The sequence below is a fragment of the Dermochelys coriacea genome, chromosome 13 (genome assembly GCF_009764565.3).
Source record: "Dermochelys coriacea isolate rDerCor1 chromosome 13, rDerCor1.pri.v4, whole genome shotgun sequence".
NCBI lineage: Eukaryota > Metazoa > Chordata > Testudines > Dermochelyidae > Dermochelys > Dermochelys coriacea.
In genome coordinates, this window is record NC_050080.1 from 12032309 (window position 1) to 12099588 (window position 67280).

The 67280-nt window shown below is 41.5% G+C and overlaps 1 long non-coding RNA gene across 1 annotated transcript; it reads left to right on the top strand.

Annotated features, from left to right (window-relative positions):
• Positions 1–22627: 22627 nt before the first annotated feature.
• Positions 22628–48924, top strand: LOC119842073. The gene is made up of 3 exons (XR_005288665.2): positions 22628–22781; positions 40715–41502; positions 48764–48924. It is a non-coding gene; the product is annotated as an uncharacterized LOC119842073 (long non-coding RNA).
• The last annotated feature ends 18356 nt before the right edge of the window (positions 48925–67280 follow it).

Consider the following 67280-nt stretch of genomic DNA (forward strand, 5'->3'; position numbering starts at 1 on the left):
ACATCAGTTCAAGCACTGTACCCAGGGAACAATGACTAACAGACTTACTAAAATGAAAGGCCCAATTTAAGGTCCAGAACAGGATTATAAAAACTATTCTTTGTAGATTTCCTTTAACAAATGCACTCTGTTTGCAATTTCTAAACACCTAATTATATTCATATTTACATGGGTCAGTCCAAACATCCCCAAGACCACAAGCAGAGGAGAGTGGAAAGGAAGAAGGAAAACATACAGCTGAAATCCGATCTGAATTTTTAAATTCTGATGTTTGCATAGCATGAAGAAACATGTTAAAAAAACTAGTTTGAGTAGTTTAGATCTTTGCCATGTGTTTTACATGAGAGCATTTTTGGAGTTGCTAGAGATTTTGTTTTTAAGGCTAAACCATTGCAAAGGGTGGTATTTGAAAATATTTAAATATTATGATTTAGGCTATTGTTTCTGGTATTAACTGTGATTGATTCATGGAAATCTATGGTTATTTTTAATTTGTTCAAGAAAACATTTTGGAGACAAAAATAAAGTGCCATTTGTTTTCACCATAATTTTATTTTTCTTGTTCATCCCCATCCCTCTTAATCCTCTTTCACTAAAAATTAATCCAGGTGTCCCTTAAACTTGTTTATACACTTTGCTTTAATATCCCATCCCTGTTTTATGCCAGATATTTTGTCATGGGCCAGGCCTGGCCAATCATTACTATACCTTTACCATAGTTGTGCCATTTCCATATCAATAACAGATTATCATTGCGGTATCATTCCTTTTTAACATGTCTAGAACATCTCTGTAGGATACTCATACTTCCTGTCGAGTCTCCAGTAGCCTTTGTTTTTAGCCAGTCTGTGCAAACTCACAAGTAGTAACATCAGAATGGCATTGAAGAAGAGATCCAAAAGGACCATTGCCAGCACGCAGCCTTGTTTCATCCCATTAGAGAGGATATTATCTGAGAGTATTTTGACCAATCATATCTTTGTGGAATTGTCATATAATGTTATCAAATTTGGTGGGGTGATCAAACTTTTCTAGAATTTTCCATGGGCCATTTCTGGCCACAGAGTTGAATGCTTTTTTTTTTTTTTTTAAGATCAGTGAAGGCAACCTAGAGTTCCATGTTTTGCAGTGCATTTTCCCTAAATCTATCTCACAATGAAAATCATGTTTTGGTGTTCTGATTTGATTTAAAGCCACATTGGGTCTCTGATGGAAGGTTCTCTGACCATCTGGACAAGTTGATTGAGGAAGATATCAGATAGCAGGGAGATACCCCAGTAGTTGCCACAGTCAGACTTGTTGCACTAATTTTTGTATAGTGTAACTGTGATGGCATCTTTAAAATTCTGAGGAATTTTCTCAGTTTCCCAGGTAGCCTTAATACTTTTGTTTAGATATTCAACAGTTTTGAGGACTGAAAGCTTACAGGTTACTGTAGGTTTTCTGTCTTTGCCTGGTGATTTACCTGACTTATTTGATAGCTTTCTGCATTTCTTCAATGGTAGATAACTGGATGGTTTCTCCATGCATGGGGTGCTGTACTAGCTCATCTAATACCTGAGTGTTGCCAGTAGAGGGATTGTTTGATAGGTGCAGTACTTTACCGAGCTATCTTTCAGAGACTCCTCACGTCTCCTTAATTAGGATAGATCCATCGAGGGGCTGACCAGATGTCCTAACATTTAATCCTTTGTCCTGCACCCTGACCCATGTACAATTGGGATGCCATTTGTCCTGATATTCAGGTGAGGAGGTGAGCGGCAGGTGGGGGAGTGAGGAGGGATGCAATAAGCCAGTGGCGGGCACAGGGGTGAGGACGTGAGCAGCGAGCCAGCAACGGGTGGGGGGAGTTGCTCTGGCGAAGGAGTGAAGAGGCAAGCAACAGGCAGGCTTGGGGATGAGGAGGCTGGTGGGGGCAGGGGTGTCTTCCCCCCCCCCACCAAGCCAAGACACCTCCAGAGTCCCAACTCTTGATGATCGCTGAGCAGGAGAGACGGGAAAGGGCTGCCCTTTCCTTGAGGCTGGGAACAAAAGCCAAGCTTCAATTCAGCTGTCACCTGCCAGCTCTTTGTAAACAGGCTTAGCGCTGTGCCAGATCCAAATCCACTCTTAGCAAATGAGTTTTGAGATCTGACCCAAAGTGAACTGAAGTCACCCGTTTATTTTAAGGGGTGGGAGCAGCACCCCCAGAAACCTCTGCCATCCGGGAGACTCACTCTGCAGTGACAACAGAGAAAAATCCACCCCAGCCAATTGAGTCTGGAGGGCCAAGCGGAGGAGGGGGCTTGAGGCCAAGCGGGGGCAGGGTCTGGGGCAGAGTTGGGGTGGATTGTGGGCAGGGCCAATAGTACTGTTGTCACCCTAAATCCACCTGTACTCTTGATTGGAGCTAATCCCAATTCCAGTGGCCCATAAATGGCCGTCAGGGAGTCATAAAACAGCTTTGTGTTGTTAGTATTAGCATAGTTCTGTATTTCTTCTGCTTTCTTTTCCCTCAATTATCCTGTACAATGCAAAGCCATCTTTGAGCCTTGGCTTGCAGGTACTTCAACTGGTTGTTGTTACTTTGTCATTTTGCCAAGACATAAGCTCGTCATTCTTTTCCTTAAGGATCTTTTTGATTTCATCACCATTTTCATCAAACTAATCCTGGTGTGGTCTTTGATTTTTTGCCTAGAGGTTTTTGAGTCTTGAAGAACAGCCAATTTGAATATACGCCACTTTTCAAGTGTGATGATATAATGCTCTCAGACTTTCCCCTAAGATTTTCCTTAGTTCCTCCGTTTTTCTTGATTAAAAATCCTATCCTTTGGAGGATAGGATTAAAATTTAAAATGATCTGGACAAACTGGAGAAATGGTCTGAAGTAAATAGGATGAAATTCAATAAGGGTAAATGCAAAGTACTCCACTTAGGAAGGAACAATCAGTTGCACACATACAAAATGGAAATGACTGCCTAGGAAGGAGTACTGCGGAAAGGGATCTGGGGGGTCATAGTGGATCACAAGCTAAATATGAGTCAACAGCGTAACGCTGTTGCAAAAAAAGCAAACATCATTCTGAGATGTATTATCAGGAGTGTTGTAAGCAAGACACGAGAAGTAATTCCTCTGTTCTACTCCGCACTGATTAGGCCTCAGCTGGAGTATTGTGTCCAGTTCTGGGAGCCACATTTCAGGAAAGATGTGGGGAAAATCCAGAGAAGAGCAACAAAAATGATTAAAGGTCTAAAAAACATGACATATGAGGGAAGATTGAGAAAACTGGGTTTGTTTAGAATGGAGAAGAGAAGACTGAGAGGAAACATAACAGTTTTCAAGTACATAAAAGGTTGTTACAAGGAGGAGGGAGAAAAATTGTTCTTCTTAACTTCTGAGGATAGGACAAGAAGAAATGGGCTTAAATTGCAGCCAAGATGGTTTAGGTTGGACATTAGGAAAAACTTCCTAATTGTCACAGTGGTTAAGCACTGGAATAAATTGCCTAGGGAGGTTGTGGAATCTCCATCATTGGGGATTTTTAAGAGTAAGTTGGACAAATACCTGTCAGGGATGGTCTAGATAATACTTAGTCCTGCCTTGAGTGCAAGGGACTAGACTAGATGACCTCTCGAGGTCCCTTCCAGTTCTGTGATTCTATGTTTCAACTTCACTATGTTCAATTTCAGTTTAATCTGTTCATATTATTTCATTGAGGGGCAACAATGTGTAAATTGAAAATGGCTCTGGTCATCCTGTAGTTAGTCCAACAGTTTGCTCTTCGCATTACTCTGGTGATCCTGATGTCCCTTTGCTATACAGTGACAGTGTCAGTGCTTTGATCTTGGATGCATCCACAAATTTTTATATTTGTCAGCTTGCCTGAAAAGTCTATTGGTGGTAATGAGCTTGTACTCCGCATACTTGCCAAATAGGAGTAGACCACTGCTGTTCATTTCCCCAACTCTCCGATGTTCTTTATTACACCACTCCATGCCTACCAGTCTTTTCCAACTCTGGTATTAAAGTCTCCAAGAAATATATATTTGTCTTCACTGGGTATAGAGTTGATTATGTCATCTAAATCAGAACAGAACTGTTCTTCAATTTATTCTATCTCGTCCAGGGTTGGAGCAGAAGCTCTGGTAAGAGTCACAAAGAGTGAATTTTCAGTGGGAAGTTAGAGTCATTAGGTATTCATTTTTGCCCACAGGTAAGTCTTTGAATTGAGGTAGCTGTTTTTAATTGCAAAACCAATGTCATAAATCTGTCTTCCTCTGCTGGTTTATCTTTCCAAAAAAATTTGTAGCCACTTTCCTCCAAAATATATGTTAAATAACTGCAGGTGCAAACAGCCATTTAGATGCTTAACTCAGCATTTGCATGCACAAATGCCTGACTTGGGCAAACAACTGCAGTAACTGACACTGTCGTGTGATGGAGAGAAGGGGGAAAGAGAGTTGTGTGCAAATGTTCCTAGGCTTCTGCCTTTCAAAATATGGCAATGCATAGTGCAATGACATATCACTGGCAAGTGAGGAGAAAGCTTCAAAGCTTTTCCTGGAGTTGCCTCGCTGTGTGGGTTACTTCCAGCTATTTGAAAAACCAACAGAACAGCAAGAGATCAAATTTGTACAGCTAAAAATGAAGTTAATATGAGACCACCCTTTCTCTTACTGCAGTCCTCTTCATTATTCATTACACACCTTTCAACTTCTGCAACAAATGAGGCAGGGGTCCTGCAGACAACAGCTCCCTTTCATTACACAACCTTGGTTCATCCCCAGAGCAGGTCCAACTTGTGCACTGAATGATGCGGGGATCCTGTGGAAAAATATGTGATCATGTAATTAAAGACAGTATTATAATGCCTATGGAAAAGGGGGCTGAATTAAGGTTGCACAGGCAGCAATAATAATATTTCCCAACTTTAGAGTGCTTGACTTTGCAAGCTTAATGTTCTTTAAATGCAGTTTTTTTTGCATTTAATATATTCAGAAGCCAATCTACAGGGGTGTGTGTGTGTGTGTGTGTGTTTGTCCATGTGATATCCAGTATGGATAAGAGCAGGATTACTCAGAAGTATGACACCGCGGTCACAGTGACTCTTACGCCCTGAAAGGCTTAAATTACCCAAAGCGAGGCCTCTAGACATGAGCTTGTTAGATGACAATCGCTCCTCCGTGCTTAGGGATCATTTGACTCGGTGCCACATGAAGCAGGTGCTTGCGGGAAAAGGCAGCCATAAGCAGGTATAATATACAAAAGAACATAAAAGCTGGGATGGAGACAAGAAGAAAGCAGTTCGCTCTGGTCAATCTGAATTATTCCACCTCAAGCCAGTGCTCCCATGCTGTCCATTCCCCACAGAACTTTTCTATAATACATTATTTCACTTTTTGGGGGGTATATTTTTTTTAACAAGGCCTAACACCTTTTTAGGAAACTGACCACTTCGACACGGTGGCTGTTTGTCTGTTAACATCATGCTAATGAAAAGGTCTAGACGGACAGCCCAAGAAACTAAAGTCCTTTGCTTCTCACAGACTGGGCATGGCAGAGGCAGCAGCAACACGTACATTCTCCCATACGTTGTCCCACCAGTGTACCTCAGCTCTGATCTGGGAGTACAGATTCTGATCTCAGTTATACCAGCTTAAATCTAGAGTGACGCCATTAGCTTTTAGATCAGGCCCTAACAGATGATCGCTCAGCTCAAGCCTTTCCGTGGGCCACTAAACGCTGACGCGATTAAAGGTGAGCCTGAGCTTTGGGGAAAGTTGGATCCACTTCCACACATAGCAGTTAGCTGGCCCCAGTCTCTGCCATATACAATGATGGATTATAATGCAAGAACATGGGTGGACCAAAATTTGAGATGTGAAAACTCCCTGAACTTCAGGCAAATTGAGAACTGGACAAACGGCAGGATTTGAACTATACAGTCACAGGCCATCTCTCCCATACTATATAGGGGTATTTAGGGTTGCAAAGCTTAATGCCCCATACTAATACAATAGTATTAGTCAGTCCCAGTTCTGTCACCCTGAGTAATGCCTTGCTCTCCAAGTAGTCCCACTGAGTCCACTGGGCTAAGTTCTGGGACCCTTACTCGCAGCAAGAAAACTCTTCTTGAATTCTGCCATTGATCCTTCTGTGATGCTCGCTTTACTAGGGAAAAAATATAGCCTACTGGGGCTACTTGTAAAGGTGGGTGAATTGGGCCCTAAGTATCAGGTGGTGTCAGACATGCAGTTTTTGATATTTTGTTTTCCTTGCTGTATTACATTTTGGCCTTTGTCTTTTAAATCATTTTAATATTTGTTTAAATCATGAACATTTTTCTAATGCAATTCCTTGTTGTTTATTTATGATATGTATTCACTTTAAAGGTTTTTATTGTGTCACAGCCTGAGAATAAAGTTTGAAACTAAATCAAAATATCACAAAGTTATTGTTTTGTCATAAAACCCTGGTTGAACTATAGTTATGGCAAAAATATGCAAACTATACAGATGCTAACATAAAAATATATCTCAGCATGATTACCACAATTGCAGTAGAATGGTTGTGGCCTGACAGATTTAACTTAGTAAAATATAACTTTTGTTAATATTACAGGATCTGCAAGCTTCCCCCTCAAGTTTTAATACATTATCTGCTATTCATTTATGACTTTATAATAGAGTAAGCATTTATTTCTCCAGCCACAGCATCATCCCTGATGCTTATTATAGATGTAACAAAATACCCAGGTTTTTCTCTCTCTCTCTCTCTCTCTCTCTCTCTCTCTCTCTCTCTCTCTCACACACACACACACACACACACACACACACACACACACACACACACACACACACACACACACACACACACACACACACACACACACACACACTTTTTACAGCCTGACTTGGGAACTGGCTGCTGAACTGAGCCATGTAAAATTCACCAACTTCTGTTCACACGGAGTTCATATGAACATCTTTCTGCTCCACTGGAACTGCTTGACCAGGATTGCCAGAGCAGTGTGCACTCTGGCCTTACCCTCATTCAAATCATCTAACACATTTGCTATGGTGGAGCTTCTCATAAAGCTTGAGGGTTTTTTTCCTCAGGTCACCTTGACCTTGTCTGGCAGTGAACAGACATTTGCAATGGCCAAGGATCTGGCTGTAGAGGTTCACGATGCACTGAAGTGACCAGCATTTATGAGAAAGGAGACTGTTGCCCTTGGACTTCAGCTGACTGGACAACTTGGCAAACACATAATAAAACAAGTAGGGGAAATAGGATTGTCTGGGAAAATGCAGGGAATTCCCTTAAAAGCATCAGCAGAACAACAAGCAGTGATTCATTCTAGGCCAGATCCTCAGCTGGCAAAAAGTGCCATAACTCAATTGACTTCAATGGAGCTACTTCACTTTACAGTGGCTGTGGACCTGGCCCTCTGAATGGATTTGGGGATACTTCCTGCGTCCTCTGCTGACAAAGTCAATGGATGTTTTACCTCAGCGTAGGCTGGCTTCTTTTTCTATTGCTACTGAGCTTTCTATATGGAGAAAGGAGGCCATTGCTCTTTTTCCACTGATCATCTCATATCCATTTAATTTTGTTTCTGTGTTTTAGAGTTTTCTCATGTCAATTTATTCCCCTGGTTCATTTTTAAGTTTATTATTCCAGCTATTTGTAATCTGTGTGTTCTGACCTTTCTTCTCCCTTGGTGTCCCCTCTTTCTGCTTTGGGTTTGTTACACAACGCTCTTCCTTTAGTTGCTTTTGCTTTTCTGCCTCCCCTTCGTCTCTGCAGTGACTTGACTGGCCTGTTTTCCTGTGACGCCAAAGCGGCTCAGCCTACAACAGGTAAGAACCCTTCCCCCAACACCCCACCTCCAGAGTTGACAATGAGCAAAGCTGTTTTTATCATGCAGTGCAGAAAACCGGAGTCTAGTTAGAAAGCTTAGTAAGACAAGGGATCTGAGTCTCACTTATAATGTGGGCTCCATGACACTATTCTGGGTGAGTATGGTGTAAAGGAGCCTTAAAGATAGGTCCAGGTCTCTGTACGCTGCCTGGAGTGACATAAAAGGGCTTTCCTGTGAATGAGAATAAGGTCCAAGTACTTTCTTTTCCTAGCAGCGACTCATTTGTAGAGAAGGCCAGGGAAATCCCTCTCTTGCCCTGCTTTGTCTATTCTCTGGCAGTAAGAGTGAGATTTTCAGCCAGCGTTTGAGTTTGCACGCTCACTGCCAGTGCACACAGCTGACTATATGGACTATACCCAGTTGAACAAAGTGGTGTTCTTTCAGGATCTGGACAACAAGCTTCCTTTGTTATGAGTCCAACAGGAGTAAGGATGGCAGAGTTAGCACCGAAATTAATGGATCTATTGCTCTCACAACATTACTTTTGGCGGCTGCAAAAACAGCTGCTGCTTATTTACTTTTAATAAGCATTATGGCATCTGTGATTACTGTGAATTTAATGTGGCCTATATGGAAAATAAATTAGTGCTGACAATGTCTCGTTTGGCAGGTGATCGTGCACGTTGGGCTAGGATATCTTTTTCTGATGAGATACTCATTAACCTGACTTGATAGAAGATATTGCCTTCTACCATCTTATTTCAGTGGGACTTGTAAGAGGAATGGGATAGTTTGCTCCTCATTCATTACAAACTCCTCACTTCCAAGAGTGCTAATTTCACCCAAGAAAACCAGAAAGAAAAATATTGTATTTTAAAACCCACCTCCTTTGTTCATAGTGCATTTCTGGTGCATTTTGATTTTGTGCATTTTATTTCTCAGTCATGGTGGAACTGACCAAGTAAAGATGAATCTGAATTGGAAAGACTTGTAAAATGGGAAACTAAGGCACAAATTCATCCAATTTATGCTTAATCAATTTTTCACCTTTATATTTTTCAGACAGAATCATTGTCACTTATAGTTTCTGATCATATACATATAGCAGACAATAAGACAAATAAAATGGAACAGGTAGGGGCCCAAGTTACTGAATTCCAGGATACCAGAAGGTTCTCCACTTCGTGATACTCGTCTCAGTCTCTGGATTGGTGTTCTCCAATTTGGGCCCTTTGTCACTTGATTTTTATACACTAAATTGTTTTCTGCATCATCTATAATTCCACATACACAGGTATACATTTTACCCAAGTTGTTTTTTATTCTCCATTCTATGTTATAAATCATCAATATTACATCACCCCAACATTACCATTCAACGCACATAGTCATAAACTATTAACGTCGGGTAACAAGACATAGCCTATATTTTTTACCATTCAGCTATTTTCCATCTTTTAGCATCATAGTTCAATACATGTGAAGCATCCCAAATTATTCATTAGCAGAAGCTTATTTTTCTCTTTTTTGAGTAGGAAAGTTAGGGGGGACAACATGCCCTAATACCAGCATATTCTTACATTTCCAAACATGGGTTTTCAAGCGACTTTTGCTCAAAGCTTGGCATCTGTTTGTAGAGCATTAGAAAGCTGTGTCAGCAATTTTGCCTGTAGTATTTTGAGGTGCTTATTCATTTAAGGTCTAGGTGTTTTAGCTGTTCCCCAACAGAATGCTGTCTGTGGAACCCATTTCCTCCTCTTCGCACTCATGCATGAGCTTCGGGGAAGTTCAGATCTGAATCCTAATTCAATTTCTGTAGCAGGCCTAATTGAAACACTAGATCTGAGCTCAAACTTCGGCGAAATTCAGTCCCAAATCTTCCAAAAAGCAATTTGGTGAATGTGCCCGACTTGCAACCATGGAAAAGGCACATATGAAGTTTACATCTTGAGAACCAGACAAAATCCAAATTTCATGACTCAGACCCATCTCTGTGAAAGTGTTCCTTCTTAGAATGATATTAATATGCAAACAGGCTAAGAAAGGAGTCCTTAAGGCCTTTAAAAAGTAGAGGCTAGGATATAATGTGGTAGGTACAGTGCATGGCTTACTATGGTCCACCCTGGCTGTAATGTGATGAAGATTTGGTTGAGGAGAGCAGCAAAGCCTGGAATATTACCTTGAGCTCAAGAAAAAAACCCAAGATTCACTGAAATCCAGAATATTGGACTTCATATATAACAATCATCAATTGTGCTACGTCCATAGAACAAGCTGGAGACAGTACAGAACAATGAGAGTTCTTCACAGCAGGGCGATGGCTCAGTTTCAGCAAGGAGAGAACTCAAAGCATCTCTAACTATGGCCATGCCTTCTCCATATTGTTTCTTCTGCTGATTTGTTTTGGTTATGGGAAGGGTACAGGAAAGGACTAGTGAGAAAGACCCAGCATTGTTGTTTCAGCTGTAGAGGAAAATACCTAATAAAAATGATTTGGAAAGAAAAGTCCTGAGAATTCACATGGCAATCATTTTAAGTATGTGAAATATTTTTACTAGAATTAGTTTGTTTTTATTTCCTGCTTCAGATGTTTAGATTTGGACGAGCATTGTTGAACCTACTACAATCCATAGTGTCTGAGAATTTAAATATTGCCAGATTGTAGTACTGTACTCTTTTTTTTTTTTTTTACCCTTATAAGATTGAGCTGGAGGGAAGTTTGGGTGATAGGATTAGAACCTTTTACCGCTGTTACAAATCTGCCCAGGTTGGAAGTGATCTGAAGTTACCATCAATTATTATTAATATTATTGTGTTTAGCGCCTAGATGCTTCAGTCATGGACCCAGGTCTTCACGTTGCTTTGCCCTGTACAAACACAGAACAAAAAGATGGACGCTGCCATAAAGACATCATAATTATCTGGTGTATGTTTGATCGCTTGTAACTCTGTTCAGTTTATAATGGACAGGGTTCCACATTATAAACCACAACTTCCATTGCTGGTTATTAGAGCTGGTTGGAAAATCAGGGTAGGGTTTCCTGCTGAGAATTTTGAGAGAACCTGATTTTTTTTAACCTGTCTGTGTTAAAATTTTGGAGAAATTTCAAAGCTGAAATATTTCAGCCAAAACCAGAAAATTTCTGATTTTGGTGTATTGAGTTTTTTGACAAAATCTTGACATTTTTCCATGGAAATCAGGGACCTTTTATGGAAAAATGTGTTGGATCAAAACCCCAATTTCCCATCAAAATCTGTTTTCATGGGAATTTTTTGGCCAGTCCCACTGGCACTTTCACTGGCAGCCTTTGGGAGAACAGTAAATGAATACATTCCAAGTCTGAATTTTAAATGCACTCTGCATATCCCTACCGGCAAAGTATCAGTCTCCAGAGGGTTACGTAGAGTGGTATAAATCTGAGTTTGTGATGACCGCAGTACTCAGAAAAGGTAAAGTACATATTTTCCAGACAGAAACAAACTGTATTTAGGAATGTTGTAGAGAGTGAAAAAAGCTATTCCTAAATGTCATAATCTGTACAAGTCGCTATGAACTGATAACATGTATTATGATTAGGGCCTTAGCCTGCATTTGTTACCCATGCAAAACTCCCACTGGGTTCATGGGGAGCCCTGCCTGAATAAAGAGCACAGGATCTGGCTCAGAGTGTTCCATTCTTTGGCCCAATTTCATTGCACGCTTTGGGCTAACTTATATATGCCACTCATTCTTTGTTTGTCTACAGCCACCCCTCTGTTTGTTTTGTGAATATGTTTTCTAGCCACCCGCTCCACCTTCAGCAGGTGGACTGGGCTTGCAATTTAATTTAATTTAATTACCCAAGGTGTTTCCAAAATTAATTTGATGTTAGGTCTAAAAATTGTACTACAAATAATAAATCAAAACATGCTGTAGTTTACAGAGAACCTGCAAATTAATATTCAGCTTGTGTTCTGGATAGAGATAGAAGGTTGCACAAATGCAGGGTATTTTCATATTGATTGGGTCATTTTGTGACCATTTGAAAGAGTTTTTGTACAGTCAAGTGACATGTTATCAATAATAATTCTACTCACCTTTGGAATAAGCTATGAAGTCAGGTGACAGTTCTGATTTTTTTTCTGGATGCTTATTGGAGATACTAAAAATGTTTCCTTGAAATTTAAACATTTCAGGGGTGCAAAACACCATGGTGAAAAGCAGAGAGCCTTTTTAATGTACAGTAGAGATAACGCCTAGGAATAGACATGTCCAAATATTAAAAATACTTCACCATAAAATATCTTCTCATACATCTAAAACACTCCTCTTAAGAAATATCAAGAGTATTAAAGGGACAAATAACAGTACACAGATAAATGACCCATATACTATTCAAACACCTGTGCACAATGGGTCATAGTGTGATCATTAAAGTGTCACTGAGTTGTCTTGCTGTATTGGGGGATATGAGAACTGAGTTGCTGTCTTTGGGAAATACCAAAGATCTAATAATAATAATAATACCTAGCACTTATAAGGTCAGATGTTCAAATTTGCATACAGACTTTTGCCCATGTTTAACTTGCACATACTCATTGAAGTTTGCACGGGTACAAGCCTTGCTTTGTGAGAGCACGTTCGTACAGAAATCAGGGTTTGCATGAGCTTTGAAGCCAATGGAGTTACACTGCGGTACCAGCAGGAGAGAAAAATCATGCCCTGTGTGTGAGCAGGGGGAACTGAATGTGGGTCGAACTAACAAATCTTTGCCATGCTCCTGATGTTGGTAAGAATTATCAACACCAAATTCCGGATGCAGAAAGATGTTTCTAACTTCCAGGCTCTATGCTCAACAAACAGTGCTTGCCAATATCATTCTCTTGAGTGACAGACCTTGTTTCCGAGTACCACTGATATGTATTTAGACATGATAGAATTACATAACCGGTGTAGATTTTACACATTCAACAGAGATTGTTAAACAGGGAGTTTCTTCAAAGCCATCACATATCTGAAAGGTGGAGTAAAACGCATCCCGGTTCCAACTCCATGCAAGGCGCTATCATTGAGTATACTCAGCGTGGTGACTGACTGGATCGTACACTATGGGCTGGATTCTTCTTATGTCTACCAGTGCGACTCCACTGGACTTAATGGAGGGGCCTTGGTATAAATAGGAGCAGAATTTCCCCTGGCCACTTGCTGCATATGTGGGAAATGGGTACAGCCGATCAGGAACAGCTCTGCTTTACATACATGTTTTTTGGCCGCTTGTTTGTTTTAGGGAAGAATCATTCTCTTTGTCTTTCCCTTTGGGGTAGTGCACAGCCCCCTTGCATAAAGTATCATTGCTTGGAATGTGTGTGATAATTCAGAGAGGAAAGTACCAAATTAAACCACTTTTCATCAGCTTTTCCTCCTCCAGTCAACCAACTGTATTCCTGTAACAAGAGCCTTGGCACTAATAGAGTTAAATAAAGGGAGCCATTTGCCTGTAATCAAAATTAGAAGTAAGGTTGTGGGTGAGAAGCTACTGGAGAAGACATTGCAGGGACACTGAAAGCCAAAGCCTGTGTATCTAGTATATTCAGCCTGGAAATAATGTACAGAATTTTTAATAGTGAGGGTAATTAACCACTGGAACAACTTACCAAGGGTTGTGCCGGATACTCCATTGCTGGAAGTCAGACAGGAATTAATTCAGGGAAGTCAATGGCCTGTGTCATGCAGGAGGTCAGACTAAATGATCATAATGGTCCTTTCTGGATTTATAATCTATGACTATATCTAGCTTTGGGTTTACTACAGTGTGGATGAGGGGCAGGTTTGAGCGGATACGATGGGAAGGTGTAAAGCCAAATCAAAGCAGAATGAGATGTTTTCCTTTGCCTACGTGTGCCATGATTGACAGCAGTTTGTAGTTGGACATCTGAAAAATCTAAGCCCGGGGAGGGGAAAATAATTTTGCTCCCGATTATTACCAACAAAAGTGATTTCCAGCAAAAGTCCGGCTGTGTGAATGGTTTACAGTGCTGGAAAGATGGGAATTTTTCAGCAAAACATTTTAAAATACTTGGCAGGATTAGTATTCTATATTGAATAGATCAAGGTGCTTGACAAAATACATTTAGTCCTAAGCATTTTTTGACAGAATATATTTTATCCACATAAGGGGTTTAGTGGAGCTGTCAGTGATGTCTCATGACGGATGGCAATATAAAGCATTCTGAAAGCCCAAATGTAGAAAGTACCGGAGGAATGATTGCGTGGCAGTCTGTCTGACTCAAAGTTGAGGGGGGAAAAATCTTCTAATGGCAATTTTAGCATTCGCCTTCTAAAAATAATGGGAATCCGGAGACGTTAAGAAAAGGACTGGGCAGTAAAACATTATGGAGGAATTTCTTTACAGAGAAGGTGATTTATTTGTGAAGGGGCTATCAAAGGCAGCTCTAGACACTGCAGCTAAGGATGTATTAAATAAAGAGTCTGGCAGGTACTTAAGTTGAGAGAAAATTATGGAATGGATATAAGCACAGCTGGGAGTGGGATGGATCTACTGGGCCAGCTTTGATCTAAGTTAGGCTGGAGTAAATTCGTTACTCTGTATTTGCATTGGCATAACACAGGAGTTCTCAGCTTGGGCATCGTGACTGCCATGGAGCATCAGGAAGAGATGTCAGAGGGGCTACAATCATCCACTCCTTCCTGTTAAATCAGAGGAGGGGTCCCAGCTAGGTCCTGGCTAGTTGGGAGGGAAGTCTTGGTGGGGCAGGTTGAGGGCTGTTTCAGAATGGGAAAGGTGGAGAATCACCGGTATAACAGAAAGCAAACTTTGGCCCACATCTGTATCCTACCACATTACTATGTATCCTGGTGGTAAGAATCTCCTGTATACTGCAGTAGATCAAAAGGGCAGCTATATGGTGTCACCAAGCCACTTTTCAGAGATCTTGGGATGAACTTTGACAACATTGGGCAATGGGGAGGCAAGATATTTGAGGGAGATTAATGTGTTGAATAACAGAAAGGGATATGAGGAAAGTGTCATTCAGGGTGGGTGAAGCTTGTGGGAAGGCTCATAGCATTTAGGAAGGACCAGAAGAGTAGCTGAGAGGGAACAGATAATAAACAGGGGTGGCCCCTGGGCCCTGTACAGACCTTTTGTGTTACTCCAGTTTCAGCTGAGTATTTGAATTTGTTGAAACCCAGGTTCAGAGTCACGCTCGAAGGGCATCATTCTCACATTGATTGAGACTGAAGGCGAAGTTTCAAAGAGCCTCATTCCTGAGTTTCACATAGTTCTAATGCTGATAATGTTCCTTTTGCTTTCTCTCATGATTGGTCTTGGTTTCAGTGGAGTCACTCCTCCTTACACCAGGTTGGAATTGGGTGCAAAATGTAGAATGAAGGAAAATGTTACTAATCATCAGGAGAGACAGAACAAGAACTGAAACTGCTGAAACTGCTTCCCTCATGCTATCTCTTTCTGTCATATTTCTAAGGCACCTTGCAGCTTATCCACCTCCAGGTTACTCTCTGCTATCCAGTCAAAGTCAATACACCAAGCCAGCACCAGGAGGATATTTACTAAATACCGCTGTAATGATAAAATAGAGATTATTTTTGAATGCTGTAAGCCAGATCCTCAGCTGTTGCAAATCAATGTAGGTCTATCAACGTCAATGGCAGGACACTAATTTACACTAGCTGAGGATCTGGCCTTGAGATTCTTTATGCACAGGGGACAAGAAGGATTTCTGGAAAGGGTGAGGCGGCAAACTTTTGTTTTGAAAATTCCTGTTTTCTTAGGGAGATTGTTACACTTTTCTAGTTAAAATGCCAAGCAACGACATGGTATCACCTCAGTTCTGGGAATATGATGGTTCAGTTAAAAAAAACCCCACATCTGCTCTTCAGTTCACATGCACCTCTTTCAAAACATGTCCAAACTACCTACCTAAAAGCTTCCATAAAAGTAGGTTTCAATTACTTATGTTTCACTGTGTACGGCATGTTTCCATGGCACATAGGGTTGCCAAATAAAGCATTCTGCAGCCCATTTAGTTTATCTTGAAGTCTTTTAAATCTGTCTCCTTTAAGCTTGAAATTTTCTCATTCAGGCATCCAATGTTGTTGAAATCCCTATGCCAATAATTCTTAATGACGTGTGTGTCTAGCCAGAGTAGTAATTCTCATTCAATTTGCAGTTTTCCAAGTCAATCTTTTCAGCATTCTGACTGTAGCAGTTTATTTTTCATTCTGAGACATGCAGGTTCTCTCATTCAAAATGATCCTGAGTCTATAGTTGAGGCAATGCATTTTAATTTAAGTCTGGCTGCCCCTTAATGTCTCGTTGGGAAACCTGAGGGAGCCATATCCTGTGCTTGCCTGCTTTTCTGGGTTCCAAGATCATTATATTTCCCACCTCTCCCCCTGCCCCCTCGTCTCTGAGAGAAGGTTTTACATAAAGGACAAAAAGCAGAGCCTTGCGCCATTCCTCCAAATGGAGGAATAATGCAGTCTTTACTCAGTCACAAATGACACACATAGTTGAGGGATACATCTTGCTCAGGAATTAATACCTGTAATGACCAAATGGAACTCTACAACTAAAGCAAAGAACCCTTTTTGGGGAGCAGGAGTTTTATGGAGGTAGGAAGTTCAGGCCCATATGGAGGACTGCATAAGACCACTTTGCTGCTTTCAATGAGTGATCTCTCAGCTTTTTATTAGGGTAGGTTGACAGACTCAAGAGGAAAACCGCCCATTAATATAACATAAAATCCCCCCCAAAATACACACACTTTGTTTCAAAGGCCATTGTGACTTGTTTTATCCTGACCACTAAAAGCTGCTTTGAGCACTGAATGAGCAGAATTTCTGTGACCCTCGAAGGTTTTTCCTTGGCCACTGTGCAAGAAGGATTTAGTGTCAATGCTTCCCACGATTATTTTATGCATTTAGTTTTGACTGTTCTTTAATATCCATTCAAGGAACAGCTTCATCTAAAGATGTTTGTTTAACTCAGTCCTGGAGATTGGAAAGGTTTTGTCATCTGTTTCTGCCCCATACTGGATATAACACTTTGCACATGGCAGCACTTAACAGAATCCCACTTCACACTACTGGCTTTCTGCCTTAGGAAAGAAAAATAAATGGGCCTGATTCACCCCAGTGCAATTCCATTGAAATCAGTGGAATTACACCCAGGATGTATCTGACCCAAGATCAGAAGTGAAGAGAAGCAGTAAAGTGCTTCCTGCAAGTTACTAGTATAATACAAGGACAAGGCACCGTGACTGTATCTGTGTTGACAGTTTTAATATAAATACATTGAATTGTGTTTATTTTTCATGATTATTGAAAATTATAGGTTTGCTTTAACCACTAATCTGCGCCTCTCCTGGTCTATGGATGATTTAGGCCCAACTTTCACAAGTGCCTTCTCATATTCCAGCCACAGAAACTTAGATTTGGGAATATGAGCTGCATCTCCATGCAGAAATTGGGAAAGTGACTGGTCTCTTTTGGTTGAAGCAAACGGATCAGCTGGATTAAACTGGATTTTTTTATTTAAACCATCTCACAAAACATAACTTGTCCACCATCTTAATACTCAGTGTTCTCTCTTTATCTAAAAAACTTCCTAGTGTCCCCACATATGGACTGCATTTAGTCATTCCATGCTCTAGTCCAATATTCTGCCCATGATCTCATTGAGAAGCACCTTATGCCACAGGCTAGCCCTGCTGATGTCAGTGGAACTAGTCATGGAAGAAGGTACTACCCACCTGAAGTAAGGGCTGACAGAATCTGGCCCTTTATTAGTTTTCATGCAATAAGGTCCAACTACCATAGCTCCACGCTTACGTTGTAAGAATCAATTCCATTCTCCAGCCCTATTTTTCAGTCCCCTCTAAATTTATTTTCCCCTGTTTTATTCTCCTGCAGTTTGATTTGTATACTTCAGTTACCAAATAGTACAGAGTAGAGAGCTGGAAGTAGCACAGGCCATCAGGCCAAAATGATCAAGATTGGTTACGGAAGGAACATTTTCATGTTTTTAGTGTTTGGGGGAAGGAGAGGGAAAAAACTATTTACGATGAAGCTTCTCAAGTTGATTCTCGGCCTAAATGCCATTTTGTTTTGGAAAGTGTGAAGAAACTTGGTTTGAACCTTGCTTGAGTTAAGGGAATGGAGAAGCAGCAGTATGACATTTTATACTTTTCCCTCCCCATCCTCTTACATAGAAGGAGAGTCAGGAGTAAAACAAAATTTCCCTTTTGAAGTGTTTACCACTGACGGCCTGCAGAGCATGCAGTGTTTGTGCAGCACTATTATGAAGAGTCTAATCTCAGTCAGTCTGCGGATTTAAGGGAAATCAGAAAAATAGCTCACCTTTGCATGCTTTTGTTTCCTCTCCTATCCTTTGTCTAGCTTGTTTATTTAGACTATAAACTCTTTGGGGTATGGACTATTTCTTACCACATCTGTACCATGCCTAGCACAATGCGGCCCAGATACCTGATTAGGACCCAGCAATGCAACAGTAGGCAAATAATAAGAATTTAATTTGATTGGCTAGCAGAGATCCCATTTGGTATAACTGCCGACACTGTAACCCCTTAGTGAATTATTGTGGTGGAACAAAGCAGAAACATTATAAACCTTGATTAACTGGGAACTAATCTTGATGATAGTGGCAGAGTTGTTCTCAGAAAGCGCTGCTGGATGGGAAAGGCAGGAAACTTAAAGATCCCCATGTCATGACAAAGGCTGACATGGCCTTCTCAGTGGTTATGCGTCTGAGGCATCAGGCTGAAAAAATGCTTCAGAGATTTGTAGGCTACTGGAAAAGTTCCAACTATATAGCAAAGTTAATGCTGCACATCCTGAGTGTGTCTGGCTCACAGTATTATCAAGTCCCCACAATCAATCCCACCACTGAGATGAATCAATTAGCTCAGCAGAGCACCCACCCAGCCAGAATAACTTCCCTTCTTGTTCATTTTTAAATCCAGCAAACAGGTAGTGAAATGGTAATCAAAATAAGATAACAATTACAGTACTGCAGGAACCAAAACAGTGGCCAAAATATTTAGAGCTAAGCTTTCAAGAGGACCTCAACCTCACCCATGGGGCTGCTCACATGCTTAAAGTTGTACTTGTGGCACCTTAGAGACTAACAAATTTATTTGAGCATAAACTTGAAGTGAGCTGTAGCTCACGAAAGCTTATGCTCAAATAAATTTGTTAGTCTCTAAGATGCCACAAGTACTCCTTTTCTTTTTGCGAATACAGACTAACATGGCTGCTACTCTGAAACCATGCTTAAAGTTGCATATCTGCCTAAGTGCCCTTCTGAATTGGGGCCTTAGATGCTTTCAGAAGTCTCAGCTCTTAAACCTACTCAATGGCCATTTGGGGTATTGCAATGGGAAAGTTCTCTCTGAATATTTTGGGGGTGACAGTTCCCTGGCCCAGAAATTGCAACTGTGATGGCTGCCATCATGGATGGCACACAGAATTGAACTAGGTACCATCCAGAGCCAAAAACTAGTCTGCTATAGTGTGAGCTAAAGAGGCAAGTCTCTCTACCTGGGCTGTAGGATAACTGTGCAGATAAGGCAGAGAGGGACACCTAGACTATTTGCTCATCAGCGGGTTTCACCTTAGTTTAGTGTTGTCTTATAGGAAACTCTTGGATTCCATTGCCTGCTGAACCCCTGCATCCTCAACCTCCTGGTACATTCCTATTCCTGCAGACAACCTCTGTGAAGTCTCTTGGGTCTCCCCTTGATTTCTGCAGGGTTTTCTCCATGCAAATAGCTCTTGCGGGCATTCTCCAGCTTGGTAATCACTGCCACTATTTTTTATTGTTTTTTTAAAAGATTAATTAGTCAATGCTACCAAATTACCTTTTGCAATTAAAAGCATAATTTACTAAGAGTGATTAAGTAGATGGCTCTAATTTATCATTAAACCGCTTGTAACTGAGGCTATTGTGTGCTAGTAGAAACAACATCAATTAAAATAAAAAGCCTACCAGAGTGCTTAGAATGACTCAGATTTGTCCTTCAGTATTTAGGACAAAAAACAGTTAGGTTTGCAATTGACATTGCTAATAAAGATTATTTGGGCTTTGGGAGCTCTGAGCTGAGCTGTTATCCCATGGAGTTGAAAGGGCAGTAGATGAAAATAAGCATTATTTAAACTGTCACATAAAAAGGAATGGCAAATAGGGTACCTCAAAAGTTGTCCTTTGTGAAAAAGGAAGGATGAATCAGTTCTTGCCAGTGTAATTGTTTAGTTATTCATCAGATTACTACAGACTGCATTTGTGTACCCTTTCAAAGTGCTGTGGTGTAGACCAGCAGACCTTTGCTGCTGAGGAATTCAGTGATTTGCCCCCTGGGAGTGACTGGGCTTGCTGGAGTTCACTTAATGACACTGATGGGTCAATTCTCTGCCAGAACCAACAACTCATCTTCATCATCTTCTCAACTTCACATCCACTAACCATCAGTCCTCATAATGAAGGCATTTTTCACCCTGCTAGGAGTCGCAAGGAGAAAAATTGATTGACAGAGTTATCTGGATTGTAGTAATTAAATCAGGGTAGACAAATCCCTGCTCTCATTATATTTCAGACATGTCTGAACCATGAAAAACAGAGGTGAAGTGTGATGATTTGCTTCCTCCAGTTCAAAATATAGTATTTTGTGTCTGTATATACTGAGAAATTGTATAGAAACATGAATGAATTATAAAAGGAGAATTATATATGATAAAAAAAGTGCTGACTAGGGGTGTCCAATATAACCACCCACATTGGAACTTGGGTCTCAAATCCTATATATACAGTTATATAATATAAAGCGCTAACACATTCTAGAAAATTAACCTGAAAGTACTTTACCTTCAGTCATTTGCTTCAAAATGCATCTGAGATCAGTGTACAGGCATTCTGCATGCATACAGAGTGTATATACCTCCAATAATACGACACAGTTTATAGAGGTAGATGGATAGGGGCATATACATATTGCATATACAGTATTAGATGTATTATAGTGATAGTAATTTGAGCATCAACAGAAAATGAAACGTATACAAATTTGCAAACGACCTTATAAATATACTGTACATAATCCAAACCAGAATTTCAGATGCTATTTGACTTCCTTTGTTGCTGAATCACTGGCAGTCTGGTACCTGCCTTGAGGAACAGTAGAAAATGATGGGTAAGTTAGTGAGGCTTTTCTTTGTGTAATGCTGCTATCTAAATTCAAGATTTGTTTCCGTTTTAAAATGTCCCTCCCTCATTTTCTTCCTTTGTACTATGAAGTAGAGCCATGTTTTAGGTACTGAAATGTTGCACCTGCTTTTACGCATGAATATGCGAAAGTAGCTTGAACTTCCATTAACCTTCTGATTAAGTTACTTATGTAAACAGGTGAACTTAGTTTATTTTGATTCTGAAAGACCTGCACACCTGGGGCCAGATCCTCAGTGTAGCTTCTTTGAGGTCAGTTTATCCCACTGACTTACACTAACTGAGAATCTGACCCGTGTACTAGATATGAAAACACCTTTCAGACATGGAGATAAAGACTGGAAGTAGAATTTAGAGAACAGGTGCATCAATCTGTAAGAAATAATTTCAAAAGAAAATGAAGGCTTGGGGTAGCTAATACTCATTCCCCTTGCTTGATGGGTTTCACGAGTCCTTCCATTTTAGCCGCCTGAAATCTTAAAATCAAGAGATCAGAGTCTGTAAATAACTTCTTTGCCTCTGGTACTGCTGCAAGCCAAGGGTAGAATCTGTATGATTGCTTATGGTTTTCTGCATCTCCCCAGTGGCAGTCAGCATTTGAGCAGAGTCAGAGCTCCTTAAATGAGGATCAAAGAACACACTGATAAAGATGGGTAATTAGAGAGAGGCTTTTAAATGTAGTTCTTTTAAGTATTATTTTCCTCGGCCTCCATTTTTTAATCATTTTTGACCTTCTGAGTTTACAGAACAAAGCTGTGTTTAATAGAGCTATGATGTAGGACACAGTCTTTTGAATGAATTTCCTGGGCCACCTTTCACACAGTTTTGCCAATACACCTTTCTCCTGACTGACAAAAACTGCTTTTCCTGGGAGAGAGAATGTGATCTAATGGATGAGATACTCAGCTGGGATTCAGGATACCCGGGGTTCTACTGCTGGCCTCACTGACCTTAATGGCAGCACTTCCATTGACTTTGATGGGGCCAGTAATTTCTCTTTAGAGCCAGTCCCTTGCCCTGCACTGACCTGCTGCGTGGCTGGGCAAGTCACTTTGAAAAGTCTTTGTGATTTAAGAGAAGGGGTTTTTTTCCCCCTCCCTCCACTTCTAAGCTATCAACCTTTTGAAATGAAGAATCCATTTTGGATCTACTTAAAAACCTGAGCACTTCTCTTTGTGATTGGTCTCTGCGATGTAAGAGACCCATGTGGTCTAGAGGCATGAGTATGGGACTGGGAGTTGGTATCCAAGACCAGATGTGAATCCTGGTCTGACGCTGACCCCCTTTTATGGCCGTGGACAATTCAAATGAATTTTCTGCCTAAAATTCTCCCTCTTGGTGTGAGAGAGTAGGAGCTTGTGTGGGGAGGTGAGTTGGGGTGTACAAACCCCACACTGGGCATCAAGGGATTAAGGGATTATTTCTGGGCTCAGTCAGCCCTGCCACACCTGCAACAAATGCTCCATCTGCTGGAGGAACTAAAAGGCAGGGAATTAGCTCATTTGGGGATGGCAGAGCTGGAGGTGAGCAGACCTGCAGTCCACAAGTCCAGCTGTATAGAGCAGAGGGAAGCCTAAAGTCTCTGACACAGCTGCCTAAAGGGGCCCTCCCTGAAAGAAGGGAGGACTCACCCCGGAGAAAACCAGAGAGGGAAGTATCCTGTGGACCTTGGATATTGGTAATGCCCTCTTACTTATTTTGGTTTGGATTTCTACACAGGGGAAAGTCTTGGACTAAGCTGACCCTGGGGGCAGGGGGTATGAGAGGAAGAGGCCTTGGCTGCCAGACTACTGGTAGCCCAAAGGGGCCTGGGTCAGAGCCTGGTGGAATAAGAGTGCCTGGGCTCCCCTCCCCACAACCATCTTGGCTGCACTCTCCAACCAGACCCTGAGTGAGGATCAATATAGGAGGGCAAAGCTAAGATTCCAAGCACTGAGGTATAAAGCCCCCCTTTTTACCATGCTCATTGTCCAAATATTCTAAACACAACTCAAGTGGAACCCAAAGTGAATGTTCGGGAAACAAAATGGAGCTATGGAAAGTTCCTATTTCCATTTTAGACAGACTGGGCAGCTTCTCAGGGAATGACAGCTAACATATCATGACAGTTTCTGTCCAGGAATCCCTAGAGCCTCATTAGTATTTTCACTTGTTTTCAGGGAAGATCTGGAAATCCATGAATACCTCTGACATAGGTCTAAGATATGTGTACACTGAAATCCCACAGTTGATTTCTACTGTCAATATGTGTATAAAGCAAATTATCTGCATTTGGCATATTATCCAACCTCCTTCTTAGACAGGGTTTGAGGGTTTGCTATTCAGCAATGCTATCTGTGGCCAGTACCTAGAGTCTCAGGAGTGGAGACTGATGCAGGCTTATGCTGTCGATTGCAATTAAAAAATGCAGTGGAGTGTAAATTAGCAAACTGTCCAAGTCTGATGAAAAACATAAGTTTGGACAAAGTTCCACAATGAAGATAGAAAAATCCATTGAACTATACAGACCTCTGGCTCATAAACTAGGAGATCAAGCCAGAAATAAAAGGAGAGTATAAGGCAGAAACAGATAGTAGAAGAATAGCTAGATTACATAATGAAGAAATGTCTTTTTTTTTTTTTTGGATACATAAAGATTGGTGTGTAAAGGGCCAATAAGTAGAAGATAGAGAATGCGTCAGATTCTCCCCTGCACCAGGGTGGCTTTGTGCTGCAAAGGTGCATTTAGGGAGGTGTATTTGGCTAAGGGAAGATTAGCTTCGTGTAAAGGGATACTCTGGGAGTGTAAAGCCAGGTAATGACTCCTCCCTTGGTGGCCTCCCGGTGGCCAGGTGTCATGGGGAGCTGCCTGCCTGCATGCCCTCTTGTGGCCTGGAAGATATATTGCACTCAAAGCCCCCTCAGGTTCTTACAATCAACTACCCCAAGTGAACTGGTTCAAGTGGGGGCCTGATTTACTAAGTCTTTCGATCAAGGATACTCACTCACTTTTTTTAGCTGCCCAGGTCAGCCCACTCTGGGTCCATATAAGAGTCTGGTCAGCTCTCTCGGAAAAGGAGTTGCAAGCTCTCTTCCTTGGAGCTGAGCTGCAAATTAGGCAGCTATAGAGCCTTAGCCAGATTCTCCCTCAGCTGGTCCCTTTTCCCCATTTAGGTCTCGGGCTCAAGACAGTTCAATCGACCAGCCTTTGCTTTCTGGTACATGCCCAGCTATGCAGACAGAGGCAGCATTTATGCTGGTTCCCTTCTCCCCTAGCTCATCCCCAATTGCCTTGTCCCATCCCATCTGTAAGATTCCTGACTCAGGGCTTTGAAGACATAGTGATGGGATTTCATCATATGCACCACTGATTTCTGGGACCACCTCCTCTCTATTTCTCACTCACACACACACACACACACACACACACACACACACAGAGATGGGCTGACAACTAGGCCCTACTACCCTTCTTTTGTATGGAAATGGCAACATCCACACGTTAATAGAAAGACCTGAAATCCATTTGAGGGTTTCAGGAGATGCAGAGTGCCCTTTTGCTATACCTCCTGGAAATGAAAAGATGGGGCACTTTTTCACAATGTGTTTTGATGGTTTGGAGGTCTTCACATTTGCACTGTGGCACATCCTTCATTCTCCATTTGTGCATCAGGTGTGTGCCTCTTCCATGTAACATCCTAATACAGTTGATGGTCGTCCACTGTCTTCAGCAGAGCAAGAACTCAGGCGGTTTGACAAGTGGGATCATCTATAAGGTGCTGTTGTTTCCATCAAAGCCTGCCATTGCATCTGCCCGGTGTCTTCTGGGTTGCAATTAGCTGACAGATGAGCTTCTTCAGATGCCCAGAATGTTTGCGGGGACTTAAGATGAGTGCAAAGTGGGTGAACAAGATTGTCATGGTGCAGGAGCTTTGGTTATTGAGAGTTTTCCTGTCCTAGCACAACATAGCCATCTCTTGCTGGGTGGTTGGTGGGAGGATATTTGTGAAGACTGGAAGTCCCAGCACTTTAGGGTGCCAGTTACAAGTATCATAGCCACATTTAGCTGGATGTCAATGAGGTTCATAGGCAAGCTGCTTCCCCCAACAGGTGTGCAGTAACAAGTTGGGGAATAAACTAAAGCCAAGGTTGCCATTTGTAGCTTTTGAGCATTACAACTCCAACTAGAATCTACTCACTTTTGGAAAATATTGGTATGATTTTGTTTTATGGCTCATCTGCTTCAGACATTGACAGGTCAGACTGATTGAGGTTGACTCCTAGGTAGCAGGGTTAGGATTGTGGGCAATTGGCTTGCCTCAGAAGTTTACATTTAGCCTCCTCTTAGCTTCAGAATTGCTGAGATGGAATGCTGATGACACCAGTTTTGATTTGAGCTGCCAGTACTGAAAGCGGTTTTCCATCCTCTTCAGATCAGCATTAAGGGTGTCTTCCGCTTCCTTGAGTGTTGAGGCCTGTGTCATTAGTGCCAGGTTGTTGGCATATATGACCTTGCGGCATGTTTTGGGTACATCACTTGTCTAGAAGTTAAAAAGGGTGGTGTTATTATTGATCCCTGCCGGAGGCTGTTTTGCAGACTGCTTTTTGCTAACCTGATTTCTGAGCTGGACACGGAACATTCTGTCCGAAAGGATTGACCTGCTGAGATGAAATGTCTGGCTGCACTGAAGCAGGTTGGATAGCAACTACTATCCTAAATGGGGCAGACTCCCCTGATGCACCAGGGTATGGGGAGAAACCTGGGAAAAGGGGGCCTGGCTGGGTCTTCCTATGCCCTTATGATCTTTGGCTGCCGTTGGCAGCTGGTGCACATTAGAGTAGTCTTCAGACTTCTCTAACTAATGCCAGTGGATCGGAGTAACCTGCAGCAGCCTCGGGATAAGAGGAGCAGCAAGGTGGCTTTAAGGCTTGCGATAAATCTGAGTTGTTCTGAGGTTTAGGCCATTGAGAGTAGCTCCATCGTTGGTTGTATGTAGTGTGGACTCTTTAGAAAATGGAGGCTATTGCATCAGACAAGGTTGTGCACTATTCGATATATGGAATTAAAAGGAGTCAAAGTGAAGTTTGGGTAATATTAAATATGGATGAGGGAGTGTAAAATAATTGCATGACAAGTCTGTGCTCCATTAAATAGGAGGGAGAAGTACTAGCAGCAAAGTTTGCTACTGCAGAATAAAGACGACTGGTTGAGCAGCTCAAAGCACAAGGAATGGGATGGGGAGGAGCAGTATAAATGAAAATCTGTCCTTAAAGAAATGGAGACTCATTCTTGTAACATCTGGGCCAGATCCTCATCTGATGTAAATCAATGGAGCTCAGCTGACATCAATAGAAGTAGACTGATTTATGTCAGCTGTGAATCCAGCTCCGTGATTCTGACTGCCTAGGAGATTGTAAATAACCCTGATACTTGATAGATGGCTGCAAAAATTATAGCTGAAGAAACAGCACGGAGGAGGATGAGTCAGAAGCTCATGAAGGAAGGATCGGTGAATAATGAAACCAAAAGAAAGGCAGGGAAAGATTCTGAGCATTTAAAAGCATAAAGATGATGACTTCTCAATGCAGAATAATGAGGACATTATCATACAAGTCTGTGTGTATTAAAATAATGAAATGGGGTGCTGAGGGTGGATGGGAATCAAGCTTGTTCGTGTGTGCGTGTGTGTGTGAGAGAGTAATAAATGAGGAGAAACACAGGCAATGGTATTTGGTGGATGTGAAGGTTTGGTTTTGTTTTTTCCCCAAATGTCTGCAGGCAATATGAAGTAGAGCTGGGAGAATGCTGCAAAAATGACCTATACATTTTCTTTCATATTTTTAAATCATTGCAACCAAGTTCATGACCCTTTAGTTTTCACCGGAAATCTGATCATTGATCTAATTCTGCAACATGCTGGATGCCTCCTGAGAAGCACAGAGTACTCTTAGTTCCTAATTTAAGCATCCTCTACTTTACTTTAATGGTGGTTGAGAGCACTTGGCATCTCCCCTACCTTGCTGGATCAGCCTCCATGGACCCAAGTCAGCAACGCACTTAAGCGCCTGCTTAACTTTCACCACATGCTTAAGGACATGCCTCTTCAGCAATGTATGTGACATATGCTTAAATTTTGACTTCGGTGGAACTTAAGCACATGCCTAAGTACTTTGCTGAATGGGAAGTGACTTAAGCATGTACTTTGCTCAGTGTTACACTCATCCAGTCAGGGAAAAGTAGGGAAAAGTAGTGTCCAGGAAATGGACCGCTTGTGTGGATTGGTTATCCCTGATAATATCACGGCAAACCTGGTGGCTGACCTTTGACTTTGTCCTCACCCACAACTATTTCACATTTGGGGACAATATATACCTTCAAGTCAGTGGCACTGCTATGGGTACCCACATGGCCCCACAGTATGATAACATTTTTATGGCAGACTTAGAACAACACTTCCTTAGCTCTCATCCCCCAACACCCCTACTCTACTTGTGCTACATTGATGACATCATCTGGACCTAAGGAAAAGAAGCCCTTGAGGAATTCCACTATGATTTCAACAATTTCCATCCCACCATCAACCTCAGCCTAGACCAATCCACACAAGCGGTCCATTTCCTGGACACTACTGTGCTAATAAGTGATGGTCACATAAACACTACCCTATACTGGAAACTTACTGATCGCTATACTTACCTACATGTCTCCAGCTTCCATCCAGGACACACCACACGATCCATTGTCTACAGCCAAGCTTTAAGATACAACCGCATTTGCTCCAGTCCCCTCAGACAGAGACAAATACCTACAAGATCTCTATCATGCATTCTTAAAACTACAATACCCACCTGCTGAAGTGGGGAAAAAAAAATTGACAGAGCCAGAAGAGTACCCAGAAGTCACCTACTAGAGGACAGGTCCAACAAAGAAAATAACAGAATGCCACTAGCTGTCACCTTTAGCCCCCAACTAAAACCTCTCCAGTGCATCAAAGATCTACAACCTATCCTGAAAAATGATCCCCTTCTCTCTCTCTCTGTCACAGATCTTGGGAGACAGACCAGTCCTCACTTACAGACAGCCCCCCAACCTGAAGCAAATACTCACCAGCAACCACACACCACACAACAAAAACACTAACCCCAGGAACCTATCCTTGCAACAAAACCTGATGCCAACTCTGATGGTGTCACTTGAATAAATGTGGACATAGGACCTAATCACATTAGCCATACCATCAGGGGCTCGTTCACCTACACATCTATCAATGTGATGTATGCCATCATGTGCCAGCAATGCTCCTCTGCCATGTACATTGGCTAAACCAGGCAGTTTCTATGCAAAAGAATAAATGGACACAAATCTGACATCAGGAATCATAACATTCAAAAACCGGTAGGAGAACACTTCAACCTCTCTGGCCACTCAGTAAAAGACTTAAAGGTGGCAATTCTGCAACAGAAAAGCTTCAAAAACAGACTCCAACTAGAAATTGCTGAGCTTGAATTAATATGCAAACTAGATACCATTAACTTGGTTTGAATAGAGACTGGGAGTGGCTGGGTCATTAAACATATTGAGTCTATTTCCCTGAAGTTAAGTATTCTCACACCTTCTTGTCAACTGTCTAAATGGGCCATCTTGATTATCACTACAAACGTGTTTTTTTTTTCTCCTGCTGATAATAGCTCACCTTAATTAGCCTCTTACAGTTTGTATGGCAAATTCCACCTTCTCTGTATGTATATATAAATCTTCTTACTATATGTTCCATTCTATGCATCCGATGAAGTGGGTTGTAGCCCACAAAAGCTTATGCCCTAATACAGTGGTTCCCAAACTTGTTCCGCCGCTTGTGCGGGGAAAATCCCTGGAGGGCCAGGCCAGTCTGTTTACCTGCTGCGTCAGCAGGTTCAGCCGATTGTGGCTCCCAGTGTCCGCGGTTCACTGCTCCAGACCAATGGGAGCTACTGAAAGCAGCGCGGGCAGAGGGACGTATGGGTTGCCACTTCCAGCAGCCCCCATTGGCCTGGAGCAGCAAACTGCAGCCGCTGGGAGCTGCAATTGGCCGAACCTGCAGACACGGCAGGTAAACAAACTGGCCCAGCCCGCCAGGGGCTTTCTTCACACAAGCGGCGGAACAAGTTTGGGAACCACTGCTCTAATAAATTTGTTAGACTCTAATGTGCCACAAGTACTCCTGTTTTTTTTTTTCTACCTTGAATGGTCCTTTAGAATATGTGCTAACTATCTATGCTAAACAAGCATTTAGCTGTGACAGAGTACCTTTACCAGACCTGAAGAACAGCTCTGTGTGGCTCAAAAGCTTGTCTCTTTCACCAACAGAAGTTGGTCCAATAAAAGATATTATCTTACCCACCTTGTCTCTCTAAGTTACTCATTAGCAGAGATGGACTTGAAGCAAAACTCCAGATGAGAGCTCCCCTGCCCCCGAACTTTGGAGTGGGAAGAAGGCAAATGAAATCCAGATGCAACACTGAAAGTGGCTACACAACCTTCTCCCCCCATCCAAGATATACACAACCACTAGATTTATTATTGCAGTATAAAAAGGAAGAGTAAGTGTACAGTACTGTGAGATGAAAAAACATGTGGCTTACTCACAACCTTCTACATTTCAAAGAGCTTTCAGAGAGGGACCTCTCATTTGATGAAGATCCTTTTTTCTGTTTAGTCATAAACAGATGAATCCTATAATAGCCTCTGTTTCCTCTGCTACAGGAGGTCTGTATGATTAATAAGATCTCCCTGTAGTGAATGCCAAGCCAAACAGATGAATGCAAGATGCATCTGCTGTAGATTAAACATTTGGAAAAAACATTTTATAAATATTTTTATATTTTTTCCAGATCATATCCATATGGCAGTTAACTAGGGTATATATTGAAAATCTTGCATGTACAGTATATAGCCATGCATATGTATTTAATATACACTGTCTAATAAGTACTTATGTTGTCACTCAACAAATAGCTGTCTGATATGACTTCTAATTTATTTTAGATGTCACATCAGACTCTTTGAAAGGACCACATGTGCCTTCGCAGGCAAAACATGTGAATGTTTCTGAGTAGGTGGGATGGTAGGAAGCAAACCTTTTATTAGTTCTCAGAAACAGAAATATGTAAGATGATCTCCCTGTTAGGAAGAGGTAAATGTAAAAGAAGATACAGTACAAGCTGTCCTGTGCTGAAGATGGTTAGAAATATAAGTCTTTGAGAAGAACGTAAATAGACTTCTCTGGGAGTTTTTAGAACCTCTGGGAGAGGACAAGAAGGAAGGAGTTTTAACTAATTTTGGTTTCCAGAATAATTCAAACCTTTGGGCCTAATTCTCATAATTAAATACCCCCCTTTTAAGGCCACTTTACACTGGTAGAGTGGTGTAAAGAGTTTTGTGTAAATGAAAATGAGGCACATTTTACTACAACTGTATTACATTACATGATAAAGGAAAGGTCTGCTTCTTTCTTTTTTTCTTTTTGGTCTCTGAGCATTCTGCATGCTTCTGAAATCCCCATCAAGTTCAATGGCACTTTTGGGTGCATAAGGAGGACCGGCCCATAATTTTGCAACTAGTAGAAAGTGAAATGTGTGACAATTAAACTCAAAGAAAAATCTTGTTCAACCCATGTCTCTATCTCAGACATTCTTCTCGCTCACCATATGCATGTTGTCCTTGTAAGACATGGAAGTATTAGCTAGTGCATCAGAATGTTGTAGCCTTTAGTTGCTTGATAATCATGAGAGCCTAAGAACCTGCTGCATGAGCCAAATAACTTGATTCATTAAATGTTCTGTTTCGGAGTTAGTCTGTATTCGTAAGAAGAAAAGGAGTACTTGTGGCACCTTAGAGACTAACAAATTTATTTGAGCATAAGCTTTTGTGAGCTACATCGGAATGTATCCGATGAAGTGAGCTGTAGCTCACAAAAGCTTATGCTCAAATAAATTTGTTAGTCTCTAAGGTGCCACAAGTACTCCTTTTCTTTGTATTAAATGTTCTGTTGATCTCTTTCTACCTTTGGTAATTCCTCCAGTCTGCCTTAAAACACAAATATTCAGCCCCACCCCTTCATTGCAGAGGCGCTTGCTTGAATGGCTTGTAAAGATTAAAATCTGACTTGAACGATGCTCAGCCAAAGAGAGAGGCTCAGTGAACCGATGTTCGCGCGAGTAGGGACAAACCCTGCAAGGGGAAGTCTAACGCTTGTTAATTCATGTCTGTTTGGACTCTGAGAATATGGATTTCCAGACTTTACACCATGATAGTTGCAATCCAACATGACATTTCCACGTATGCCTTTGCACGGGTTGCAGTGCAGAGGCAAATAATTGCTTGTGCCTAATTTTGCCTGTGCCATACACTATTAGATATTTAGCTGACTCAGACGAAAGTGGCTTAGGCTCCTCACATTCAGGTTGGTTTTAATATTCATGTTATGTCTTTAGACTCCCCTAATTAAGGGATTTGTTTTACTACACGTTTCCCATATTCTTGCTCAGAACCCCCCCAGCTCCTGAAGGCTACACCACTGAAGGGTCAAACTGAATTCTGGATTTGGTAAATTCTCTGGGTTAATGACTTGGTAATATTTCTTTGGTGATTCACCCCCATCTGTTTTAGGTCTTTTTTTCCCCCCCAGTCTACTTATTGTGCTCCTTTAACGCAAGGCACTTCCCTCAGTTTTTAAAATTCAGTTCATTTTTTTTCTGAATTTGTATTGGAATACCAACAAAGTTTTGGATTCAGTGGCTGCACAAAAATGGCAGAAATGTCATGGTGGTAACTGTGGGGGAAGAAGGCAGGTTTAGTAAGGGAGTTTCCAAACCTAACACCTTAAAGTGGCTCAAAGTTTTTTGAATCCGGTTTGGATACAGAACTCGGAAGGCTGGCCTAATCTGAACATGGCACATTGTGTCTCTTCAACTCAGCAGTCTGAGTCTTAGGTTCAACTTCAACACAATTAATGTTGATTTAAATAGGAAATGCATCCACAGAAATTTGAGACAGTCTTGCATTAGAGGGATATTCTTGTACAATGGACATCACTTCTGTGTTCTGAGGAACCTCCATCTAAAACCATTTATGTTGGCTCTTGTACCCAGCCCAAAGCAGTGTATTTACTCCACTGCTGAAATGCAGCCATCTCTGGGGTTGAATGTGGCAGCCATTTTACACTGCTAACATGACTCCCTCTCTCTCTCTCTTTATGGTGGGAACTGAAAAATAGCTTCTCTGACTAAAACTACTCGGGAGAGTTTAGTTGGGGTTAGAGTTCAGGATTAGGTAGACAGAAAGGGCCAAATCAATCTTTTGGCTTAATTCCACTGTTTTCTATTGGTTCACATCAGGGATGAAACTGAGCCAGAGTACCATAATTACCTGAGTTTAGCTACAACTCCAAAGCTAAACTCTTTATTATTAACACACTTAATTGTACAAAAAATGTCTGGAGACCTTTAATGACCATAAGGGACTGGGCCTTATTTCTCTTACAGCTAGTCGAAAAGAAAGATAAAACTAGAGCTAGTAGAAAATTTTCCATTGAAACTTTTTTCCACAATGAAACATTTTTATGTCAGTGTAATTTGTTAAATTTTTAGGTTATCAAAAAACCCCAAAACTAATCTTTTTTTTTTTTTTGGCTTTTGGTTGCTGAAAAATATTTTCAGCTTTCAGGGGGTTTTTTAAAGCAAAATCCAAATCTTTTAGAGGAAGAGTTTTTTGATGAAAACAGAAGAAAATATATTTGTCTCAACTTTTTCATATGACAAATATTTCCGGATCAGCTGGAGTTAAAACAACAATGAATGCCAAGCTTCACGGCCCATGGCTATGGGCTTATTGCATCTCTTCTCTTGCTCCATCCTCTTTTGACTCTCCATAGAAGGCATCCACAGATCTTTGCCAATGAGTTTCTGTCACTTGGCTCCATTTCCTGCCAATGAGCTCAGCTAGATACAGATCCCTGGCTTCTGTGGTGCGGAAATCTGAATAATAATTTCTGCTGCAGACAGTCCTGGTGAATCACTGTCCTACTTTGGATTCCCAGGGGGAGATTGCATTTCTATAATTTGGGAGCAACTGCTTCAGTAGATGTTTCCATTTATTTAATGAGCAGGTCAAGACAGAAAAAAATATAAAATTTAACCCAAGAGCAGCCGATTAAGGGAGAACTCATTGTTACTGTACCACAAGTCACTGTATTCTAAGCCCTCAAGGGGCATAATTTTTTTTAAAGAAATTCACTGTGTTGGATTCTAATTAAATGAAAACAATACTCAAATCTATGATTAAAGAAAACTAATTATGTCATTATCTGTTTGTCCTTGGTAGTATATAGACTCATAGACATTAAGGTTAGAAGGGACTATTATGATCATCCAGTCTGACTTCCTGCACAATGCAGGCCACAGAATCTCACCCAGCTACTCCTGCAATAAACCTCTCACCTATGTCTGAGCTATTGAAGTCCTCAAATCATGGTTTAAAGACTTCATGGTGCAGAGAATCCTCCAGCAAGTGACCCATGCTACAGAGGAAGGCAAAAACCCCTCAGGGCCTCTTCCAATCTGCCCTGGAGGAAAATTCCTTCCTGACCCCAAATATAGTGATCAGCTGAACCCTGAGCATGTGGGCAAGACTCACCAGCCAGATACCCAGGAAAGAATTCTCTGTAGTAACTCAGATCCCACCCCGTCTAACATCCCATTACAGGCAATTGGGCCTATTTACCATGAATAGTTAAAGATCAATTAATTGCCAAAATCATGTTATACCATCTCCTCCATAAACTTATCTGGCTTCAAGATTAAACTCTATAGGTCTTTTGCCCCCACTGCTTCCCTTGGAAGGCTATTCCAGAACTTCACTCCTCTGATGGTTAGAAACCTTAGTCTAATTTCAAGTCTACACTTCCTGATGGCCAGTTTATATCCATTTATTCTTGTGTCCACATTGGTACTGAGTTTAAATAAATTCTTCTCCCTCTCTGGTATTTATCCCTCTGATATATTTAGAGAGAGCAATCATATCTCCCCTCAACCTTCTTTTGGTTAGGCTAAACAAGCCAAGCTCCTTAAGTCTCCTTTCATAAGACAGGTTTTCCGTTCCTCGGATCATCCTAGTAGCCCTTCTCTGTACCTGTTCCAGTTTGAATTAATCCTTCTTAAACATGGGAGACCAGAACTGCACACAGTATTCCAGATGAGGTCTCACCAGTGCCTTGTATAACGGTACTAACACCTCCTTATCTCTACTGGAAATACTTCGCCTGATGCATCCCAAGATGGCAGCAGCTTTTTAAACGGCCATATCACATTGGCGGCTCATAATCATCCTGTGATCAACCAATACTCCAAGGTCGTCGTCCTCCTCCTCTGTTACTTCTAGTTGATGCGTCCCCAGCTTATAACTAAAATTCTTGTTATTAATCCCTAAATGCATAACCTTACACTGCTCACTATTAAATTTCATCCTATTACTATTAGTCCAGTTTACAAGGTTATTCAGATCCTCCTGTATGATATCCCGGTCCTTCTCTAAATTGGCAATACCTCCCACCTTTGTATCATCTGCAAACTTTATTAGCACACTCCCACGTTTTGTGCCAAGGTCAGTAATAATATTGGTCCCAAAACCGATCCCTGAGGAACTCCACTGGTAATCTCCCTCCAGCCTGACAGTTCACCTTTCAGTCTGACCTGCTGTAGTCTCCCTTTTAACCAATTCCTTATTCACCTTTCAATTTTCATATTGATCCCCATCTTTTCCAATTTAACTAATTCCCCATGTGGCACGGTATCAAACACCTTACTGAAATCTAGGTAAATTAGATCCACTGCATTTCCTTTGTCTAAAAAATCTGTTACTTTCTCAAAGAAGGAGATCAGGTTGGTTTGGCATGATCTACCTTCTGTAAAACCATGTTGTAGTTTGTCCCATTTACCATTGATCTCAATGTCTTTAACTACTTTCTCCTTCAAATTTTTTTCCAAAACCTTGCATACTACAGATGTCAAACTAACAGGCCTGTAGTTACCCGGATCACTTTTTTTCCCTTTCTTAAAAATAGGAACTATGTTAGCAATTCTCCAGGCATATGGTACAACTCCTGAGTTTACAGATTCAATAAAAATTCTTGCTAATGGGCTTGCAATTTCTTGTGCCAATTCATTTAATAATAATAATCTTGAATGAAGATTATCTGGGCCCCCCGATTTAATCCCATTAAACTGTTAGAGTTTCGCTTCTACCTCAGATATGGTAGACCTCCATATTCTTATTCCCATTTGTCATGCTGCCATTATCCCTAAGATCCTCATTAGCCTTATTAAAGACTGAGGCAAAGTATTTGTTTAGATATTAGGCCATGCCTAGATTATCCTTAACCTCCACTCCATCCTCAGTGTTTAGCAGTCCCACTTCTTCTTTCTTTGTTTTCTTCTTATTTATATGGCTATAGAACCTTTTACTATTGGTTTTAATTCCCTTTGCAAGGTCCAACTCTACTTGACTTTTAGCCTGTCTCACTTTATCCCTACATGTTCTGACCTCAATAAGGTAGCTTTCCTTGCTGATCCCTCCCATCTTCCACTCCCTGTATGCTTTCTGCTTTTTCTTAATCACCTCTCTGAGATGCTTGCTCATCCAGCTTGGTCTACGACTCCTGCCTATGAATTTTTTCCCCTTTCTTGGGATGCAGGTTTCTGATAGCTTCTGCAGCTTTGACTTGAAGTAATGCCCAGCCTCCTCTGCCTTTAGATCCGTAAATTCTTCAGTCCAATCCACTTCCCTAACTAATTTCCTTTAATTTTTGAAAGTCAGCCCTTTTGAAATCAAAAACCCTAGTCTGATTTTTTTTTGTTTATCCTTCCTGTCAGTTTGAATTGAATTCTCATGATCATCTGAACCAAGGTTGTCCCCTACAACCATTTCTTCTACGAGGTCCTCACTACTCACCAAAACCAAATCTAAAATGGCATCCCCTCTAGTCGGTTCAGCAACTACTTGATGAAGGAATCCATCAGCTATCGCATCTAGGAAAATCTGAGCCCTATTATTACTAGCACTTGTCCTCCAGTCTATATCTGGGAAGTTAAAGTCTCCCATGATCATGCAGTTTCCATTAGTATTTACTTCATTAAAAAGGGCTCTATCCATATCCAAATTAGATCCCGGCGGTCTATAGCACACCCCAAGCACTATCACAGGGGAGGCTCTAGTAGTTTTCTTCCCCAATGTGATTTTTCCCCAGACAGACTGTCTTATCCATTCCGTCACTTCTTATTTCTTTACATTCTACCTCATCATTGATATACAATGCTACTCCACCACCTTTACTTCTGTCTTTCCTAAACAGCACATACCCTTCAATAGCTGTAGTCAAGTCATGACTACTATTCCACCATGTTTCTGTTATCCCTATAATATCTGGTTTCACTTCCTGCACCAGTAGCTCTAGTTCCTCCATTTTGTTACCTAGGTTCCTTGCATTGGTGTACAAACATCTTAATTTTTGCTGTTTGGCCTTGCTCACATTCTTTACCCGATTAGGCGCGGACATTCTATAGCCAGTATAACCTATTAGACTGGTATCCACACTGCCCTTCCTCCTTATGCCCATTCTCTGACCCACAGCTGTATCCTTTTTCTTTGTTTTTTTTCCCTCTCAATGCTAAAATCTGGCGTGGAGATTACCTGGACATCTCCCAAGCATCTCCCCCAAATTCCTAGTTTAAAGCTCTCTTAATCAGTTGTGCCAGCCTCCATCCTAGAAGTCTATTTCCTTCCCTACTCAGATGAAGTCCATCCCAAGAGAACTGTCCTCTGTCCATGAATGCCTCCCAGTGACCATACATCCCCAAACCCTCCTTATAGCACCACTGCCTGAGCCATCTGTTGATGGTTATAATCTTGTCACACCTTTGTTGCCCTTCTCTAGGAACAGGCACAATCCCACTGAAGATCACCTGAGCCTCAATTGCCTTAAGCGTCTTCCCCAGCCTGGCATAGTCTCCCTTGAGACTTTCCAGTGAGAATCTACCGGTATCATTTGTTCCCACATAAAGGACAATCAGTGGATTCTTTCCCTCTCCCTTTAGGATCCTCTTCAACCTCAGGTCCACATCCTGTATTTTAGCACCTGGAAAACAGCACACCCTTCTATTCTCTGGATCAATTCTGGTTACAAGCCTGTCCATTCTTCTCAATAAGGAGTCCCCGATCACATAGGCCTGCCTTTTTCTGGTGACAGTGCGATTCTCCGGTCTATCCCCTGTTCCCTCTGGCTGCAAGTTCTTTCCATTCCTTTTCTCCCTTGTAATCCTCTTCAGCCCATCCTGTATCCTCCTGGGGCTCATATTTGGTGTAGTCTCCATTGACTCTTCCCCTTTTCCTATAGGACTAGCTGCTCTTCTCTTCTTCCTTGCCCTTCCACCTTCAGTGACCACCTGCTGAGCCCCTTCTTCATTTTCCAACTTTGCAAATCTGTTCTTCAGCTCTGTTTCTCCTTCACTAGCCCGTCTTTTCCTCTGCCTGGTTCTCTTAGTTACATGCTTCCACTGTCCACTTTCCTCACCCAGCAGTCTCCCCTCAGAATTCTTCAGTCCTGCTTCCATCTGCAAGTCTGAGCTTTTCCCTTCAGCTGCCTCATGTCTTTGCTCCATAATCTGCTCGAACCCCCTTCTAAACTCAACCAGACTTTCCACCTGCATCTCCAATCCTCTGATCTTTTTTTTCCATCAGCTCTATCAGACGGTACTTCACACAGACGAAACTCTTTCCAGATACCCCCTCCAGGATCATGTACATACCGCAGCTTCCACATCCAGTCATCTTCATTGTGTCTTCCACTACATGGGTCACTCCCACTGCTGCCTCTGTATCTTGTCAGCCTTCCCACCTAAATCCTGTTAATCTGGGAAACACAAACCACACCAAAACACCAGCACCCACAGCAAAAACAAACCGCAAATGAGCACCGCAATGCAAACTCCCCTTTCAAACTCCTCTGTTTGCTGGCTCCTGTGCCACTGCAGATGTCTGTGCCGCTGCCTGACTGGCTGGCTACCTTTATAGGACCCCTACTCAGAGAAGCCCTGCCTCCTAATCGGGGCTCAGCTTCTCTCCCAGCACAAAGCTGGGAAATGTGTTTTCTTTACATTCTTTATATTATGTACCCAAGTAAAAACTAGTGAAAAAAGCAGCACTAATATCCCAGATCAAAACAGCCCTGAGCTTTTGCAGGGTTTCGAATGTGAAGTCAGATCTGTATCTGAAGTAAGCAGCTCAGGCCCCTCACTAAAAAAAATCTTGAGGGGCATGAATTACAATGTTCATATACATAATAGGTCTTCTGAATTCAAACTTCACTAAAGTTTGAGAGGATGGGAGGGGTTTGGATCTGGTGGTCTGATCTGGACTCATCCCTGGAAGGAATGTATTTCCTATTTTCACTGCCTTGTCACTAGGAATGAAGGATCTTTGTCACTTTACATATGAACATGTCCCTTCCTGGTCTGCGCCCACTCAGCCTTTGAACAAAACCAACATTTTGTGAGCTTCTGAGATGCTGGAAAATTTATTTTTCCCATTATTGTGTGCTTTTGTGCCCCTCGGGCCTTCCAGGTTCTGGATGGGACCTGAAACATGCAGTCTCCCTCACACTATTTCTGGCTTGACTATGATCCGGCACGACTGAGAATCACAAAATAAAGCCTGTTCTTGGAAGGTTTCCAGCCCACTGTTTCAGATGTGAGAAATTCACACGATGCAGAGAAGATTCTGAAGGCTGTGTGGTTCTTCGCACTTAACCCCAAACCTTTTGCAGCTCATTCATTCTTAACATGAAGATTCATTTGCTGCAATCAAATCCTTACTTAATTAAGAAGGGGAAACGGCTCTGCCATTTCCTGCAGCTGTCAGGGCCAGACTGTCCCCCTGATCTTTGTACAATGAGGCATACTGGGCAGGGTGCAGTGGAAGGGGCAGGGAAACAGGAACACTCCCTACAATTTCACTCCCTGAACTTGAGGGAGCGTAAGGTCTTTCCTCCAGGCCCCTTCTAGGCGCACATTGCTGCAAAGAGTCTAGGTGGTTGAAAAGGTACCCTGGCGCAGCCTACACAGTGCACCAGGATGGAATGGGGGCGGGGAAGGAGGTGTATACCATTTTAATTATTGAAGTATAACTATACCAATATAGTTAAAGTAGTACATCTATACATAGACAAATCCCTTAGGAAAAAAGATTCAAAAAGCCACCAACCAAATATTTGGGTTCCAAAAAACAGGACTTCAATGTACATTAGAAATCTGATTAAATTTCATCTCTGTGTTAACTGAAGATCAAACATGCTTGGATCCAAATGTAAAAAAAAAATAGGGTTTTTTGTTTTTTAAGGACGCTCAAGAAAAAAATATCGTTTGCGGCAATTTTTCTGGAACTGAAGGAACAGTGAGAGCCAGCAGTTTTTAGTTGATTATTGGATTCATTAGGAATGGGGTATCTGAAACAGGCACTATGGTTAGGCTTGGAAGGATTAGATTTCTATTGGTAAATGTCAATTTTATCATGCACAAACCTTTCCATCAACTAATCAAAATTCACAGATAGGCAAAGAAAGAAAAATGTTGCTTGCAAACTTAGACTTTATTTTAAGGATATTTACATGTGATGACAGTTTTAATGGTTATAAAGCTTTAACTTATTCTAAGTCTACTGTCATTAAATTATTGTCTGATCGCCCTCATTGTCTGAGTTCACCATAATTCCCTGCAAGTGTGAAAACTGAAATAGATAAAAATTGAAAAAAGTGCAAAAAACAAACATTCATATTATCTGTTAAAATCAAAAAATAAAAATTGAAGTCTGCCAAGTTTAAATCTAAGCAAACTCTGGTCAAGGGAGCTTCTCGTCATATAATTTTTTTCCAGTAACTAGATGTTTTGAATTATTTCAAGCCATTATTCATTTTGTTGGTAAACAAGCGCACACTTGATCCTGGATTTTTGTGCCTAATAGGCTTTATCCAAGGAAAGGGCGGGGGGGAGAGAAAAAACCACACACACACACACACACGAAGCTCAAACAAGGAAGTCTCTGCAATGGGTCAAGGCCAGTTATTACACTATTTCAGGCTGAGAAAGGTCATTGATGTTTTCCAAGTTGGATTCATATTTTACACTTATTTGTAATGTTACCTCAGTGTATCTCATAATGTCAGGGAAAATGTTTGGTTTTGGTTTGAAAATGTCAGGGCAGGATTTTCTAAAGCAATGTAGCATTAGCTTAATTCTTCTCCCATTGGGGTCAATGGTAAAACTCCCATTATCTTTAGTGGGAGCAGAGTTAGGCCAATGCTGGGAACTTTCTGAAAATCCCACCCTTAAATGTGTTGTCAGATTTTCAAAGGTATTTAGGTGTCTAACTCGGGAAGGATATATATCCATCTAAAACTATTTCATTTGACAGGAGTTGACAGAGTTAGAACTTATGGATTCACTTCTGGTGTTCTGCCGCTGACCTGCAGTGGGAATCGTGTAATCATTTTGTACCTCAGTTTGTTTATCCATAAGTAAAATATAAAATACTTACCTGTCTCACAGATCTGTGGTAAAGCTTAACTGACCAATACCTGGGAAGGGCTGCAGAATCTTGGTTCAAAGGTGCCTATCTACAGCAATATAAGAAAGATGTGATGAAGAAATCCAGAGAAGGATACAGCTTGTGAAAAATGCATTTGACAACTTCCAAAGAATTCTGTGTTATAGAAAGCTAAAACTGCATATCTACACTAGGTTGCTGAAGTGCCACATAGGGACAACTCTCCTGTGCAGATGTGAGAGCTGGACACTTAAAAGGGACAATCAAAACCAAACTAAGAGGTGATGAGAAGGATGAATTTTAAAAGAGCACAACTACTTGAGAGCCAATGTAAAAGAACATCATCTTTTTGTAGACGCATAGCTTACTGATCGCAGAGTGACTTAAGTCTAACACTCATACTATCGGACATGATGACAGGCAAACCAGAAAGAGAAGAAGGAGAGCCAGTTACATAGGAAATATCAGACAGACTGTTATCCAAAGGAGAGCAGAAATTTTACAACTCTGTCATGACTGCAAAAGATGGATGGTGGTGGCCAACAATCTTTGTATGTGTGTTACTTGAAGTATACTGCAAATGCCACGTACATACTATGTATGCTATTCCTATTACCTCTCCCAGTGTTGGAAGGCCTGATTTTCACTGTGGCAACTGCAAAACACTGTGCATGCAAAAATGCACAAATACTTGCAAGACGCCTAGTAACTGGAGCAACAGAATCATCTATCAATGTTCCCTTCCGAGTAGTGTGTTCCTCACTGGGTTCGTCTTGACGAGGGTAAAAAGGTAGGTTTTAGAACACGTTAGCTCTCATATTCTAACTAGTACATTCCAAAACTCTCCCTCCTCCCAAGTGTCAACTCTACTGCTAGCCTGTGCTAAAGAACAATTTGTCCTGTCTACAGCAGAGTTTTAGGATGTATTAGAATCTGGTAGCTAATACATTCTTAAAAAAACAAACAAAAAACCCTACCGTTTAGCCTAGTCTAGATTCTGGACATACCCTCTGAGGTCTCGAAGCGTAAACACCTCTCTGGGGAAAAAAGCCACTAAGTCTCTCTAATCTTCCTGAGAAGATAAAATCCTGCGGTCCTATATTATTGTTTGCCCTCTGCTGTATCCTACATTTCTACCAAATCAGCATTCCCATAAGCGGATAAGAACAGTGCACAATAAATGTGTTCTCACTAATTCCTCTGTAGGGCAAGAATAATTCTTCTGACTTCTATTCCATACCTCAGTTTGCACACATACTCATTCTGCCCAAGAGCACTGCTCTGACAGAAGGTGATGAGGCTGCATTCCACATCTTTGTGGTTTCCTCCCCTCCCCTTGCTGGGTGTTTCATAGCAGTTGTCCGTTCTGAATATTTTTCTTTTGTTTCTTTTGTGTGCCTGCATCCGATGGAGCTGCATGAGCTAGCTCCTGGGCCCTCAAAGATAGTTGAGACTCTTCTGAAATGGTGCTGACACATCCCACATCTGCTTCTATACTATCAGAAAACCATCACCATCTGATTGTGCTTTCCTGCCCCATGTGTGCCCCACTGACCCTGCAGAACACGTTTTCCTGCCTCAGACTGCTGGCTCCCAATCAGAAATAACCTCAGTCTTATCTGTCAGTGCTGTTTTGACTTCAGTGGGGCCAGGATTTCCCCTCATGCGTTTAGAACTGGTGCATGCATTTCTGGAGGAGCTTAGGAAACAGTACATCCAGATTTCCTGGCAAAACGATGGAGAGGAAAACCTGCAACACCTTCTGGCCAGGGCTGTGATAAAAGGGAGAACACTGATTTCTTACGGGACCTGAGTTGTCCTCATCCCCAGAGTTCTCAATAACGCACAGCAGCTCCTATTTCACTCCACATACCATTGGATCTTATGCAATGTAGCCTTTAAACCTCTCTGTGGTGGGGTGGGTCCTCTGTGGCTTCAAGTTTGGTAGTAGTGTCTGAACTGCCCCTGTGCCCTAAATGTATCTCCTGTGATCCTAAAGACCTCCTCAGTACTTATTCATTTGTGCACTGGCTCTTGAATATGGCTCTAAAGGGTAGTATTTGTAACTTACACTAGTAGGTTGAGTTTCAGAGTAGCAGCCGTGTTAGTCTGTATCTGCAAAAAGAACAGGAGTACTTGGTGCCACAAATATTCCTATATTAGTAGGTTGGACATAATCAGATGCAGGGTGATTCCCTTTCTCATGCAGTCTTTTACAACGGAGCTACATGCATTGCATCACTTTTGTAATTCTCAAGAGATCTAAGAGTTAGAATGGTGGGATGGTAATCTTAAATTTTAATTCATTGCCTCTACAAAATAATAATAGCAGTTAATATTAATCCAGGTTTATTGATCCTGTTTTTTAAAAAAAAAAACGTGTTGCCCTAGTTAATGGCAAATCTTTGCCAATCTCTATCCATTCTCTGAGAGCTTCGTTATGAAGAATATTTTTCTCACAACTGGAAAACCAGTTTGTACCTGATCCTACAGACACTTAGTTCTGATCCCATTATAACTTTTATGAGTAGCCCAATTTACATTCACTCATCCTAACTTCACATCCAGGTCTCACATATAACTCCATGTAGCTGCTAGTACATGGCAGTGGCCACACCCCAATACACCACTTTGACTGGTAGAGGAAACCAGGTAGAGGGTAGCTTTGAGGGGAAATGCGTGTCCTAATCATATGAAGTTTGCTTTGGCAGACTGGGTGGAGAAGACCTCTTGGTCCAACAGCTGGAAAGGCACTGTAACAATGTATTGAGGACTATGTAAGGCTTGACGAGGCACAGAAAGGTGTCAGTGGCTAGCCACTACAGCTAATGAAGTTCCCAGTCATTGCAACTTTTCATGCCACTGGCTTTTGACTTCACTAGCCAAGAGAATGAGATTAGTCCCATGCAATGTCTTATGTAAAAACCCCACACACCGGCATTCACACATCATTAAGAAAAAGTCCTGTGTCAAACGGTGAAGTGACAGGTTCATAGGAGCACTAGAAATCATAAACCTACACGCAGGCAACTTTGGACTCTGGTTGCTCAGCCTTGAATTCTGGAGAGCAAAGATGCTTGGTAAAACCCTAGGTGACTGAGCAGTCTTTTTAAGGACAGCACCGCTCACCCCAGTAAGCAAAGGAGCTGAAAAAGGTGCCCTAAATATTGCCTGCCCAACTTTAGTCCAGCCATTTCACCATGACTGCTGGATCATCCCCACACAAGTCATTCTATGAGGAAAAACAAGAGTTTTCACTGTCATGACACAGAACATTCAGACCCTAATGGACACAGATAACACATCAAGACCTGATACATGTACAGCATTATTGCAAGGTAACTTGCTACATACAGCATCAGCATAGCTGCCCTCAGTGAAATGAGATTAAGACGAAGGCTCCATAAAGGAACTTAGGAAGTGGCTTCACCTTCTTTTGGGAAAGCAGGCCAGCAGAGGAGGACAGAATTTATGGCATTGAAAACAGCCTCCTGAAGTCTCTGAAAGAATTACCTCTGAGCAAAAATGAAAGCCTAATGACTCTACAACTTCCCATTGGAAATTAATGCTTTGCAACTTTTATCAGTGCTTATGCTCCAACTCTGAACAGTACAGAAGAAAAAAACAGTTTTGGGGTGATATAATCAAATCTATACCCAGTGAAGACAAACTTCTACCTCTGGGAGACTTTAATGCCAGAGTTGGAAAAGATGATGAGGCTTGGAGTGCTGTAATAAAGAACAAAGGAGTTGGAAAAAACAAACAGCACTGGTCTACTCCTACTCAGCAAGTATGCTGAGTGTGAGGTCCATATTGCTACCTCAATCTTCAGGCAAGCAAACAAATATAAAATATGGTGGACGTATCAGCGATCAAAGCATTGGCACCTGACTGTCATCATTTGCAAAGAGACATCAGGGACACCGAGATCAGCAAAGCAATGAGGGGAGAAAAATGTTGGACTGACCACAAGATGATCAAAGGCATTTTCAATTTACATGTTGTTGCCACTCAGTAAAACAGTGTGAACAGATTAAACTGAAATTGCAAATAGCAAAGTTGAGACATCCATTTCATCAGAAAAAACTAAGGAAAACAGAGGAAAATTTGATAGCATTACATCATCACCCAGTAACACACTTGAAAAATGGAATATATTCAAATCTACTATCCTGCAAGCCACAGAAAAAAATCTAGGCAAAAATCAAAGACAGCATTAAGAGTGGTTTGATGAAAATGATGATTAACTTAAACAGATCCTCAAGGAAAAGAAGGATGATCTTATGTCTTGGCAAAATGACAAAGAAACAGCATTTTAAAAAAAATTATTCAAGTACCTGCAAACCAAGGCTCAGATGGCTTAGTCTTATACAGTGTAGCTGGTTTCAAAAAGAAAGCAGAAGAGATACAGTATTATGCCAATACGACAAACACAAAGTTCTTTTATGACACCATGAAGATCATTTATGGCCATCAAAGTGGGACCATTTCTACTAAAGAGATAAGATGGGTCTACCTAAATTAAGGACAGGTGAGGCATCTCTGAAAGATGCGTATAGCACTTTACCGAGCTACTAAACCATCCCTCTACTGTCAGCCCTCAGATGCTAGAGGAACTAATGCAGCACCCCATGGATGGAGAAATCACCCAGTTACTATAGACGAGGAAGTGCAAAAAGCTATCAAACAAATGAAGTCAGGAAAATCACCAGGCAAAGACAGAATACCAGTAGAAATCTATACATTTATAATCCCCAAAACTGTGTCAGTTGTCTAGACAAAATTAAGGCTATTTGGGAAACTGAGAAGATTCCTCAAGATTTCAAAGATGCAATTATAGTTACACTATACAAAACTAAGGGCCAGAAAACTGACACTGGCAACTACTTGGGTACCTCCCTGCTATCTGTAGGTGGTAAAATCATTGCTTGTATTTTGCTCAATTGGGTTGTCAAAACAGTATCAGAGAAGCTTCTACCAGAGACCGAATGTGGATTTGCATCAGGTCAGAGCAACACAGACGTGATTTTCATTGTGAGATAGATTCAGGAAAAAATTGAACTGTGTGCAGTCTTCATTGATCTTAAAAAAACATTCAACGCTGTGAGCAGAAAAGGCCTTTATCAGTCATATTCAAGCAACAGTACTTTATGAACCAGATTCTGATATCCAAACAGATGTAAACCTAGAATAACTCCACTGAAGTCAGGTTTCAGAGTGGTAGCTGTGTTTAGTCTGTATCAGCAGAAACAACAAGGAGTCCTTGTGGCATCTTAGAGACTAACATTTATTTGGGCATAAGCTCCCACGAAAGCTTATGCCCAAATAAATGTGTTTAGTTTCTAAGGTGTCAAAAAGACTCCTCATTGTTTCCACTGAAGTCAGGATCAAAACAAGTACAAGCAAGTGGTCTAGTGCAGATTTTTCATTTCAATAAAATCAGCAAGATGATATTGGGTTTTGGTGCTGAAAACCATTTTACATTCTGATGGAGAGACTCATTTGTAACTTCACTTGTTTTAGAAATCCAGAATCAAGATTTAGCCAGACAGCTGTCAAAAACTCTTAAGGAGTGGAAGGCCTGATCCTACTCAGACTGAACTCCTACCAAAGTTGGTACATAAGCAAAGATATTAGAATTGGAGTCTAAACTTGACATTCATTTTGGGCCCTAATTCATTAACATAGAATCATAGAATATCAGGGTTGGAAGGGACCCCAGAAGGTCATCTAGTCCAACCCCCTGCTCAAAGCAGGACCAAGTCCCAGTTAAATCATCCCAGCCAGGGCTTTGTCAAGCCTGACCTTAAAAACCTCTAAGGAAGGAGATTCTACCACCTCCCTAGGTAACGCATTCCAGTGTTTCACCACCCTCTTAGTGAAAAAGTTTTTCCTAATATCCAATCTAAACCTCCCCCATTGCAACTTGAGACCATTACTCCTCGTTCTGTCATCTGCTACCATTGAGAACAGTCTAGAGCCATCCTCTTTGAAACCCCCTTTCAGGTAGTTGAAAGCAGCTATCAAATCCCCCCTCATTCTTCTCTTCTGCAGACTAAACAATCCCAGCTCCCTCAGCCTCTCCTCATAAGTCATGTGCTCTAGACCCCTAATCATTTTCGTTGCCCTTCGTTGTACTCTTTCCAATTTATCCACATCCTTCCTGTAGTGTGGGGCCCAAAACTGGACACAGTACTCCAGATGAGGCCTCACCAGTGTCGAATAGAGGGGAACGATCACGTCCCTCGATCTGCTCGCTATGCCCCTACTTATACATCCCAAAATGCCATTGGCCTTCTTGGCAACAAGGGCACACTGCTGACTCATATCCAGCTTCTCGTCCACTGTCACCCCTAGGTCCTTTTCCGCGGAACTGCTGCCGAGCCATTCGGTCCCTAGTCTGTAGCGGTGCATTGGATTCTTCCATCCTAAGTGCAGGACCCTGCACTTATCCTTATTGAACCTCATTAGATTTCTTTTGGCCCAATCCTCCAATTTGTCTAGGTCCTTCTGTATCCTATCCCTCCCCTCCAGCGTATCTACCACTCCTCCCAGTTTAGTATCATCCGCAAATTTGCTGAGAGTGCAATCCACACCATCTTCCAGATCATTTATGAAGATATTGAACAAAACGGGCCCCAGGACCGACCCCTGGGGCACTCCACTTGACACCGGCTGCCAACTAGACATGGAGCCATTGATCACTACCCGTTGAGCCCGACAATCTAGCCAGCTTTCTACCCACCTTATAGTGCATTCATCCAGCCCATACTTCCTTAACTTGCTGACAAGAATGCAGTGGGAGACCGTGTCAAAAGCTTTGCTAAAGTCAAGAAACAATACATCCACTGCTTTCCCTTCATCCACAGAACCAGTAATCTCATCATAAAAGGCGATTAGATTAGTCAGGCATGACCTTCCCTTGGTGAATCCATGCTGACTGTTCCTGATCACTTTCCTCTCCTCTAAGTGCTTCAGGATTGATTCTTTGAGGACCTGCTCCATGATTTTTCCAGGGACTGAGGTGAGGCTGACCGGCCTGTAGTTCCCAGGATCCTCCTTCTTCCCTTTTTTAAAGATGGGCACTACATTAGCCTTTTTCCAGTCATCCGGGACTTCCCCCGTTCGCCACGAGTTTTCAAAGATAATGGCCAAGGGCTCTGCAATCACAGCCGCCAATTCCTTCAGCACTCTCGGATGCAATTCGTCCGGCCCCATGGACTTGTGCACGTCCAGCTTTTCTAAATAGTCCCTAACCACCTCTATCTCTACAGAGGGCTGGCCATCTCTTCCCCATTTTGTGTTGCCCAGCACAGCAGTCTGGGAGCTGACCTTGTTAGTGAAAACAGAGGCAAAAAAAGCATTGAGTACATTAGCTTTTTCCACATCCTCTGTCACTAGCTTGCCTCCCTCATTCAGTAAGGGGCCCACACTTTCCTTGGCTTTCTTCTTGTTGCCAACATACCTGAAGAAACCCTTCTTGTTACTCTTGACATCTCTTGCTAGCTGCAGCTCCAGGTGCGATTTGGCCCTCCTGATATCTTTCCTACATGCCCGAGCAATATTTTTATACTCTTCCCTGGTCATATGTCCAACCTTCCACTTCTTGTAAGCTTCTTTTTTATGTTTAAGATCCGCTAGGAACATGGAATCACTGTGTTCCCCTTATTAATAAATCTTTCTAGAAATATGTTTTTACCCAATTTTTAATTATGTTGGCAGGTCTATAGATCATATAGCAAAATTAAGTATACTTTTATACACTAATAGGAAAATTATTTCTTGAATAAATTCCCATATATGACAGCAGGTAGAGATTACTGCCTATGAGCCTGCAACACTGGAATTGCAGCAATCTGGAAGTGATCTAATCTGAAATGCAATAGCATAATCTATACCAAGAAGGGTCTTCTGGGCTTTTGAAATGCTAATATTTACAGAAACAAACTACACACTTTTCAATATCTCAGCTAGCACATTAAATTGAGTTGTTTTGAAATTTTTCCTTACATTTTGTTTTAACTATTTCCTTTTAATTCTCTTTTGTTAAGGTCTTCATACACAGGCAACAAACCAGGAAAGGAAGGCCAGTTGCCTGAACTGTGCCAGATTCTACCTACCCTACCATTGTTTCAGCAGCCAATGATGGAGAGGGGTTGTGGGACCCAGCTCTGGGTGTCTATGCTATAGAATGATGCAGTGTATATTAAAACTCTGATATTTTATCTTTCTAAAACAGAGCTAATTTCATGCCCTTTCTCTCCAGAAGCCCCAATCAGCATTGGGTCTGTAGCAACCTGATGACTCACTGGTGCAGCATCTCCTGCTGGTCATCTTGGGAATTAGCTCTTTCCAGCCTTCAGAGCACCCTCTGCAGGCCGGTGTCTCACCTGCTGCTGGCCCCATGTCCCTCCCAGACCTTTTACCTCAAGGTTCTGCCCCAGCAGTCCCCACACTCTGGGTCTCCCCTCCCAAGGGAACTCCCAACCCTCTAAACCCGCCTTGCCTCAGTGGCTACTGCCAGTCACCATCTAACCCCCGCTCACTGGGGCAGACTGCAGCATAATGGCCATTCTTCATTGGCAAGGGGTTAGGACCTGCTGTCTTTGCCTAGTCCCAGGCTGTATCTCTACAGCCTCAGTACCTCTGTAGGCGTTCACCAAGGCCTGCAGCCTGGGGATTTACCAGTAGAGCTCCCCAGCTCATCTGCCCTATTCCCTAGCACTGTTCTAGTTAAGGTACCTTGCTCCCAGGCAACTAGCCCTTCCCACTCCAGGGCTAGAGAGAGACTCCCTCAGCTCCTGGCCCACAGCCCTTCTGTCAGGGTCAGCTGGGCCCTGATTGTGCTGGCCACACCTGTGGTCAGCCACTCCCTCAGCTGCTTTCACTCTTCTTCTTCACTACAGCCCTCTCCAGGGCTGTTTTAACCCCTTCAGGGCTGGAGCAGGGTGACCACCTTGCTACACACACCCCACCTCTAGATCCCCTCCCACCAGGGGCAGGGGGTGTTCTATCTGGCCAGTTTCTCCCTCAGCTGGGCCCTCAGGACGTTCCTTTCCAGCTGGTTTAAAAAGCTGTTGGAGGGGAAAAGAGGAATTGGATTGGTTGTAAGGACTGTAAATTATGAGCCACAGGTTGGACTTCATCACTCAGAATATTAAAATAAAACATCTTATAACTACAATAAATACACTCCAAGGTATAAAGGGATGTGGTCAAATGCTAGGGACATTTGGTCTACTGCTGTGTGATAGCTCACAATGACAACACACCCAAGGTGTCCAGGAGCTAACATTTTAGCTATCTGCCCTCTAGTGCTTTAGCCTGTCCCCTCAAACACATGATAAAAACATGCTTTATGTTGCACAGTTGAGCAAATTTTTTCTCGCCTTGTGTCACAACATTATGTATCATTCAAATAAAATTTATTAGATTACTACAAATATTCAATTTTTTTTTAAATAACATACAACAAGGAAAATCCAAATGAAGTTAAGGTGAAAAATCACACTTAATTTCAGCCTGTACAGTCAGATGCAATAGTCTGTGTGCAAATGGATTAACATGCCAAATAGATAACTTGAGGCTAGAAGTGTAACATCACTCAGTAAATTAACATCAAGAATTATAAGATGTAAACAGTAGCAGATATAATTAAGATTTGAGGCCCAAGGGTTGTGTATGCCTAGCTGCAACTGACATCATCAGACACTGTGATCTTGATGTTTGAGTCCCTCGGGAGGCAGCAAAGTTACCAAAGTTACACTACGTGTAATAACATGCCAACATGTTAAAAGCATTTGCAAAGGTTTGGGTTTTTTTCTAAGACAAAGAGAGCTTTTTTAAAAAGATGAAAACAATAATATTGTGATGCATTGAGCATGATTCTGTTGTTGCTCAAGGTAACTCTACAGCCAAAGATGTGTCAGCACTCTCTCTCTCTCTCTCTCTATTTCAGAGAGTTAAATTTAAATGAGCTGTTACATTCCCCTGGAGCCTGAAAACTGGCCCAAAAAATCTGAGGAGGATGTTGGTTTGTTAAATTTTATAGGGAGGTTGTGGTGGGAAGGATTGGGGAGAGAGAAATATTGTTTGTGGGTTTCTGAGCTGTTGGAAAGAAAAGTAAAACCAAATGGATGATTGGATTGGGAAGATTCTTTTTGTGCTTTGAAGAAAATAATAAATAAAAAGGGACACACACTTCCAGTTAATCTATTCAAGCACTTAAGTAGGTAGTGTCAGTGAGGGCACTCAGTACCCCAAATGAAGTGGTTAGCACTTTGCAGGGTCAGACCCTAAGTCCTTAGCGAAAACCAGTTGTGTACCCTACTATGGAAAATAATAAAATAACAGTTGTTCATGAGTTTGCACTTCAACAAAGCACTCATTAGGGATAGAGAACCTGATTCCCATTTTAAAAAAGCCACAGAACTGTTATACTGGACAAAGCCCTGATGTAGATACAGTTATACAGGTATTTTAGTGCATTATACCGTTATAGCAATTCCCCCTTCCTGTACAGGAATAGCTCTCCTGCTATAGAGCACCAATACAATTAAATCCACACTGGGGAGGTTGTACCACTTAACTATACCAATATAGTTGAAGCAGGACAACTTTCTAGTGTCGATAAGCCTTAACCTACTTTATGTCCTCTAGCCATATAAAGGGGCTGTAAAGTAAGTGTAATTTACTCCCATTTAAAGGCCTCTTTACTTGGCCAGAGCAGTGGCAGAGTGGAAAGTGACCCCAGTGTAAATGAGAACCAGGCCCAGAAAGTGAATGTTGTTTTTATTTTTCAAGCTTGGGGACTCCAGGTCTATTCGAGCACCCCTGAGATCAATGGGAGTTTTGCCATTTACTTCAATGGGTGCAGGATGGAGTGCTCAGAGCCCAACCCTGCAAATACACACGGATGTAACTTCATGGGAGGGCTCTGATTCATAGACTCATGCTGGCAGTGCGTGGGGAGGTGGTTATTGCTGGGAACAAGCAAGTTTGTCAAGCCTTATGGCAGGTACAGAGAAGAGATGGGAAAAATTGTTGTGACAAGTCTGTTCACTCATTTTGATCCTCCTGCAATATTTGTGTTCCATGAAAAGGCACAGAAATGGTCATTTCACAGCGAGTCACTGCTCAGTCAGGAAACTGCACACAGGCAATTTTGCTCCTAATGGCAGCTTTTCTTTTGCTTGAAAATAAGTCTCTATTTCCACTGAAAAAAGCCAAAATAAGTTAGCGGAGGTGGGAGGAGAGGGCAGCATTGCAATTTGTCAAGGGGAGCTAGTGGCTGAGGACACGGGGGACTTGAAGAGCTAGAGGATCCTATTCAAGTCTGTTGGCTGGAAGAGCAGCTACAGAAGACCTTATCCCTTCTTAGCATTACCCAGCACACCATCCTGTGTTCAGGCTTCAAGAGAGGGTTTAGGCCAAAGCATTTTTTCCTGTAGCATACATGTCTGTTTCACAGTCAGAACCCAAAATGGCTGCCTGCAGAGTAATAAAGAGACTATTGGGGGAAGGATAGCTCTGTGGTTTGAGCATTGGCCTGCTAAACACAGGTCTGTGAGTTCAATCCTTGAGGGGACCATTTAGGAACTGGGGCAAAAATTGGTGATTGGTCCTGCTTTGAGCAGTAGGTTGGACTAGATGACCTCCTGAAGTCCCTACCAACCCTGATAGTCTATGTAGTAGAGGAGTCTTAAGTAGTTGATCCGTATAATGGATGTGGTATGGACTAGGATGCAAGTAAGGATGGGAACTCCCAGCATCTCAAATCCCCATGATTAGAGGTGCCCATATTTTTATGATGCAACTCAGCTTATTTCCAATCATGATATTTAAAACGTACAGGCTGAGTTTTGAAGGCTGCCTTGAGGATTTGGCTGCTGAATGAATTGGGTGTTCTCATCCCAGAGGCAGCTCTGATAACGTCAGACACAATATTTTCCCACACATTTTAAATTAACAAAGGGAGAAAACCCAATCTTGTCCATTTGTGTTCCATCAGATGCCCTCCTGAGGTCAGGCAGCACATGGAAATGCGAGCTGCCTAAATTCCATATGAGTAGAAAATAGGTTAAAAGTGCTACTTAGTGACTGTAGCACTTTACAAAAGTGTGTTTTGTTTGACAGGACATAATAAAAAAATCTTTTAATCTCTGTCACAGTGGGTAGGTGGAAAGGCCAAAAGTCTAAATGTTTTAAAGGAAAAATCTAATTAGTATGCAAATTTGACTTTCTGCATTAAAATGTCATTTGCTAAGTAAATGTTGTTGCACTGCAAGTTCAGGTATTTGATAATGTTCTGTCAAGGTGCCTTTGCAAATTTCCTAAGTGTAATAATAGCATTTCAAAAACAAAATGAAATTCTCCCTTCGTTACAATGCATTGGGGTATGTGCCTCCAAAGTCTATGTGACTAGAATATCTTAAGCCATCCACTGACTACTTCTGCTGGTCCCCCATCCATCCCCACAGTTTTGCAAAATCTTTTCTCCACTTGGTTCCTGCAGAGTCTTTCTGAAGCAGGGGAACAGAGAAGTATACCCCTGCATACTATAAATTCAAATTGTTCGAGCATACCAACAAAATGATTACAGAAGCTATTGTAGTCATTAAAGTCAAAGGAAGTAACAGCTGAGTTATTGTCAATTACCACTGAAGGTTACAACAGTGATAGCATTTACAGTGTTGGGAAAAGAATTATGTACATTTTGATAGTTAACTAATTTCATTGCCTCAATAAAATACACATATTCCTGTCTGTCGAGGAAGGACATGAACAAGATCAGTGGTTGATGGGCTTGCCTTGTTCTCAATGTGAAAATAAATGATTTAATATAAAAATGATGGCAAAATAATGGTCAGGCCAAAATTGGAGAAAAAAATAAAGACTAGGAATTCCAAGTGTAGTCATCCACTGACTACACAGGTCAAGTGCCTGCCTCCAAACTCCATTCAAAGAATTTGCTATCCCAGCATCCATCTCAGACAGGGACATCTCAGACAGCTCTTCAGGGATAAGAATGCACTGCACATATTTGCCAGCAGTCACTGAGGATTGAGGTCCGGGGTGAAAACTGATTTTAAAAATCCTTTTTTAATGCTCTGAAGTTAAAAAAAAAAAAAAAGAAGAAAATCTTGCAATGGTTGGCAATGGAAGGGAAGGGTATTTTGTGACACAATGTAGCAGTGGTGTTGAGAAAGCACAGACGTCCTGTGGAAAAAAAGGTCCTTGCTGTGCTATATGGGCTGTCTGGCTAAAGCTATGACATCCTGATATATGATTAAATTGGTGAATACAATGTCATCAGAGTTCATAGATTTATATGTTCACAGTTAAGGGACTATGTAGGAGCATCCAACCTATTTGCTCAAAGCCAAGTGTCTGAATGTCCAGACACCTGTCCACCTTGAGTTATAAGGGACTATGGCTAATTTGGCCTCCTTTACATTTATGCATGCCCACCAGTGTCCCCATCCAACCCATTAACATGTCCCATGCAAGGCCAACTAAAGGCAGAATTTGGCCCATGGATTTTTTGCATATAGTTTATACAATTTCATTAATCGATTTCCCTATATGTTCAGAAATTTGTGCATCCATGATTTACATTACAGTCACTGCAGAAATACCAGGTTAGGTTTTCAAGGGCTTTAGGCACATAACAAAATGCCTAATTTGCACATGCAATTACCTTGATGGTCACCCTGGGTGACAGGTTCAAGAGAGGCTAAATGGTCCATGGGGACTGGCTTACCCTTTTACACCTAGAAGTTGTCTTTTCATGGCAGATTTGAGGCACATTAGTAGGAAAGCTTGCTCTACCATTACCCACGCCGATTCTGCGGTAATCACCAGCCAGTAATTCCTGGCATTGTTAATATGGCCCTTTTGTTGAGCACTAAATTCATATACTAAGAGAATCTATAATAGATTTTTATTTATTTGCATAGTAGTAATTGTGCTGGTTAAAAAAAAATTACCAACTCCACTGCATAGAAATGCTTTTGCTGCATTAGCAATTTTTATATCTTATTGGCAACACTCTAAAGCAAGGAAGAGTCAGATGCCTTGGGTCCCCAGAGAGTCTTGTAATTATAGCACTGAGTGCTGGAGCATGAATAAAAAAGTCAGTTGGCAAAATGGCCATCTTGGCTTGCTCTGTTTTACCCCCCTCTCTCTATGACTTCTAAATCCTGTTTGCTCAGTTTACTAGAGAAACACATTGTTTGCTCCTCGCCAAGGCAGATGTTTGTTTAACTCAGCACCTTCTGTTTCCTTCCCTAGGCTCAGGAAAGTCATTCTGTTCGCTGTACTTTCTTCTCTGTTTACATCACCTCCCCTTTGCCAGCCAAGGTGCAGGAAAGAAAAAGAACAATGGTTGCTTTTGAGAATTGCTTATTCAACTCATGAGAGTGGCTCCATTTGCAGTAGTTTATGGGACCTTAACCACACACCCTTGTATTTTATAAGTGACACATAACAAAACACAGGGAGTGCTGGCTAAATTGTGTCACTATGCAAACATGCTCATCCAGCCATTGAATATTTATGTGTTAAGTACAAAATCCTGTCTTTTAAACGAACATTATTAAGGTCCAAATTTGAGCTGGCTCATTGCCTATTCAGCTCAGCCCTGCTGAAAGAAGCGGGGAAGTGTGGAGAGCCAAAGTGCTAGTGCTCTGGACACCACTTGCCATGTAGTGCAGATAAATGAGCCCACTGGCCAGCAATATGAATGATTTATTATCAGAACTATAGGATGAGAGAGAAATACTGCTAACACTAGATCAGTAGAGGCTATGCTACAAACCTCAGCACTGTTGACCAGATTCTGCCTATGCCTTATCCACCTTAGGCAGTACCATCCCTAATGTCCCTAGAGCAGGGATTGGCAATTTTTGGCACATGGCCCGTCAGGGAAATCCGCTGGCAGGTGGGGCCGGTTTGTTTACCTGCAGCATCCGCAGGTTTGGCCGATTGCAGCTTCCAACATGTTCAGGACCTCTAAACAGGGTTCAGCTTGGCTGGCTTCCTTGTCAGTAAATGCCTGGTCTTGCCCATCACAGGGCCAGGCATAGGGGAATTTGGGATGGGTAGGGGAACCTAGGCCCTCCCAATCCACCAAGTCCCAGCAAGAGTGATCTACACTTGGCCCATCTCCTGTTCACCTTCACCTAGGACACTTCCTACCTCACCCAATGTTTCCATTTGGGGACTGGCTACTGTTTGATTATAGTCCTTTGCCTCAAACCCACAGAGTCTCAGGGCTGATGCTGGCGACCCTCTGGTGCCCCTGCTCCAAATGGTTCTCCATACCTCTGAGGTGATGTCTCAAAGGAAGGGGGCAGGGAAAGACACAGCCAGACCACCTCAGGGAAAGCTTCTTTTCCTGTTTCAGGGCAGTGCCCCTTATGGCAATGGCTTCTCTCCTTTTTTCTGTCTAAGCTACTGGATCTCTTTTTATACTGCTCCTTTGCCCAGGAGGGATCAAAGTTTCCTGGCCCAATACTGCTCCAGCCTTTCCCCTCCCTCACCGTTCATGTGAGGATTGTAAACCCCATCACCATTCCCATAACAGGTCTGAATCTCTCTCTAGTGCACTGCATCACTATTTCTTCTTTCTTCACTCTTTGAGATACCTGCCATTTTAATATCATCAGTCAGCAAATACTAATACCTCATATTTGGCATTCTTATTCAAATCACCACTACAACTGTTCAATAGGTATTGTAAATAATTGTTACCTCAGGATCTGTCATATTCCTTATACTAAGCTTAGGGAAGTTTATGGAATGCAGCAAACACCGTTATGAGTGACTTTATCTAGTTGGAAAGGCAAAACTGGAACATTCTTTAAAGGTGACCGTTCTTATGAGTCTTATCCAAAGCCTTTGAAGTCAATGGGAGTCTTTCCACTGACCTTAATGGGCTTTGAAGCAGGCCATGGACAACTGTATAAACAAGGATACTCCACAGGTAACCTCTTTCCAACTAGAAAGGCTGCAATACACAGCTAATTTCAGTTTCTTGATTTTCAGCCAGCTTCTGTTTCGCAAAATTACTTTACCCCTATACCGTAATTCTCCTCCTTGGCAAATGATTTTTCACTACAGAACATTACAAAATGCTTTGAAAAGACTAAGGGCCAAATTCTTCTCTTGATTATATCCATGTAACAGATCAATGGACATGATTCTCTTTTCACTTCCAGGAGTGTAAAACAAAAATAAACCCAATGAAGTCAATAGAGGTGCACTGATGGAAACCCATTGTATGTCACAGGAGAAGCAGGTCCAGTGACTTCAGCGGAGTTGCACAGGTGTACCTCAAAGCAGAATTTGTCCCTAACTATTCTCTCTCTACCACATTTCTCCTGTTGTTATGGCAGCAATATAGATGAGGAACTTCAGCACATTGCTGCAGTTTAGCAAGACCTCCCTCTCTCAAAAATCCATGCTGACTCTCCTACTAGATGACATTTTTCAGTGTATTCTTAAAGACTCTCAGGCCTGTAAGGAAGCGTTTAATATGATTCAAGCTGCCATTGAATTATGTTCTCTACCATCTGGCCTTTCCCCCAGTATTCAGGAATCCCACTGTCTATCAGAGAACGGAACCCTGTCTCATTTCTGTTTTTCTCCCCTTTACAATTCATGGAGACATGGTACTTAGTTGACTAATGGAGCATCCAGTCTTCTCTCACATTGACTGTTTCTATGGAAATCACAATACTAGTTCTGCTGCTGCTGTAAAGGGAAATATATGAGCCCTCTCAATCATCCTTCTTTGTAAAGACAGAAACAAATTAAGTGCTGTTATCTTCCTTTGGAGGCACCCACAGGTGACTCCCCTTGCGGGGCCATGGGAGACCTATGTGTTTCTAAGGGAAATATTTGGCCGAGCCTATGTAACAAAGCTACCACCACCTTATCTCCACTTCCTTCTGATGTTTTTTTCAGTGAACCGGTTTTCTTTTTCCTTCTACTAACAGTGAAAATAGAGTCATTGAAGACCCCAATGAACTATTAGCTGTTCCATATTTCTTTTTCTCCTCTAACTATCCTTTTAACTTCCTCCAGATTTTTTTTAAAGCCTTGCTCTCCCCAGTCCTATTCTCTACTGGATTATTTGTATTGTAAAAGCCTTCTGCATACTGCTTATACTAATATTTACATCCCCCACTTATTCACATTGGCCTCTGCTGCCCTTTTTCCTGTTGGGCTGGATTTCAGTTATATCCTTGCCAACTGTTCTTTGACTTTTTCCAGCTCTATGCAATTTGCCTTTCTGATACACTGTAGGATTCCAAATCAGCATTCCTCTGGGCAGTTCACATTTCCTCAAAGTCAAATGTCCATAAGGCTAAAAACATTTTCGATACTTTCACTGATGGGTATTTTAAAAGTAATGACAGTAGCAGTGGAATTTGCCAAAATCTATGCAATGGGTGTAATGTGCAAAACATGAGTGGCTAGGGTAACTACATGTGCACATTGTTACTTTTTCATGCATTTGCCTGATTTGGAAGTGCAAATGATAATTTGTTTGGCAAAGATGGGTTTTTGTCCAATCAGGGGATGTGCAGGGGGCTGTGCTACAGTGGTCAGTGGGGGTTGATCCTGAGACTCATCAGCACCAAAAGCACCAACCTCTGCCACTTGAGCTGAAGTGGAAGGTCATTAGCTGTGAGTAGGTAGCAGACTCTGACTGGTGACATAGGCCAGCCTCTAAAAAGGAATCTGATCACACTTATTATGCCAGTGCATTACAAACACATGTTGAAATACTCTGTGAAGATGTATCTCTTAGATTTGAGGATCCATTTTTATTTATCCTTCTGTAACAAAATCAAACCAAACCACTGTGCTCAAATGAAGCTGGAAGTGATGATGCATACTAAGGGCTGAGCCTGGCTTTCAAGGAAGTCAGCAGCAAAACTCCCATTGACGTCAGTGGGAACAGGAGCAGACTCTAACAAAAGGCAAGAAATTCAAAATTGGGACTGATTCACTTTCAGTGCCTGCTGCTTGGAAGGAGAAAGTGGCACAGCAGAGTGAGCTGTTGTTCTTTCCTCCTTAACCTCGTACTTCCTGGCTTTAGTTCATTTGTGCTAGAGATTCACCAGCAGAATATTAATTTCAAAAGCAGGGCTTTTTTCTTCTTCCATTTTCCAGCGTCGGGCTTTGGTTCCCTTTGTCTTAAAAAAAAGAAAAACATGTTACAGGGAAAAATATGTCTCTAGCGTCCTACTAGTCTGTTGGCTAGCAGTGCAGCAAGCGCTCTCATCAGGGCTAAAAACGAAGGCCCTGGTTCTGCACCCAGTGAAATCACCATTATTTTAAGTGGGAGCAGGATTAGGCCTAAAGAAAAAATAGTTAGAGGGGAAACTGATTGGATACAAAATAAATAAGCCTTATTCCAGAGCTTCAATAGCAACAATTTAGAGCCAAGACCTAAAGAGGTATCATCTTTCCCCTACTACCTTCCCTTAAGGATTACAATCATTACTTTGTCATTTAAATAATACAGTGATAGCATTTCTGGAAGTACCCTCTTAGGTACTTCCTGGGATGGCATCAGGGGGTACCCTGAGCCATGAAGAGATTTGAATTTTTTTGTTCAGCTTAGATCCACATTGAAATGAAACAACTTTCTGTACTTGACACATAAAAACATTAGAAATTAGAAACTAAGGCACAAAAGAACTTAGGAATTGCCATAACTAAACAGTTTGATGGTTCATCTAAACTGAAATTCTGTCTACAACAATGGCCAATGCAAAATGCTTTAGACGGGTATTTAAACCTCCCTTAATGCTGCTTCACCATCCCATGGGAAGCTATTTCTTTCTGCCCTAAGAGGTTAATTAGTTATCCTTTCAACAATAGCCCTCTGTTACCCTTTCAATACTAGCTTTATAATTTTTTACCTAGCTACAGGATGGACATGGGGTATCCTGGACATTCTGAGGCATGAAATGGTTAACAAGCCCCGGCTTGCTCTCACTATTGGTGAGTCAAGTATATTATTTTTTATGGAATGAGAACAAATGATTGAACTGGCTTTATTTTGGACAGGCAAACTCAAGACAATAGAATTTTCTTCATTAACATGTGTAAAAACAATAAACAGATCAAAAAGGTATAGGGGATGAAGGGCTAAGGAACTTGTATTATTCTACCCTATGTGATTATGTTGTCAGTATTATTGTGCTCTGCAGATATTGCTTTCAGCAGTTACCTTTGAATAAACAGGATTGTGCAGTGCTAAGAGAAACAAAATAAAAATCACAGAGATATTGGAAGACTCCATCAGACTTGTCTGTGCTTTCTCTTCAGCTGCTTAAACAGATGGACATCTCCCCCTCTCCCCTGCCCCAAATACTAACTAAATGCTTTAATATGCATTTTTTCTATTGAAAAAGAAGATCACCCTGAAAGAAGATCCCCTGAGGTCCTCTCATTCCCAACTACTAGTCTGCTTTTGTCTTGTTCAATGTGGAGAAGGATAATTTAATTGGTGGCCTTGTGAGATCCTCATAGTTTACTCTATCCCCATTGCACATTTAGCAAATATTGTAGCCACGTCATCCGTCAAAGAAGGATGATTGAGAGGGCTCATATATTTCCCTTTACAGCAGCAGCAGAACTAGTATTGTGTAGCCAAGTAAGATAAACTTTTCAGTGTCTGTAGGTCTGTTGGAAAATTTATATTGAACTTTTTCTTCCGTAAACATAAATATTGCAAAAAAATCTACCGCAAAAACAAATAGTTTAAACAGGTTCTCACGAAAGCTAGTAGACTTGCCTTTCCCATTCATGGCACAGACTTGTGGTTCATATTCTTCAAATCAATCAGTTGAAAGAAGGGGAAAATATCTATGCATCTGTACATCCCATTATATCTTAACTTCCGAATGCAGAAATGGCATCTGAGAAGTGAAAAGCTGTAAAAGTCATTGTGAAACCCAGCCATGGCTTATTATAAATTCTACTCTCTTCATAGTGTTTTATTAATTCCACACAAACATCTTTCAGAAGGGCCATCGGGAAACTGGTATCCATAGAGCAACAAACTATATTATTTCCTGTTACATGCACACATTCACATTACCCAAGTACCCTCTGACTGCAATCCAAACTATAGTCATCTCTTTCCACAGAAATACTGTATATTGCATCCATCCTCATGAATGTCCTACATAGTGTGCTGTCACTGGCTCCATGGCTATTTCCATATAACATGAGTTAAACAAAATGCACACAGTTAACTCAGGTCATCCTTAAACATGAGCCTAACTCCTGTTATCCTCAGACTTTAGAGCAGTTCTGGTCCAAATGGGATCTTTTTAATGGCTGTTCCAAAACCCAGCTTCTCTACACACTTGAAATGTAGATCTGTAACTTGTAATATACCCACTGTATGTATACCTGAGCACCTGACAAGCATGCAGTCAGCATCTGCTTCTGTGCTGAATATGACAGCAAACATCATGGTGTGTTTGTGGTGCAATGCGAACTCAGGATAGAAAGACAAACATTTTTCACTTCATATATCATCACTTACAACTCTCTGCTGGGCTTCTACTGGCTTTAAAGTGTTCTGGAAAATGGAATTTCCTTGGGTTGTTGTTTGTGGCAGTTCTACAGTGTTCAGAGCAAACCACTTTGGATTAAGGGGGCACTGGGACTAATATGAAAGTCATGATGTTTCAGCCAGTTAATAAGGGAAAGTTTACTTTTTGTTACCTGCCCTGGTACCAATGCGAACAAATGACTCGATCCTGCCAGTGCTGAGCACCTTCAACTAGGTCCTGAGCACCCCAAGCAGTCAAAAGATCAGGGCCTAAGTTAACGTCACTCCATCAAAAGCAATCCCACCAAAACCATGACCTGCAATGCCAATGCAAGCGTCGAGCACATTTCCAGTCTCTCCTCAAAGGCCAATAGTCAGGACTTAGGCTCAGGTCTGGAAACATTAAGTAGAATGAAAAGGGGTAAAACTGAGCCAGGAGAAATTAGTTGCTGTCTCACCTTTGGGTTTCAGCCTCTGAAAAGCCCCAGACCCTCCTGTTTCATCAGGCAGACCTAAGCTAGAGAGACATATGCTGCTCCTTTTTCTCGGCCCTACAGCATTGCCCCTTTACTAGTGGTGAATGGGACAGGAGTGGGGTTCGTATAGCAAAAGGAAACTGATCTCATATATTAAAAGAAAAGTATAGCGTCAATGCTGGTTAACAAAACCCATGGCCAGAAATTGCACTGAAGTTTTGGCTCTCTTTTTTGACTAGGTAATCAGCTAAAGAGCAAGCAGCAATGGCTGTTGATGGTTCTCATACTTGTTAAGGAAGGCATGTACATGGTTCTGAGAATGACACCTGAAATGCCTGCCCTGTTCAAGGGAAAGAATCTCACGATCAGTATTAGTGCAGAGGAGGGATTGCCTTTCTGCAGGAGTAATGTCCACAGCTCTGTGCTACGGCTAATGGCCGTGCTTGTGGCAGCATGTTCCCCAGCCTCTACTGGTGTGCTCTGTATGCACGTAGCAGGGAGGTGTCCCTTGGATCTCCCTCATTTGTCTCTTTCTGAAGCATGATGCTTAATTACCAAGGGACTGGCATCAATAATTAGTTCCGTTTCTCTATATGTATTGAAACAGCCAGGCATGCTTCACTTGTCGTCTCCTGTTTGACGCTGTGCAGTTCTCTAGTGCGGTGGGGCTTCTTTCTGAGTGAGCTCCATAGTGTCAGCTCAGTGGGGCTGATGGTAGAAGCAGGAACACTATCTGTTTCTGCATTCTATGATGGGCTTGGCAAAGGGTTACTTGACAGCACCAACTGCATCTGCATGCCCACAGCTTGAGTTTTAATATGACTGACATCCACTAGCTACGGTAGCTCTTCACATATGTGAATGTAGATCTTAGAATATTTCTCCGCTCAGAGATCGTAGAATATTTCTTTGTAGTCTCTTTAATTAATGAGGTTTGTATGTGAATGACTTGTAGAGCAACAATATGATTTCACTTGACATAGCCTCTGGATAGTTGGTTGTTCTCTTGCCATGCTAACTGGCATAGATACAATCTATTACAGTTCCTGCAGTGGTAGTTTGGGATTCTTTCTTTCTTTCTTTCTTTCTTTCTTTCTTTCTTTCTTTCTTTCTTTCTTTCTTTCTTTCTTTCTTTCTTTCGGATGAATTGACTTGATTTCTCATGTTTCTTTTTGAATAGCTGCAACAGCTCAACCCCTTGCACATTAAAGGTTTCAGCTTATATTTTCCATCCATCCCAGCTAGGATATAGCAGCCTAGAGGAGATACTTATTTCTATCACACCTATAAACTAACAGAGCCTGATTCTGCTCTCACTCTAAGGTAAAGCAGGGATAACTATGCAAATCAGTGGACATACAGCAGAGTGAAAGTAGCATAAGTAAGAACAGAATCATGCCCCGAATTCCTTTTTGCCAATATGGGAGACACTCTCTAATAAATATTGGGATTCCTATATGATTATTATGATGCTTTAGAAAGTAAAGGTTATAGTATAGACGCGTTTGTTTAGGGGATAGGAAGCAGTTTCATTAAGCATCATCAGTCTGTTAATATCAGTAGAGCCAATTACCAGCTATATTATGTTTGGATACAAATGTAATAATGGGCTCCTGACTAGGATGTCAGCTGTGTTTTTCTCTTTGTTATCCCTGTTGCATGTTAACTGTATGGTTATCACATGTTCTTGTATGGCAGCGACATGGTAACTATAAAATGATTCCACTGGAAACAACGATCATTAAATTAGGCAGCAACTCACATTATCATGGAACTTAGAGATGGAACAGCCTTTTACGTTATCTAATGCTTCTGTTTGCAATGCAGGATTGTTCCCTGTGGCAAGTTTTCTAGTGCTTTGTTCACAATGTTTGGAATACGGCTACCTCGTTACATCCTGGAAACTGGGCAAATAACATGTGACACTAATGGAGTTTCTTTTCTATTGTGAGACGAAAACACAGTATCTTCATAAAGTTCTGATTAGTACCTCTCCTTCCCTCCCCCGCCATCACATGCTTGAGGGGTCCTGAGTTGTGATATTTCAAAATCCTTCCTTACAGGGGTGAAAGACTTTATGAAAAGCTTTTAAATGAATCCTAAATAAATGAATGTGTCTCAGGACATACGTGTGAGGCTTGGCAGCTCCATTGACCTTTGAGTTGTTCTCAAGACTCCAACTGTGAAGAATTGGTTGGGAACCTATTTGGAATCTGTCACTGCCATTACTTAAGCTTCTGGTGTTGCTGCAGAGGATATCATTGTGAGATTTTCCTTCCCAACGAGGTCAAGCATATGTCTTCATGGTGTACCAAGACCTTAATGGCTCAAATGTGATAGAAAATTGTGCCCATGCTTATTGCATAGCAGTGCATGACTCTGTCATCAGGGTATTGGGCTGGTGCCCCGTGTTTCCAAAATGTGGTGCATTTTCATTGCTCAAGTGTGCCAGGCTCTGAGTCTCAACTGGTTGTTGGTAAAGTGGAAAAATGGACAATGTCATAGAAAGAATAGTCATTAGAGGTTATTTATCTGTGCTGTAGAAGATGTTTAGGCCACACATTCAGTTTAAACCTAACCAGCAATTAGGTCTTGTCAAATCAGTTTTTCATTTATCCCTTCTAAACAGGAAGAAGTCCCTCTTTCAATCCCTCAGCCTAGAACTGAGAGTGGACATTTCCTATAACCTAAATGAAATGTTTCAATTATATACTAAGTATGTCTTTACATTTGCCATTCTGCTGCTGTGTGCTGAGCAAAAAATTTGCCCTCGAGTGTTCTAAAGTGATTTATTGTCAGAACTATAGGATGAGAGATAAATACTGCATCACTAACTGACTCCAATTTCTATAGGAATAATCTAGCACCCTAGGCACTGCAGGATTTAAAACCAAGAGTATTCATAACAAAAATATATCCACCATGATTTACATCCAGATGTGCTCAGAACCAACAAACAACCTATCCCTGAGAACCACAATAAAATAAGCATATCAAATCAAACCCACTATATGCTCATTCCATCAACTCACGCCCACACCCGAGTGCCTCAGAAAGAAGTTGGTTTTGCATCATGCCTGAATGATTAACAAATTCAGGCTCTGGTGGATCACGGTGGTGAATAGGGTGGAAGTAGATTTACACTGTGAGATGCAACACTAGTAAGAATCACAAAAAGAATGCACCATGATCATATGACTCCCATGATGCTCTGTGGTGGTTCAAGCAGAATGGAGACCATAGTGTACTATAAGAGATATAAGAAAAGGAGTACTTGTGGCACCTTAGAGACTAACAAATTTATTAGAGCATAAGCTTTCGTGAGCTACAGCTCACTTCATCGGATGCATCCGATGAAGTGAGCTGTAGCTCATGAAAGCTTATGCTCTAATAAATTTGTTAGTCTCTAAGGTGCCACAAGTACTCCTTTTCTTTTTGCGAATACAGACTAACACGGCTGCTACTCTGAAACCTATAAGAGATATAGTCCAGCCAGGGAGCCAGACACATAGAGGAGCACTGAGGCATGAGGCACCCACGTTACAGCTCCAATGAGACACTGGAGCCACTCAGACAGACACAGATTAATGCCAACTTAAGCAAAAATGATATATTTCATTTTTATTTTCCCAAAGGAAAATTGAAAACTTTTTGCAAAATAAAAATTTTCCCATGAAAAATTTCAAAAAGCAGAAACTGCATTTTCCATTGAAAAACATTCTGATGGCAAATTCTCAACCGTCTTTATGTAGAATGTTTTCTGAAACTCCAGCTATAAGCAGGATGTGAAATGTTTTAATGTTTCAGTTGTCTTCCCATTGATGTCAACATACAAATGCATTAGTAAGAGGCAGTCCCTGTCCCAAAGAGCTTCCACTGTACGTAGACAAAACAAAGGGAAGGCAGGGACAAAGGGAGTATTATTACTTCCATGTGACTGATGGGGAAATAAGGCATGGAGAGATGAAATGATTACCCCAAGGACACACTGGAAGTGTAATACAGAGATGGGAAATGAATCCACATTTTTTGAGACCCAGTCACAACAAAGCCAATCTTCAATGAATAAATTTGAATAAAAACACACATTATTGATTGAATATTAAATACTGAACAAGAGCTATCACTGGATGGTTGAAAGTTTTGAAAAAAGTTCAAAATTTAAAAACAAACCACTCAGGACCGACACATATTAGAAACTTTGCTGAATAACAGCATAGGATGGTAGGCTGTATTGAATGTTACCAACTGTAATATTCTGAAGGATTTTCTGTGATGCTCTTTGTCAAATAAGTGCAATAATAGCACTAAAGAAAAAACCTCTTCAAACATGAAGCCATTTTTGTTGGTGGTGCTGAATTTTCTGAATGCAAACTACCTGCTGAGTAACTCTTTGGAAGCACACAAAAAAGTTTGTTCTTTTTAAATGAGGATTGGTTTGGGGTATTGTTTGATTCTACCTTTGATAAGGGTCATGTTTCTGGATTAGTTGGATAGTTTGTTTGTTCCAATTCATTTAAAAGGGACCCTGCAGCCATCTGAGGAGAGAGCGTGGTATTACATTATTATTGCTCTGCAGCCTATAGCTAAGAATTTATTGTAAAAATTCAAAGATTTTCTGTGGGAGTCCTCTCTAAAATGAAGGCATTCAGTCTGCTGTAGTGTAGTTAATGTGCTAGCATTGCACTGGGCTAATTAGACTAATCTCTGACATGCAAAATTAAAATGCCTGATAAGATAATACTGGGTATCATCTATACCTGCAATAGTTCAATGTAAGGAATGAGGAAGATGACTGAGGTCTATCAGCTTCCAATCTTGATTCTGCTTTGATCACGTCATCCACTAAAACTCACCCTAGTCATGTTTTAATGCTTTTGAGGCTGCAGCAGCCCTATCTTCCTGTCACGGGAACCAAGAACTCCCATTAAATTCAGTGAGAGTTGCTCATATCCTGGGGCAAGATCCCTTAGAGGAGATCAGCCTTTCAAAAGGCTGACTGCTTCTTACAAAGTAGTGATTGCCTTCAATTCTCTTGGACTTCATTGGAAGGAGAGGATGCAGCACATTGCAGGTTGAGCGCTAGGATTTTTACTTTTTACACAAATAGAAAACAACAGCATATAGTTATCCTACAGTCTTTCTCTCTTCCCCCTCAAGATGTTTTAGGGCTTGTCCACAAAGGGAATTTGACCTGCATAACTGTTCTGGAATAACTATTCTGCAATAGCTCCCCATGTGTACATTATTCTAGAATAAAAGTGCCTTTTTTCCAGAATAATTACTCTGCTCACAAAGCAGAGTAATGATTCCAAAATGAAATCACTTTTATTGTGGGATAGAATGCCCACATGCGTGAGATATTCTAGATATTCTAGAATAACTATGCTGGTCAATTTCCCGTGTGGCCTTAGGTCTTAGATCTTTAGGACTAAATCTTTACTCCTGTGAGAAATCCCATTGTATTTAGCCCATGTTTGGGGCTTAATCTTGCTTCCATCAAAGTCA